This window comes from Nyctereutes procyonoides, unplaced genomic scaffold (genome assembly GCF_905146905.1).
Source record: "Nyctereutes procyonoides isolate TBG_1078 unplaced genomic scaffold, NYPRO_anot_genome, whole genome shotgun sequence".
NCBI lineage: Eukaryota > Metazoa > Chordata > Mammalia > Carnivora > Canidae > Nyctereutes > Nyctereutes procyonoides.
Genome location: NW_026575146.1, coordinates 22,594,612 through 22,665,660, shown reverse-complemented (window position 1 = coordinate 22,665,660; position 71,049 = coordinate 22,594,612). Strand labels below are relative to the sequence as shown.

At 52.3% G+C, this 71,049-nt stretch overlaps 1 protein-coding gene across 1 annotated transcript; it reads left to right on the top strand.

The window, feature by feature from the left end:
- Positions 1-17,943: 17,943 nt before the first annotated feature.
- THBS2 (thrombospondin 2) lies at positions 17,944-46,090 on the top strand. The gene is given in 23 exon segments (XM_055311121.1): positions 17,944-18,307; positions 20,846-20,918; positions 22,493-23,046; positions 24,775-24,859; positions 28,083-28,279; positions 29,722-29,862; positions 30,408-30,504; positions 32,043-32,213; positions 32,615-32,791; positions 33,501-33,587; positions 33,590-33,673; positions 34,225-34,352; positions 34,423-34,575; positions 35,064-35,282; positions 36,115-36,222; positions 36,591-36,750; positions 37,956-38,074; positions 38,584-38,818; positions 40,136-40,363; positions 40,811-41,082; positions 41,650-41,747; positions 42,957-43,096; positions 44,472-46,090. Coding segments are annotated over 22 exon segments (3,513 nt in total). The 5' UTR covers positions 17,944-18,307; positions 20,846-20,866; the 3' UTR covers positions 44,480-46,090.
- Positions 46,091-71,049: the final 24,959 nt, after the last annotated feature.

Sequence of the window (71,049 nt, the reverse complement as noted above, 5' to 3'; positions counted from 1 at the left end):
CCCAACACTAGTATATGAAAATTTCAGTTGAGTTCTTTTGCATCCTTGCCAATACTTGGTATGATCAATCTTTTTCACTTTAACCATTCTCATAGGTACAGAGGGAATCTCCCTGGGATTTTAATTTTCGTTCACCTGGTAATTGGTGTTTTGAGCATCTTTTCAATCTTATATATTCTTTGATAAAGTGCCTGCTCAAATCTTTTAAAATATTTCTTTCCCTCTTTCCTTCTCAAATGAGGATCTTGCTATATTCCAGATATAGGTTCTTATTCAGAGATAGGGTTTGCAAATATTCCCCACCCCCCCCGGTCTGAGGGTTATCTCCTCATTTTTCTAACATTTTTGTTGAAAAGAAGCACTCATTAATTTTGATAAAATCCAATTATCAACGCTTTCTTTTAGGGATTGTGTTTTTTGTGTCTTTTTTTGTATATTCTTTTATTGGAGTTCATTTTGCCAACATATAATATAACACCCAGTGCTCATCCCGTCAAGTGTCCTTTTCAGTGCCCATCACCCAGTCACCCCATCCCTCTGCCCGCCTCCCTCTTCCACTATTCTTTCTTAGTTTTCCATATTTAGGAGTCTCTCATGTTTTGTCACCCTATCTAATGTTTCCCGCTCATTTTCCCTCCTTTCCCTTGTAATCCCTCTCACTATTTTTTATATTCCCTGTATGAGTGAAACCATATAATGATTGTCCTCTCCGACTGACTTACTTCACTCAGCATAATACCCTCCAGTTCCATCCACATCGAAGCAAATGGTGGGTATTCGTCGTTTCTAATGGCTGAGGAATATTCCATTGTATACATAAAGCACATCTTCTTTATCCATTCATCTTTCGATGGACACCGAGGCTCCTTCCACAGTTTGGCTATTGTGGACATTGCTGCTATAAACATCGGGGTGCAGGTGTCCTGCCGTTTCACTGCATCTGTATCTTTGGGGTAAATCCCTAACAGTGCAATTGCTGGGTCGTAGGGCAGGTCTATTTTTAACTCTTGGAGGAACCTCCACACAGTCTTCCAGAGTGGCTGCACCAGTTCACATTCCCACCAACAGTGCAGGAGGGTTCCCCTTTCTCCACATCCTCTCCAATATTTGTGGTTTCCTGCCTTGTTAATTTTCCCCATTCTCACTGGTGTGAGGTGGTATCTCATTGTGGGTTTGATTTGTATTTCCCTGATGGCCAGTGATGTGGAGCATTTTCTCATGTGTTTGTTGGCCATGTCCTATGTCTTATTTGGTGAAATTTCTGTTCATGTCTTTTGCCCATTTCATGATTGGGTTGTTTATTTTTTGCTGTTGAGTTTAATAAGTTCTTTATAGATCTTGGAAACTAGCCCTTTATCTGATACGTCATTGGTAAATGTCTTCTCCCATTCTGTAGGTTGTCTTTTAGTTTTGTTGACTGTTTCTTTTGCTGTGCAGAAGCTTCTTATCTTGATGAAGTCCCAATAATTCATTTTTGCTTTTGTTTCCCTTGCCTTCATAGATGTATCTTGCAAGAAGTTGCTGTGACCAAGTTCAAAAAGGGTGTTGCCTGTGTTTGCCTCTAGGATTTTGATGGAATCTTGTTTCACATTTAGATCTTTCATACATTTTGAGTTTATCTTTGTGTATGGTGTAAAAGAATGGTCTAGTTTCATTCTTCTGCATGTGGATGTCCAGTTTTCCCAGGACCATTTATTGAAGAGACTGTCTTTTTTCCAGTGGATAGTCTTTCCTGTTTTGTCGAATATTAGTTGACCATAGAGTTAAGGGCCCATTTCTGGGTTCTCTAGTCTGTTCCACTGATGTCTGTGTATGTTTTTGTGCCAGTACCACACTGTCTTGATGATCACAGCTTTGTAATACAACTTGAAATTCGGCATTGTGATGTCCCCAGCTTTGGTTTTCTTTTTCAATATTCCCCTGGCTATTCGGGGTCTTTTCTGATTCTACACAAATCTTAAGATTATTTTTTCCAACTCTCTGAAGAAAGTCCATGGTATTCTGATAGGGGTTAAATTGAACATGTAAATTGCTTTGGGTAGCATAGACATTTTCACAATATTAATTCCTCCAATCCACAAGCATGGAATATTTTTCCATCTCGTTGTGTCTTCCTCAATTTCTTTCAGAAGTGTTCTGTAGTTTTTAGGGTATAGATCCTTTGCCTCTTTGGTTAGGTTTATTCCTAAATACCTTATGCTTTGGGGTGCAATTGTAAATGGGATTGACTCCTTATTTTTTCTTTCTTCAGTCTCATTGTTAGTGTATAGAAATGCCACTGATTTCTAGGCATTGATTTTGTATCCTGCCATATTGCTGAATTTCTGTATGAGTTTTAGTGATCTTGGGGTGGAATCTTTTGGGTTTTCTATGTACAGTATCATGTCATCTGCAAAGAGGGAGAGTTTGGCTTCTTCTTTGCCAATTTATATTGTAGCAAATAAGTCTTTGCCTTAAGCATAACCACAAGGATATTTTCTTGTCTTTTCTCATAGAATTTTTACTTTTAGGTTTTACATTTAAATTTATCATTTAGGGCAGCCTGGGTAGCTCAACTCTTTAGCGCCACCTTTAGCCCAGAACATGATCCTGGAGACCCCAGATCGAGTCCCACGTCAGGCTCCCAGCATAGAGCCTGTTTCTCCCTCTGCCCCTGTCTCTGCCTCTCTTTCTCTTTGTCTCTCATGAATACATAAATAAAATCTTTAAAAAATAAATTTGTCATTTATTTTGCATTAATCTCTGTATATTGTGCAAGATATGAATAAAAGGTTTTATTTGTTTTTTGTTTTGTTTTGTTTTTGCATATATTCAATTTTTCCAGAATCACTTGTTAGGAAAACTCTCCTTTCCTTACTGTACTTTCTTTATAACTTTGTCAGAAATCAGTTGTTCATACATGTATGGGTCTATTTCATAATTCTCTATTCTGTTCTATTGATTTATCTTTCTATATGTTTTCAACAATACCATACTGTCTTGATTGGTTTTACAATAAGACTGTAAATCAGGGAACATTAGTCTTCTAACATTGTTCTATTGTTTCAAACTGATTTTGTCTCTTTTAGTCCTTTGCCTTTCCACATGGATTTTGTAATCTGTCAATGTCTATAAAATATATGGTCATATTTTGGTTGAGGATGTATTGAATCTACAGGTCAATTTGGAGATAAGTAGCCTCTTAAAAATATCAAGTCTTCTGATACATGAACATGGTATATCTCTCTATTTACTTAGGACTTACTCTCAATGTTTTACAGTGTAAGTGGACAGCCATTGCACTCTTTTTGTCTCATTAATCTCTAAGTGTTTCACGTTTTTGTTTTTGTACATGGTATCTGAAATTTCAATTTCTGATGGGTCATGGCTAACTGCATTAGTACAATTGGTTTTTGTATATTGATTTTATATTCTGCAACCTCACTAAACTTTATTTGTAGTAATTTTTCATAGATTACATTGAATTTTTTACATAGATAATCATGTGGTTTGTAAGTAAAGGAACAGTTTAGCTTCTACTTTTCCAGCCTCAATACTCTATTTCTTGCCTTGTTGCACTGTCTAGAGCTTCCAATATAATGCTGAATAGGAGCAAGGAGAGAAGACATCTGAGTCTTGTTCTGCATCTTAGGGGAAAACATTCAGTCTTTATCATTAAGTATGTTGTTTACTTTAGGACTTTTATAGATGCCCTTTATCGGGTTGAGGAAATTCTCTTGTGTTCTTATTTACTTCTTATATTTGTATTTTCTTTCTGTTTAATAGACTTCCTTTAACATTTTGTTAACTGCAGGGCCATTGGTGATCAACTCTTTCCAATTTATATGTCTGAAAAAGTGTTTCTTATACTTTTGTTTTTGAAAGATATTTTTGCTGGGTATAGAATTCTAAACTGGTGGTTTTTTTTCTCTTCAGTCTCATAAACATGGGGGTCCTTAGTTTGCTCATTTATTTCAATTGTTTCTTATAGAAACCTACTGCTGTTACAAATTTTGTTCCTCTAAATGTAATGTGTTGCTAAATGTAATGTGTATCTCTTTTTCTTCAATGTATAATCAGCACACATATTTTCCATCTTACACATTGTAGGTTTTATCTCTGAAGGTCTGTTTGGATGTGTTTTATAACTTCCATGTCTCTACTTAGCTTTTGGAACATGTGGAATACAGTTATAAAAACTGTTTTAATGCCTTTTTTTTTGGTTATTTCTAACATCCACATAAGTCTGGGCAGTTTTACAGGATTTTTCTCTTTGGAGGTTCTACTTTCCTTCATCAGTACATATGAAGTAATCTTTGATTTTATACCAAAATTGAGTATTTTACTCTGTGCCATACTGAATATTTTTATATCCCTATAAATATTTTTATATTCAATTTTGGGATTCAATTAAACTAGTTGGGGGCAGTTTAACACTTTCATGTCCTTCTTTTGAGATTCACAAGATGGAATGAAAGCAGTACATGATTTAGGGCCACTTATTTCCCACTTTCCAAGTCAAGAACTTTCTGAGCACTATTTTAAATGTACCATGAAATGCAATTCACAGTACATTGATATACCACCTCACACTCATTAGGATGACTACTATAAACAAAATTAACCAGTACTGGTAAGGATGTGGAGAAACAGAGCCTTGTGTACTCTTGTTGGGAATAGACAATGGTACATCCACTATGTAAAACAGTATGATAGTTCCTCAAACAGTAAACATAGAGTTACCATGTGATCAGGCAATTCCACTTATGGATATTTACCCAAAAGAACTGAAAGCAGAGTCTTTAGGAGATATTTGTACAACCATGTTCATAGCAGCATTATTTACAACAGCTGAAAATGGAAGCAAATCGAATGCACATGGATGGATGAATGGATAACCAAAAGGTGGTACATCTATACAATAGAATGTGATTCAGTCTTATAAAGGAAAGGGATCCTGACACCTGTTACACTGTGGATAATCCTTAAGGACATTATGCTAAATGAAATAAGCCACCCACAAAATACTAGTACTATAACATTCCACTTATATGAGATACTTATAGTAGTCAAAATCATGGAGACAGAAAGTAGAATGGTAGTTCCCAGGGGCTGAGGTTAGGAGGAAATGGGGAGTTATTGTTTAATGAGTATAGAGTTTCAGTTTTGTAAGATAAAAAGATCATAAAAGATAAATCAATTTTTTATGTAGATGGATGTTGGTGATGATTACACAAAATTGTGAATATATTTAACTTCACTGAACTGTGCACTGAAAAATAAATCAGATGGTAAATTTTATATTGTGTGTATTTTAGTACAATAGAAAAATGTAAAAAAAATGGAGAGATAAAATTTTTCCCAGACAAACAGAAATTGAGGGAGTTCATCATGCCTAGACCTGCCTTAAAGAAGTGCTTTGAATATCTTCAATTTGAAGTGAAGGAACACTGAACAAACACAGAAGTGCATCAAAAAGTGAACCTTGTAAGGGTAGACAAAGACCTGATACATACAGGAGGCCACAGCACTGCTGGGCAGCATGTAAATCACTTTAAACCCTAGTATGAAGTTAAAACACAAAATTATTAAAATAACTGTATAAAAGTAGATTTCTTAATTTGACCATAGATATGAATACTAGATAGAATAAATCCAGAGAAAGGTAGATAGCTATATCTTTTTTTAAAAGATTTTTTATTTATTTATCCATGATAGTCACAGAAAGAGGAGAGAGAGGCAGAGACACAGGCAGAGGGAGAAGCAGGCTCCATGCTGGGAGCCCGATGTGGGACTCGATCCCAGGACTCTGGGATTATGCCCTGGGCCAAAGGCAGGTGCTAAACCGCTGAGCCACCCAGGGATTCCTAAATAGCTATATCGGAGTTAAATTGTAACATTTTAATATAATGCTTGGTTTGGGTCTTGGAAAGCCCAAAACTTATTGTGTTTTGTCCAATTTTCCTTTGGCTTTGGATCATTGGCTTCATTTTTGAATTGGCAATTTCAATTAAAAATATGTGTATCAATTGTAGGATATATTTTTTAACATTTTTAAATTTAAATTCAATTTAGTTAACATATAGTGTATTATTAGTTTTAGGGGCAGAATTTAGTGACTTGTCTGTTGTATATAACACCCAGTGCTCATTATATCATGTGCCCTCGTTAATGCCCATCACCCAGTTGCCACATTGTTCTAGGTGCTTTATCAAATAAATTAATAGGCTCTTTAAAAATAAATTAATTAAGAACATCTTATGTGGATTTTCTCAGTGCTCTTTGGAATGAATACAGTAAAATGTTTTATTAAACTTCGTAATTACAGAAAATTTCTATTATTTTCTCTATTTTTTCAATAGCTTCAAAACCAGACTGACAGTGTTTCCTTTTATACCCTTTAGTGATATCAGCTCTGTTGCCTAATCTGTTGACTGAGTAAAACGGTGCCCTCCTTCACGTGGGTGGGCCACATCCAGGCAGGTGAAGGCCTGAGCAGCTCAAAAGGCAGACCTTCCTCTGAATTACGGAGCCCTCTTCTTGCCTGACTGTCCTTGAACTGGTATGTTGGCTTTTTTTCTTCCTTTTGAACTCTAATTAAAACACTGAATATTTCATGGTCTTGAGCCTGCTGGCCACCAGACAGGAAGGACACCAGTCCTCCTGGATCTCAGGCTGTGTAGACAGGCTGGACCTAAATGATCAACTGTTCAAGGTTCAAGCAGGATGCCCTGCAGATCCTGACACTTGCCAGCCTAGTTGCTTCCTATGATAAATCTTGCTGTATGTATGGCTCTGTTCTGCTAGGTTCTCTGGAAAACCCCAGCTAATACAAAGGTCTGCCAAGCACTTTTGAAAACAACCCAAAATTGAGTAGAAAATAGAGTCCCAGGCAGCCCTGATGGCCCAGTGGTTTGGCGCCGCCTTCAGCCTGGAGTATGATCCTGGAGACCCGGGATTGAGTCCCACGTCAGGCTCCCTGCATGGAGCCTGCTTCTCCCTCTGCCTGTGTCTCTACCTCTGTCTCTCTGTATCTGTCATGAATAAATAAATAAAATCTTAAGAAAAAAAAAAGGAAAGAGTCCCTGAGTTCTGCTTATGAGGTTGTGCAGCTTCAGACATCTGACAAAGCAGACCTTACCACTAATTTGCAATGATATCGAAAAGAAAGAAGGAACTTCTGGACTCTTTCCTGTGATTGCACTTTGCCAGGTTGAGCTTGCTCAATACTGGGAGTCACATTTACATCTGTCCCGCTAGCTGGAGTATTTTATAATTACTGGAATTCCTCTGCCCTTTTTGACTAAATAATGAATTCCATAATAACACAGTGCACACATGCACATGCCGAGTGAGTGGTGAGCACAAAGCTGGTTGGCCCAAGTGCCTGCCCTTTGCCTGTGCTCAGATTCCTGCCTAATTACAAAAATATTGTGTAAATGTCAGTCACATGAATCTGTTTGTGAAACCCCATTGCCATGTGTGCATTCTCCCAGGACAGCGCACGGCGTGATTCAGCACCAAGACGATTCCCTCCCGAAAGACACAATATGGGGCGAAATCCTGCTAAAGTGTAGCAAATGTGGACAAAACGCTGCAGAAATGCATTCCTGACACCAATGCTTCTTGATTTAGTAGGATGTACCGGCGGGGGCACAGGCCTGGCTGTGTCTGCAGCAGGCGGGTCCCTCTGGGGCCCCCGTGGTTCCAGAAAACCCTGGTGTTCTGCAGGTGGCAGCTAAGAGTGAGATAAATAAAAGTGATAGTCTTGAGTGTCACATGAGTGTCACATTCAACAAACTAAATGTGAGTAAACACATATCCATGGAAAGAAACTGAGCAAACCTTGTTCTCACAGCTCTATGGAACATGGCAGGTATTCTGAAGTTTGAGAACCTGCACCACCCTGCCCGTGGATTCAGAGGCAGCTTTTGTTGGAGGCCTTGCTGGGGGTCCAGGCATCCTGTGTGAGATGAGCACTGATGCTCTGGGCTCCCCAGGAAAGCCAGAGCCAGCTTTCCTTCCTGGTTCGGTCACAGAAGCTCCTTTTTATCCCTGACCAGGTGGGCCCCGGTGAGCACCCCTCACCCTGCAGGGACCTGTCCCTGGGATCTGAGCCCCTGCAAACTCCAAGCCCCACTGAGAAGCCCACTTATCTGCTCAGCATCTCCCAGTTCCTTCCTTCCTTCCTTCCTTCCTTCCTTCCTTCCTTCCTTCCTTCCTTCCTTCCTTCCTTTCTCTCTCTCTCTCTCTCTTTCTTTCTTTCTTTCTTTTATTATTCATTCATGAGAGACACAGACAGAGAGGCAGATACATAGGCAGAGGGAGAAGCAGGCTCCATCTAGGGAGCCCAGTGTGGGACTCGATCCCAGGACCTTGGGATCTTGCCCTGACCTGAAGACAGACGTTCAACCACTGAGTCACACAGGTGCTGCTCCCACTTGCTTTCTTGTTAAGCCCGAGCAAATCCCTTCTGCGACCCTCTTCCTGGCTTCCACGGGGCCTTGCACCCTGCCTGGTTCTGCTTACTCCCTTCCCGTGGGCAAGGCACAGAGTCCTGGCCTGTCCCGTGTGTAGCTGTGTGAACTGCTTACTACAGGCTGCCTGCTGCTCACCCTCCCTCTGCGGCAGGTCACGCCTGCTGAACTAATACCTGGCCCAGCAGCTGCTCAGGAGGCTGTGTGCACTGGGGCAGCATGATGGCAGGATTTACCAGGCCAGATTCCCTAAAGACAACTTCCTCCAGCTACTTCTCCTTCTCATGGCCAGTTCTCTGGAGGCCTTGGATGTGCCCTCCCCTTAACTTACCTGTTGTAATATGACCTGGTGGATGACCAGCTGGAGGCGGGGTCCTCTGAGAACAGTGAGACCCAAGGAGATGGAGGTCATAGTCAGGCACCTGAGAAAAACTTAATCCTTACTCAGGGCACCAACTGTGTCCTTCCTTCCAAGAAGCGGGCCTGCTTGCACGTGCACCTGCGATCTGCACTGTCTCGGCCTCCTTGCTCCCCCCCTAAGGTTGGCCTGGGGGAACCAGCTGTTGCCCACACCATCCGGCATGGCCATGGACCAAAGCCACTGTTTGGATGGTAAGACTCTGCCTTCAAATACTTTCAGATCCTACCTGTCTCCCATCCCAAAGCCCAGAGAATGACCTGTACCCTTGGGAGTTGCTTACATATGACTTTGCAGGCACTGGAGTTTTCATTCTGGTTCTGAGGATACCGCTTCATGCCAGGGGGCTTGAATGTGCTCTCTGCAGCTCTAGGCTCTCCCTCATGGCCTGCAAACTCTGACGGCATTGACTTGTGGCACGCTTCTGCCTGTCTGTCTGCCAGCTATCCCAGAGTCTTCCCGGAGCTTCCTTGTGCCAGGTTGGGGGGAAGGGACATGACATGGACAAAGTCCTCCTGGAGGAAATGAGACATTGATTCCCAGCCCTCATATTCCTGCTAAGATCCATTGCTGTCTTCTGAGGGATACTGGACATTTGACCTCAAGTCTTCTCTGCCATTTCCAAGAAGTCCACCCAGCCCTGTAAGCGGGATGCCTTCCCTGGAGACACATTTGGGGAGACACAGCGGGCCAAGGAGGGCCGAGGTTCTGGTGCAGGCTGACCTCGGTGTGGTCAGCCCGATGGCTGTCAGCATGAGCTAGTGCACCGTTCGGACCCTATAAAATGCAGCTGGTAACACCCACTGCACGGTTTTGCTGTGAGGACTACTGAGTAGTCCATCTAAGTGGCCAGCAGGGGGCTAGTACACAGTAGGCACTTAATAAATGCTATCTTTCACTGTCAATACAGAACGTGCTCTGTGCGACTTCACCTCTTTGTCTAATCCCTGACCCACCAGCAGGCAGTTCTTCCAAATCAGATCCTCTCTTCTTCCTCCCCCTAGGTCACCTGGGTCTACCTTTGGGGGGTGCTCGTTCCTCTGAGCGCAGCGGCCTGTTCCCTCTGCTCCCCCTTCAGAGAGGGGCCGAGCCCCCACGGGTCCTCGAGCCCCATTTGCCTTCACCTGGCGCGTGGACTGCTGTACAGATGCCCCGCGGAGAAGGTGACGCAGACAGAGGGTGTCCATCATCAGCAGCAGGAGCAGCCCTTCTGTTGCTCCGGAGTCTCGGGGTCCTGGGGGGAGGTACCCTACACCTGTCTGTACGCTTGCCACCAAGGTCCAGGCTTCATCACGGAGGTCACGGAGGTCTTAAGAAGTCACAGCTCTCTTGTGTCGCCAGCCTCGCGACTACGGAGAATATACTCCGTGACTAGGGTGCTTTCAGGTATATGGTGTTCATCAATTTTATACCGATTGGCTTAGCAGATGAACAGATATTGGTTAATGAGTGTCTGCTGGGTAATCAGACGTTCTCCTCTGACACCACATCCCAAGGATTAGTCGGATTGTGGCTGCAGCCAGAGGTGACTCTCTGTCTGTCCCCAGCTAACCGTGTCCCGCACTCCCAGCCGAGAGCAGGGATGCTGCTCCTTCATTAAGTCGGCCGGGCCCACCCAGCACGTCCTCCAGGTCGGCCCACAGCACGTCCTCTAGTGCGATCGGAGTCTAGTGAGAGGGGAGGCGAGGCGCGGGCAGCCAGCAAGGAGGTGTCCCTGTGAAACGGGCACATGGACAGGTCGGGGCCCGTGGGGAGCGGCTGGGAGTGGGGAGAGTCTTGGGCTGGACGCTCCTGGAGGAGACCTGGGACCTGAGACCCAAATAACTATTTGTAGAGAGATCCAGCCATCTGAGCAGCTGACGGGAAAGTGCTTCGGGCAGAGGGAGTAGGATTTGGACACAGGCAGGTGACGGGGCCTGGGGAGACGAAGCCCCGGGGAGGCGGTGAGGTGGGCAGGGGCCGACCACGGAGAGCACGCGGACGCTGCTGGTCACCAGGGCTTTAGCCGGGGAGTCCTGTGTCGTTCATGTGGCGTCCCTCTGGGTCCTGGGAATGTGTTGCAGGCACGGAGCGCACAGGAGCCCGGTGACGGGCACCCTTGCAGGTGGAGAGCATGCCCCGAGGTTGGCCAAGCAGCATGTGCCCTGCGGGAAGGCGCTCGTGTTTTCCCTGCTTTCTTGTAATCTTGTCCGTGCAGAGGGGTTAGGTTGACTCCATGGGTGCTGGGCAGGGGCTGCAGGCGCGGCTGCGTGTGCGCACGGGGCAGATCGCGATTCCCAGAGACAAAAGCATCTGGATTCCTCGGGGCATAGTGTGAGAAGGAGGCCCCTCGCTGACGCTTGCTTATCTGAGAAAGGGGGTGGCGGCCCTCTTGTCTGTGGGGGTGGGGAAGGCGAGGGCATCGAGGCTTCCTTCATGGGCATGGGGTTGACACGATGGCACCTTGGGTAGATGGGTTTAAAGCCCCTGCCAGAGGACTGAGCACAGAAGCCAGGAGGAGGTCGGCAGGCATCAGCACCCCCAAGAGAGCCCCGGGCATGAACAGGGGCTTCCCTTCCTCTCCAGGGTGCTCCAGGGTCACCGACCCTGTTGGAGAGCAAGCGACCTCTGGTGCGGGTTCTGTTCCTTTCACAGCATCTGAGTCGTCAAAGGAAAGTCGGTGCTCCAGCATTTCATAACCCAGATGGCTGCTCTGGGGGCAGGAGCACCAGGCAGGGAATCCAGCAGCCTTGCTCCTCTGCTCCTGGCAGTTGCCACCTGACTGGGTTTTTTATAGGTTGCCTGCCTGCTGTGCTCTCTGGACTGGAACCAAAGTCGTATCCCCGCTTCCTCAGTAGCCCTGAGATGTGTGTGGGGCTCTGAGAGGTTGGTGGGGTCTTGGCCTTGCTGATGTCATCAGAGGAACAAAGGGAGGACCATGAGGGCAGGGCTCCTCCCCCCGCAAAGTGCACATGGGCCACCTGGGCCTAGCTCGGGAGCAGGCTCCAACTCACTGCGCTCTGGTTATTGCACCCATTTCACAGGGGAGAAAGCCAAGGCCCAGAAGGGCCCCTCACGGCCTTGCAGAGCTGATGTGGGGCTAGACCCCAGGCTTTCTGCCCGGCACCTCTCGTTTTATTGCCTCTTCCAGGAAGAAGGGTCTCCCCACAGCTGTCCTGTCACCTGCATGCCCCGGTCCCACCTCTAGCTTTTTGTGTGAGTGCTCAGTGCACGCCAAGAATCTAAATAACCCATGACCTCATCCTGCTGGGCCTCCATCCACATGAGCTTTTGTTCAGCAATTCTCCTCGTGCTACCAGCCCTGGGCACACTCACACAGGACTCACTCACTTCCCGTAACCCTCGCCCTCGAGGAGGCCAGGAAAGCCCTCTGCTCACTCGTGGCCCCGGGAGAGACTAAGAGAAAACAGATGGCTGGAGCAGTGACATCTCAGCGCCAGCAGCTCCCAGCCTTGGAGTGTCACAGGGACCTGGCTGCCCTGCGCCCTCCCCAGGCCTCCCCTGGCCCCCCAGACACAGCAGGGTGAGCCCAGCGCTCGCCACCAGCCCTCACCCCCAGGCACCCAGCTTCCCACAGGGACCCAAGGCCCCTTCCCGGGTGGCATGGAATACGCCAGGCCCCAGCATGGGGCTGCTCCTCTTCCTGTGAGCCCTTTAAAAGCACCCACACTTGGGACTCCTGTGTGGCTCAGTGGTGAAGCATCTGCCTTCAGCTCAGGTCATGATCTCAGGGTCCTGGGATGGAGTCTCACACCGGGGTCACTGCTCAGCACAGAGCCTGCTTCTCCCTCTCCCCCAGCCACTCCCCCTGCTTGTGCTTTGTCTCTCTCTCTCTATCAAATAAATAAATAAAATCTTAAAACAAAACAAAACAAAACACCCCGCTCTCACTTTTCACATGGAAAGGACATTAGAGGCCACTTTGTTAATTGGTTCGTGAATCCAGTCCTTTATCCTTCAACTCAAAGATATTAATTGAGCATCTAATATGTACTGGGCAACAGCGATTGGCCTGCCAGGACCGGGCCTGCCTTTCCATGGAGCCCCAGCCCCACTGCACCCTCTGTGTAGACCCCTTGCTGTGTGGACCCCTCTCCCACGAGCCCCTGGTTGTCACGTGGACCCCCACTGCATCTCCCTTGGGGGGTGGGTGCCCAGCAGCCCGTGGATGCTCAAGTGTTGCCCGTGAATGGAGGCTGTGGCGCCGCAGGCAGCTGTGAGCAGGGAGCAGGAATTCTAATCCCACTTCCTTCGTGCATAAATTCTAAATCTGCCCCAGAAGCCACAAACTCCATTTCCCTGCCATTCTCCAGCTCCGCACCCTGGGGTCCTTGTCAGGGGCTGCACCAGGGTCACCTTTCTCCTAAAATCCAGTGCCTGGACCTGAGCCTGGGCCCAGTGTGGCCAGGACCTGGGGGTGGGGGGTGATGCTGAGCATGTTCTGCATGAGTATAGCCCGAAAGTGGGTCCCAGGGCCGGGTCCCCACCCTCACCCCACTTCTGTGGAGGATGCCCTGGAAGAGGGGAAGTTTGGTCTGAGTGTGGCCTTTGTTTCATTCTCCAGACTGAGCTGCCCCAAGGTTTCCGATCTTCAGACTCGGAAAGGTCCCCGGGCTGGCCCATCCCTAGGCAGGAGTGTTCCTCAGCCCCGGGTCAGCAGCTTAGAAGCCCCACGCCTACCAGGCTCGATGCTGGGTCTCTGGGCTGGGCCTGATTCCAGAACCAGCTCTCTGACTGGGCTCTGGTATGGAGGTCTGTGCACTCCTGTCTCCTCCTCTGTCCTCAGGCTCGGACTGACTGTCCTCCATCACGAGACCTGATGACCGGTCACAGTCACAGGATACTCACAGGATACTCACGGTCCAGACCTCTGCCACGGCCACGGCTTCTAGTCACAAGCTAGAATGACCGTCCCGTCGGCGGGACTGGCAGGGCAGGTGTGGGCCTGGGTCTGGTCCTGAGAGGCCTGGGCTCTGTGCTCCTCTGGGGGAGGCTGGCCCTCTGTCGGGTGCTGGTCTGCAAACCCCTTGAGGTGCAACCAGCCCCATCACCTTGCTGTGTGTCCTCACATCTCAGCCAGTGCCCACCTCGCAGTGGGACCTCAGGACACAGATGGGAATTGACTTGAGCTCTTTAGCAGGTCATGCCACTTCCATCGGGTGGCTTTTCTGCCTTACGTCGGGCCTTCCTGTCACTTCTTCCTGTGTTCCCAGGCTGGAGGGCCTGCCAGGGTTCTGGTCTAGGCTGCTCAGGCCTCCCAGCTCCCCACGGGCTCCTTCTGCATCATCTGCTTCTCCAGGTCATGCTCTGTCCCCAGGACCAGTCCTGCTGTCCTGAATGTCCACCTGCCTCCTTTCACCTCCCCTGTGTCTCCTGCCTCAAACAAGTCCATTTCCCACTAAGTCGGATGTTCTAGAAACTTTGGCCGGGCCCCACCCAGTGTCCACAGAGAACTAGGAACCTCTCATTCTGACATTTCTGATGGTCACATTCAACCCATTTTTTAGCCTGTTGAGACCTTTTGCTCCATCATCCAATGTATTATCTGTCCTTGCTTCACCGTAGTCGGGAGTCTGCTGGCTGTGCCTCTGGTGTTCATGGGTCACAGGATGGGAATGTTTGCAGGCCAGGGCTGGAGGACGGCCCTGCGCGGTCCCTGTCATGCTCTTCTCAGACCCCCCTCTATGCTACGTCCTCAGCATCAGACAGCAGCCTCCTCCCCTCCACAAAGCTCGTCTTGATATCATAGACCAGAAGATCTACCTGTCGCAGGAATGCTCACTGGATGGCAGGTCTAAGAGGGCCGCTCAGTAAGTGTCCGCTCAGGGCACAAATAGAAGAAGAAATGCATTCAGAGCATCTTTGGCTGATACAGAAGAGTGAGGGTATAACCTGCACTTTCTGGCCACAGATAGACCAACCAGTAAGCAAAGTAAGATAAACTGATAAATGGACATTTATTCACTGAAGATTCTTTAAGGGAAATGTGGTTATACACTCTTCTTTGCAATTGCAGATAACTAATATAGTGGTGCAGAGTCTCTCTCTCTCTCTATTTTTTTTTTTCAAAATATAACTTCACTATCAACTAGCTGGCCACGGGAAGGTATGTTACCTTCAGACACGCACATTCTTTGTACATCAGAAATTGGTACTCTCCACCAGGTGATAAATGAAGAGCTATATTAGGTAAAATGACTTTCAAAAATGCACAGTGAGGGACGCCTGGATGGCTCAGTTGGTGAAGTGTCTGCTTTCAGCGCAGGTTGTGATCCCGGGGTCCCAGGATTGAGCCCCATGTCAGGCTCCCTGTTCAGCTGGGAGTCTGCTTCTCTCTCTCCCTCTATCCCTCCCCCTGCTCATGTTCTGTCTGTCAAATAAATAAATAAATAAGACCTTAAAAACATGCACAGTGAGCAAGGATCGTCATCCATCCAGTTGCAGTTCCCATCTCTACCTGCCCCATCCTCAAATACCACGCAGAAGCTCCAGGAACTGGGTCACAGCTGCTGGGCTGCGTGCTTCCTGCTGTCCCTTGGCCCCTCTATGGCCCCAGCCTGATACTCTCGATCCCAACAGGGACCCAGGTGAAGTGTCAGGTGCCGCATGATGTTATCTTGCTAATAAACTTCCATGGGGGCCTCACTTCACTCCATACACTCTTTAATATTCTTTAGTGGAAACTTGACCTTTCTTTTGTAGTGGACATTGATGCCCAGGCAGCATGGGTGCCCTTTGCCCTGGACCATCCTGTGAGCTGACTCCACATCTCCTCCCTCTGTTCACCCTCCTCCTCCCTCTGACCACCTCCTCCTCCCTCTACACTCCTCTTCCCTCTGTCTACCTCCTCTCTCTGACCACCTCCTCCTCCTTCTATCCTTCTCCTCTTCCCTCTACCTCCTGCCTCTGACCACCCCTTCATCCCTCTGACCACCTCTTTCTCCCTCTGACTACCTCTTCCTACCTCTGTCCTCCTCCTCTTCTCTCTGACCATCTCCTCCCTCTGACCACCTCTTCCTCCCTCTGACCATATCCTCCTCCCTCTCCACTCCTTTTCCCTCTATCTCCTCCCTCTGCCCCCTCCTCCTCCCTCTCTCCTTCTCTTTCCTCTGTCCACCTCCTCCTCCCTCTGTCCTCCTCCTCCCTCTGTCCTCCTCCTCCCTCTGACACCTCCTCCTCCCTCCTTACTCCTCCTCCCTCTGTCTACCTCTTCCCTCTGTCCACCTCCTCCTCCCTCTGTCCTCCTCCTATTCCCTCTGCCCCCTCCTCCTCCCTCTGACCACCTCTTCTTCCCTCTCTACTCCTCCTCCTTCTGTCTACCTCCTATTCCCTCTGACCACCCCTCCTCCCCCTGACCACCTTGCTCTCCCTCTGTCCACCTCCACCTCTGTCTGATCAGGTCTTCCTCCCTCTGACCACATCCTCCTCTGTCTCCTCTCTTCCTCCCTCTTTCCTCCTCCTCTCTCTGTCTACATCCTCCTCCCTCTGACCACCTCTTCCGCCCTCTGTCCTCCTCCTCCTCCCTCTGATCACCCCCTCCTCTTTCTGACCACATCCCCCTCCCTCTGACCACCTCCTCCTCCTTCTATCCTCCTCCTCTACCTCCTGTCTCTGACCACCCCTTCCTCCCTCTGACCACCTCTTCTTCCCTCTGACCACCTCTTCCTACCTCTGTCCTCCTCTTCCCTCTGACCATCTCCTCCCTCTGTCCACCCTCCTCCTCTCTCTGACCACCTCCTCCTCCCTCTAGACTCTTCCTCCTTCTGTCTACCTCCTCCCTTTGACCATGTCCTCCTCCCTCTGACCATATCCTCCTCCCTCTACACTCCTCTTCCCTCTGACCACCTCCTCCTCCTTCTTCCCTCTACCTCCTGCCTCTGACTACCCCTTCCTCCCTCTGACCACCTCTTCCTCCCTCTGACCACCTCCTCCTCCCTCTGACCATATCCTCCTCCCTTTCTACTCCTTTTCTCTCTGTCTACCTCCTCCCTCTGCCCCCTCGTCCTCCCTCAGTCAACCTCCTCCTCCCTCTCCTCTTCCCTCTGTCCACCTCCCTCTGTCCACGCTCCCTCTCTACTCCTCCTCCTCCTGTCTACCTTTTCCCTCTGTCCTCCTCCTCTTCCCTCCGCCCCCTCCTCCTCTCTCTGATCACCTCTCCCTCCCTCTGACCTCTTCCTCCTCCCTCTGTCCTCCTCCTCCTCCCTCTGTCCTCCTCCTCCTCTCTCTGCCCCCTCCTCCTCCCTCCTTACTCCTCCTCCCTCTGTCTACCTCTTCCCTCTGTCCACCTCCTCCTCCCTCTGTCCTCCTCCTATTCCCTCTGCCCCCCTCCTCCTCCCTTTGATCACCTCTTCCTTCCTTTCTACTCTTCCTCCTTCTGTCTACCTCCTATTCCCTCTGACCACCTCCTCCTCCTTCTGGCCACCTCTTTCTCCCACTGTCCTCCTCCTCCTCCTCCCTCTGTCCACCTCCACCTCTGTCTGATCAGGTCTTCCTCCCTCTGACCACTGTCCACGCTGGCTCAATGTTGAGCTCTGGTGAGGGGCAGGGCATCTGACTGCTGCCACTATTATTATTCTCGAGTCCTTATCCTTCAAGGTGCCTGGCCAGGTGAGCCCATGGAGCTGATGATGGTGTCAGTGGCCCTGGGGACAAAGTCCCGGATGGATGTGGCCCCATTCTTGGCACCTGCGGGGAGGCCTCCTATGCAGTCTCGACAGCACAGTGAGGACTTGGATGGAGTAAATCCTCCCTCTCCTATTTCTCAGTCATCTAAGTGCAAAAATAACATTTTCCAACTTCTTCTTTTGATCCAATATTTATTCTGCACGTGATAAATGAATCCAGCTATGCAATAGCCTCATCCGTACATTGACTCCTTCCAGGGACGCATCAGTTTGCATCGCGGTGATTGTGACTCGTCTGGGTTAGAAATCCCTTCTCCTTCTGGCTTACTTAAAACTCTAGAACTTGCAATTTTTGTCTTAAGCAAAAAGGGGAGTTCCAGCCAATCTTGCTGGTTGTATTTATAGCATTTTATTTCCTCAGAGAAGACAGGAAAAGCGAGCGCTTGCCTTCCCCTCTCATGTGGCTCCTCCTCTGCTGTCCCCCAGCTGGAGGGCTGGGGGGAGCGGGGCGGCACCAGCGCCCCTGTGCCAGGTGCTCAGAGCGAATGCGAGATCGGAGGGGGATTATGTCACTCCTTCGAAGGATGAATTAAACGTGCTTCCTTCCGTGTCTGATTGACAGCACCACCCCGGAGACCGGAGCATATAAAGCAGCGGCTGCTGCCCGGCCGCCAGTGCGGGGCCGACCCCAGCTCGCCTGCAGGGAGGGCTGAGCCTCCTCCGGCCTCGGTCCTGGTCCCTGCGCGGTCCTGGTCCCTGCGCCGCACCCCGCACCGCACCGGCCCTTGCCACCGCTGGCTCCCGCACCGGTAAGCACTTGATGAAATCACTACAAAATTGTGACATCGTACTTTAGTTTTCAGAAGATGCTGTTTTGATTTCTAAAGAGGGAGGAGGGAAAAGTGCCAAACAGATTCCTAATGTAAGGTGGGGGCTTGACTGTCAACTTGGGTTCATGCGGCGCGAAGAGCGGATGCCAGGAAGCCCCGGGGAACCTTCTGGTCATGCCGGCAGTTTTCCTGGCTGTCCTGCGGTCGCAAGGTCCCTGTGGCTCTCCCAGGCGTACCTGCCTGCGAGCCTGCTTTTGGCTGCGGAGTAGGAAGCTCCCGCAGGGATGTCTGTCGTTGATGGGGGCCAGGAGGGGGTCGTCCTGGAAAAATCCTCCTGAGAAAGTGAGGACACGGTCCGGGACATCATAGACTCCAATTCTAAATGTTACTAACAGCCCAGGAGCGTCCTGAACGTTGTTCATGGACAGTACTTGCCGCAGGTCCAGGGAAGTGTGCGAGGACTGGAGAGCCTGGCAGGGGCTGCAGTGGGGGGGGGGGGGCGCTCTGCACAGACGCATGGGCTGGGGTGGCGGCAGGAGGCTGCTGTGTGGCGGGGGGGGGGGGGACGGTGAGGGCGGGGGTCCTGAGGGAGGGGACTACATGTGGCTCAGCAAACTCATTGTTGCTTTGCTTGTGGATATAAAAGAACTTTAGAAGCCCCTTGTGAGTTCTAATTACATTCCACTGCAGAGAGGCTTTGAAAACCTTTCTTGGGGAAACAGAGCCAACATTATACCCTGAGTGCGTGGAAGCAAAGCTCACGGCTAGGGCAGCGTGTGTCCGTGTCCGTGTGTCTGTCCCGCGTGCGGCGGGTGACACGGCGTGCACGCAGCACTGCCCTGGAGCAGCCTTGGACACAGAGTGGCAGTCCCCGCGGCGCATGGTCCTGCTGTGGTGACCCCGTGAGACACGAGGGGACTGCCCCTCACTCATTTGTCCCCCCGATACCCGGGGACACTCCTCTTTGAGGAGTCAGAGGCTGGATTTGGGGAGCAGGAGAGTCCAGTTTGCTCTGTTGAAGCCGGGCCTCCAGCGCTTGAGAAAGTGCGTGTTGGACGGAGCCACCCTCTGCTGGAGCGGCTGTCACCCCTGTCTGCGGGGGACGGACCGCACACATCTGGGCAGGGCTCCCGATGTGCTCACCCCGGTTTACACTGACAGCACTTACATGCAGCTCCTTGAGCGCCAGGTGTTATTCTGACTTTGGAGGCTTACGGGTGACCTCAGTCCTTTGAGAACCAGAACGATCGTGTCCCTCCTGTGCTGGAAAGCCCAGGGAACGCGGTCTGGGGGCAGCCACGTGTCCAGCAGGTGCCTGCGCCGCCATGCGATGTGCCCTTCACAGTTTGAACCCACTCAGCTCCTTTCTCACCGCGCCTGTCAGGGGATGTTTCAGGTGACTACTCTTCATCGTACAGGTGACGGAACTGAGGCGGGGAGGTTGAGGCATAGAGCCCGCCGCGTCACCGTGCAGCACTCGAGAGCACCCAGGCACAGGGACCTGTCTGTATTGAGGCTGCGCAGACCTCAGAGGGGCCGGGGGCCCTGCAGAGCGGCCTCTGCTCCTGGGGCACATTCCTGCATCCCAAGAAGCTGACCGGGTCCCATTTACCAGAGCCTCCTGGAGAGGGACACTCCCTGGGTTTCCCTGACCCTGTGACGCTCGCGAGCTCTGCTGCCGTCCTCAGGGAGCAGTCAGGGTCTCCGCGTGGCTTTGGTCCAGAGCAGGAAGCAGCTCCCGCTGGGGGACCTCCGTGCCCCACGTGCCCGCGGCGGGTGCTGGCGCGGGAGAGCCCAGGCGGAGCAGGGGTTAAGAGCGGACGGGCTTCTGTCCAGGTCTCCTGAGTTCTGGCCCTGCGTCTGCTGGCCTGAACTACGCCAACTGAAAATCCTCAAGAATGGAAAAACAGGCCTGCAGGAAAACAGAACAGCCGAGTAAAAGTGATTGCTAAGTGGAATGCTATGTTTTTTTGTGGTTATGATACACCAAATTAAATTTATTTTTCCTGCATACAGCTAATATTTATTCTATTTAACTTATGCACAACTTTTTTTTTTCTTGGTTATTTGCTCAGAAATGTCTTCGTAGTTGATTTTCTAAACAATGCTGACATTTTCCTGAATTCACGCGTCCTGGGTTTAAGTCCTGGTCACACGTCTCACCAGGACTGGTGGCTCTGGGCCAGCACTCAACATTGCTGGTTCTTCATTTTCTCATCTGTAAAATGGGCATGATAGTGATAGCACTTGGCCCCTAGGTCATTATGAGGATCAAATCATGTGAATATTGAGATGGTGATTAGCACAGAGCTTTGTCAACATGTGCTGGTCCAATAAAAATCAGCTACAGTTACAAGAGCCCTTTTTGAAAAGCTAATTCCTTATCTAGCTTTTACTTCCCACAAATGCACTGGTTTTGATTCCGATGCACAAGCTGTTCACTGAGTGGAAATTCCAGGTGCCACGGAAAGTTGCCACCGTGTGCGCCTACGTAACAGGAGTCTGATTCCCCCGCAGGGTTCGGCTGCGGACGGCAGGATGCTCGGGGCGCTCGTGCTGCTTGCCCTCTGGGCCTCGTCCAGCGCTCAAGGTGAGTGTGGGCCGCACTCCCGGTCGTCGGGGCTGCTCGGGCCCCAGCAGGTAACGTGGCCGCTGCTCCTCAGAACATCTGGAACTTCCATTAGTTATTTACTTACTTTCAAGTCTATATAATAGGAAATGACTTATTTTGGGGAAATCTAGGTATTAGATTAGAGATGCAACTTTCGCTGTGCACATAGGGCCTATTTTTTTTTACATGCTGAATTTATAACCGTGGAAGTGCTTGATGTTTTAGAACTCTTTTCTTCTGCGTTTTTTCCTACTTGAAAATATAACTATTTCCCTGTGTGCTTATTTTCATACAAATGGTTTTTAACGACCGTGTAATATTCCATCAAGAGATAACCCTGGCATTTTTTAGACCAATCTCCATCTCCATCATTACTTTATCATCATTAGCGTAAACGATGCCACCAGGAATCCTGTTGTGATTCATCTCTACTAGTACTTGTGATTATGTCCTGAGAATAAGTTCCGAAAATAAAATTGCTGAGTCGAAGGCTTTATTTTAAGGATTTCTGCTGGATTACCAAGTGGCTCTATTAAAGGTGGTGGAGTTCTCACTTTGATCAGCAACTCCATGGATATGATGTTTTAATGCACCCCCTAGAAGGCGGAAAGCTGTGCTTCCTTTAAACATTCTGTTGAGTAAATTATTTTGAGTTATTTTAACTGTCATGTCTTGGGATGGTCTGCTCACTTTTCTGTTAGTCCTTCAGAGGGTGACTTAAAACCACGTATTTGTGGACTTGAGCTCCAGCACTGCCTCGGGGCCTTACGTGGAGCATTCAGTAAGAGTTGCGGAATACACCTTCTGCAAAATAAAGAGACACCCATATAGCTTGTGTAAGTCAGACGATCTCCATGAGAAAGCAGCCTGTGATAGCAAGGGCAGAGACCCACTTCTTTTTTTTTTTTTAAGATTTTATTTATTCGTTCATGAGAGACACACACACACAAAGAGAGAGAGAGAGAGAGAGAGAGAGAGAGAGAGAGGCAAAGACACAGGCAGAGGGAGAAACAGATTCCACGCAGGGAGCCTGATGTGGGACTTGATCCCGGGCCTCCAGGATCACGCCCTGGGCTGAAGGCAGCGCTAAACCGCTGGGTCACCAGGGCTGCCCTAGAGACCCACTTCTTTGACAGGATGTGTTCTAGGGACAGGGCCGTAGTTTAGCCCCGATGTGGATGGGAGGACAGTGGGGTGCACTGGGAAGGTGTGCAAGAGCCTTGCTCAGGGCGGTGCCTCCTCTCTTGAGAAAGTCCGGCTGCAGAAAGTGCCAGGCAATCTAGACAGAGTGCTCAGTTTGCCTCCCGGCGCTCGCTCCCCACACGGTCCCCCACGAAGCGAGCTCCGTGAACCAGCAGCTGTCTTGGGGGCCCCACATGGGGAAGCAGCCCCAGAAAAAGAGGATCATGGTTTTGCATAACAGCGTCCTCGAGCACCCTGGTGAGAAGGGAGGGGACCAGAGGGACACTGGTGCCTCATTAGCGCACTCACACGCGAGATCCCGGTCTGCTGCCCCACCTGCTCGTAACCTCCCTGCTCTGTGCCCCCGGCAGCTGGTGACCAGGACGAGGACATGGCCTTCGACCTTTTCAGGATCAGCAACATAAACCGAAAGACCATCGGGGCCAAGCAGTTCCGGGGGCCCGACCCCAGCGTGCCAGCGTACCGTTTCGTCCGGTTTGACTACATCCCGCCGGTGAGCGCAGATTACCTCAGCAGGATCGCCAAGATCGTGCGGCAGAAGGAGGGCTTCTTTCTCACGGCCAGCCTGAAGCAGGACCCCAAGTCCCGGGGCACGCTCCTGGCGCTGGAGGGCCCCGGCGCCCAGCGGCAATTCGAGATTGTCTCCAACGGCCCGGCAGACACGCTGGACCTCACCTACTGGATAGACGGCACCCAGCACGTCATCTCCCTGGAGGACGTGGGCCTGGCTGACTCGCAGTGGAAGAATGTCACTGTGCAGGTGACGGGGGACACCTACAGCCTGTACGTGGGCTGTGACCTGATCGATAGCTTCACGCTGGACGAGCCTTTCTACGAGCAGCTGCGGACAGAAAAGACCAGGATGTACGTGGCCAAGGGCTCTGCTCGGGACAGTCACTTCAGGGTACGTACAGCAGGCCCGCGGTAGAGGACTTTGGGGGACGTGCAGCAGGCCCACGGTAGAGGCTCGGAGCTGGGGAGCCGGCTTGGCCGGGAGCTGACCGGCGGGGGCCTCTTCACCTGATGCCCATTTTGGAGCAGGTCAGGGGACACATACCATGTGTGGTCACACAGAGACACATACATATGCACACACGTGTGAGCACACACACAGGTGTGCATGTACAAATGTCACATGTATATGTACACCCAATCACACACATGTGCTCACTGTACACATGCACATGTGCGCACACTCTCACATGCACATAACCACACATGTGCATGTGCACACACATGTACACATGCACATGCCCACACACCGGATCACACATGCATGCATACAAATTGTATATGTACATGTGTGCACACTCTCACACACACATCACCACACATGTACATAGGCACATGCACCTGTGGGCACACATGCAAAATGTCATGTGTGTTGCAGACATACGCACACATGCACATCCAATCACACACATGCGAGTGTACAAACACTGCACATGCATGTGTATGAACACTCTCACACTCACACCACCACACATGTACATAGGCACACACACACACACACACACACACACACACACACACACACACACCTTTCTCAACCACAAATACACAGAGCAAATAGTCCCAGGTGCTTTCTTACTTGTGCAAACAGTCATTGGTTTCCAGTTTAAAGACTGATTTGGTGACCAAGGCATCAGCCTCCTTCAGATGTTCTGGCAACCGCAGGCTCTGTATGTGGAACCCACTGTCCTCTCCCCGTTTAGCCCTGAGACGCCAGGAGAGCAGGTTAGCAGCCATGCTTTTTAAGAAAACAGCTGTTGATTTATAAGAGGATAGTATTATGTTCATCTTTTTAAAAAAAAGATTTTTATTTATTCATGAGAGACACAGAGAGAGGCAGAGACACAGGCAGAGGGAAAAGCAGGCTCCCCGAGGGGACCCTTGGGACTCAATCCCAGGACCCCAAGATCACGACCTGAGCCGAAGGCAGATGCTCAGCCACTGAGCCACCCAGGTGCCACCATACTCATCTTAAAATACATTCATGCTAAATATTTTTTGGAAGATCATTTTAAAATCACAAGCATTCAGAGCCTGCAAACAAGTGTCATTGCACTGTCCCCCTCCCCCCACCATGTGTGGCTTCCTTGCAAATAAATGCGTATTTAAATACAGTTATTTGAGTAGAAAGTGAAAATTCTTACCAGTCATTGAACTCACATCTGGTGACTGTCAGGAAGCTCCTGTGACCTCTGCTGCATGAGCCGCTGACCGCTGGTGGTGTGGAAAGCACTATCACCTATGGGACCTATTGTCCACGTCTGTGATTAGACCATCAACCAGACACCAGGAGCCATCAGAGGCCCCTGCAAAGGAAGTGCAGCCTAGAGTGTCCGACTGGATGTGTTGGGAAGACAGAATTTAGCACACCTGTCTCAGGGCCACCTTCACTGTCTTCCTACATAAGGTCCCTCATCTCTGCCACGCTGAGAGCAAAGCATCAGAAGTACCAGACACAGGAAAACCTGTGGTAAAGAGCTCAAACCTGCTGGGTGTAAAAGCACAGAAGGAAATACTCTGTCTACTTTAAGATCCTATCTTGTATTTTTTAAATGTCACTTAGTCTCAGACATCTGATGCGTGTCCCCTGATCTCTTCCTCTCCTCACATGCATTTCTAGGGTCTGCTACAGAATGTCCACCTAGTGTTTGAAAACTCAGTGGAAGATGTTCTGAGCAAGAAAGGTTGTCAGCAAAGTCAGGGAGGTAGGTGTGTTTTGAACAATGTACTTCGTGTTTCCTTTCTTGTCTTGGATGGATTTCTACTATGAGGTGTGAGCTTGGAGTGTATATATCCATGTGTGCATGTATGTGTGAGTGTGTGTCTGTATGTGTATGTCTGTGTGTGACTGTGCATGTCTATATACATGTGTGCACGTATGTCTATGTGCCTGTACACAAGTGTGTCTGTACATGTATGCACACATGTTTCTATGTGCATGTATATATGTGCATGTGTGCTTGTAAATGTATATGTTCATTGTGTGTGCATCTCTCTATGGGACTGTGTGTACATACGTGTGTGTGCCTGTGTGTCTTTGTGTGCATATGTGTATCAGTACATGTGTCTCTACATATGTGTATCTGCCTATGTGCGTCTCTGTGCACATGTACATATGTGCACATGTGTATCTGTATACCGTGCATGTGTGTGGGTGTGTGTCTATACATGTGTGTATGTGTGTCTCTATGTGCATGTGTGTATCTGTATACACACATGTACGTCTCTGTATCTCTATAGGCCTGTGTGTCTGTACATCTGTGTGTGCCTGTGTGTCTTTGTGGGCATGTATGCGTGTATGTATCCGTGCATGTGCATGTGTGTCTGTATATGTGTGTATCTGCCTATGTGTGTATCTCTGTGTGTGCATGTGCATATGTGCCCATGTGTATCCATATATGTGCATATGTGTCTGTGTGTGTATGTGTGCCTGTGCACATGTATATGTGTGCATGTATGTACATGTGTGTGTGTGTATGGGGGCACCCTAGTGGGGACTTAAGAAAAAACATTTTAATAAAGTGCTATTATTGTGTTTGAGTGAGTTTGCTGGTTAACTTAGACATATTGACATCTGAAAATGATAAAGTGCTTGAAAGATAAACTTTGAATATATTTTAATAATCCAAAATAATCAGTTTTACAAGCCAAAAAACCAATCCCTGCATTTGAACATGCATACATGCAAATTTCCCCATGAATTAATGTGTGAACATCATCTCTGTAAGCTAACACCACAGATATTGGCCCCATTAGGTTTAGGGAGGTTTCCTCACGCTCCTCAGAGTTGTCCACAGATCCCATCCTGAAAACATCGACGCTGCTTGAACCACTGGCCGATGATCTCACGGCGTCTGTTCCTTGCCTTCTGCATTTACCTGCAGCCGTAATTTGACAACACGTTCTTGAGCATTTACTTGATGAAGTTCCACTCTGCTGGGCTCTTTACACCCAATTTCAGGGAATATTCGAATGCCTTTGAGACGGGCTTGTTAGTTTTTCAGTAAAGAAGCTGCGGCGCCGGGCAGGGTAGGTCCCACAGTGACCAGGTGTGACTCCCTGTGGGAGGCTGCCCCACGTCCCCACCCTGGTCTCCCAGGGCAGGATTTATGTTCATTGACACCCTTTATGTCAACCGTACATTCTGACACATGTAAATCATTCCCTTGTGATGGATTGATGTGTCCAGAGCACGCAGGATGTGCTATCTGTAATGCTTGATGGCAGCTCCACCACATGCACTCCCCAGAGCTGCAAGCTGTACCCAGCCCTGAGTAGACGCTGGACCCCCTGGGTGTCCACCGTGCTGGTGCTAGGCGAGCCGCGTGGGCCAGGAGTCACCGCTGAGGCTGTGCACCTGTCCGTCTGTCCATCTTCCACTGTCTGTCAGTTGAACTATGGGGCAGGAAGGGGATCTGGATAGCGAAATTTGGCCAGACCGTGGAGTGAGAGAGGTCCGCAGCGCCTGTCCCGTCGCACAGGCTCCCGTCACAAGCCTCTGGTTTGTAGGAGCTAATGGGGCGCAGCCCATCTAATAGGCCAACTGCTTGTCCCTGTGACTTAATCCACTGCCTTTTTTTGGGGAGAATGTGGCCATCACAAAGCAGAAAGTTCAGAAAAGGCTAGGATAGTAAATGGACATCCGACAGTAACTGCACCAGGAAGGTTCCACAGACACGGAGAAAGAGGACGGTGGCCCTCAGGTGCTCTGACCCGAGGGGGCTGTGTGGTGTTTACGGGAAAGCTGAGTGTCACTATTGGGGCTGAGCTCCACGGGGTGCAGAGACCCCTCACCCTCCATGGCAGGACAAGGGGACTCCAGTCCTGGTCCCAGCCCTGACCACCGGTGACCCTGCCTCACCTCTTGTCACAGGGGGACGGACTCCGTGATGATGGAGTACCCATCCTGAGTCCTGAGGAGGTGCTCTGGGGTCAGTCTAGAATCAGGCGGCCGTGGGCTGTGGGGTGCGTGTGTGCATGCGGCCTTGTTTTCAATCTGACACCCTTGTGCAGGGACGGACGTGCTTACGTTGGTGTGGTGCACGCCCCCAGCTGCCCAGCAGTGCAGGGGAGCTCCCAAGGTCACTGCGACAGCAGCGAGGATTTACGACTGAGAATAAAACCCCAGCAGAATGAGGGCATTTGCAACGGGTGACTCAGCATGGAGCCACCAAGACGTGGGGCATCTAACCCCCGTGACACTCATGTGCTGGGGGCCACGGCCATGTCGAGACCGGCCCGGCTCCCACGGGGGACGACCCAGTCTCTGGATGGGCCCAAGGCAGTTTCCAGCTTGTGTCAGCCACTCCGTGGGGAGGACCCCAGAGAGTCTGTGCGGCTCCAGGGGCAGCGAATCCCCCAGTGGCCCTTCTGAGGTGTCTGTCCTTCTCTCCCGGGGATGCTGCAAGGCCCACAGACGGGCCGTGAGTGCAAGGTCTGCCAAACGAACTGAATCCGCCTTGATGCGGAGCGAGGGGCCTAAATAAAGGATGTTTAGGACAGAGAAATAGACAAGAGAGGAGCTGCTGGGGCCGTGGGATTCACCGAGAATGTGTGGGTGGAGGCCGACTCCGGTGGGGACAGACGTGAGGGCCGTCGGAGAGGGAGACCGCCACCTGTCGTCCGGCTGAGTCACTGGTGGGGGCAGAGCTCCAGCCCGTGTGCAGACGGACAGTCTCCAGGGCTTCTGCCATCTGTTGGGTCCTGTCCTGGGCGCCACCCCTGCGTGTCCGGCTGCCGGCAAGCCCTGTTGGCAGGGTGTCGCTGTGGGCAGAGCCCTGCTTTGCCAGCGGGGGCCGTGATGGACACGGTGCCACCTCTCGTCCCGCCCGTCTGGGGTGGACCTCGGGCGCAGCATGGGCCCGGCCTTGCCTGGGCGCCGCTTCCATGCGTCCAGGCCGCGCTCACCCCGTCCTGTGCTTCCCGCAGCCGAAGCCAACGCCATCAGTGAGAACACGGAGACACTGCACCTGAGCCCCCAGGGGGGCCCTGAGTACGGGGGCCCGGGCGCCCAACGGAGGCCGGAGGTGTGCGAGCGCTCCTGCGAGGAGCTGAGCACCATGATCACCGAGCTGTCCGGGCTGCACGTCATCGTGAACCAGCTGCATGAGAACCTGCGGAAAGTGGTGGGTCCCAGGCTGGCAGCTCCTGGTGGGGACGCACCCCTGCACTCACGGGGCGTCGGGTGGGAACAGGGTGATGAGGGAGGGCTGGGGGCACGGAGGACTCTGAACGACAGATGCCCTGGAGCTTTGCATCCTCAGGACGGTTCCAAGCCAGGGGATGCTCATGTCCCCAGCGAGAGGGAGGGTGTGTGTGGGGGGGTGAGGGTGCGGCCGCACAGGAGCAGCCAGGGTCTCAGAGATGTGCCAGCCTAGGAGAGGGGCTGACAGAGCCAGGCTCCCCTGGGACGCACCCCCAGCTTGGCTCAGGGGATGGGGGCAGGTGGTGCCCATGAAGAGCCAGACAGGCAGCGGGGGGGGGGGGAGCGCAGGGCGGGGAGGTCTGCAGGTCTGGGGTCTCCTCCTGCCCTGGAGGCGTCGCAGAGACACTCTGCAGAGGGCATAGCCAGGGCAGCTCGTGCAGAGGCTAGGGCACTGCTCGGGAGGCCCCCACAGGAGGCTGTGCACCTTCTGGGGTTTGGCCCTGGGCGGGAACGGGGCAGGACTTCCAACCGCACTGCCAGCACCGCCAGCACCGCCCACGGTTTGCAGGGAGGAAGTTAGGAATTTGGAGGCAGGACAAGGGGTCTTCCTGGGGGCGTTGCGGGCATCGCAGCCTCAGACCCCTGCAGGCTGGACTCTCATGGGGGCAGCAAGGGATAAGAAGGGCTTGGGACGAGTCTGCCTGACTGGGGGGCAGGGACATGAGTGACCTCCCGGAACCTCACCAGCAGTGTGTTTCTGTGCATTTAGGGCAGAGAGGACCCTGACTTTCTTGTGATTTTCATGGGGCCTATGGCCCCCACTCAGCAGCCCCGGGTGGGGAGACGAACCCACAGAGCGTTTCAGGGAGGGGGCTCTGGAAACATCTGCTGCTGGCAGTCCACGGCCCTTCACTTGTTTGATTTTGTTTAAAACCCAGTAACTTTTCCTCTGGTCTGTGACAGTAAGAATTAGGTCCACGCATGTCCTTGCTGTTGTGTCATCAGGCCAGGTCGGTTGTTTTTGGAGTCGCACGTGAATTCACAAGTGGGGCGTTAGTTTTCAGTGGCGCTTGGTGGGGAGGCCCCATCTCCGTCCAGCACCAGTCGCCGCTGGACCCCGAGGCATAGGCGCCCCAGGGCTGGAGCTGCTGGGCAGACGTGCAGGGGCAGCTCCCACCGTGTCAGCTGGGCGCTGACGCACGAGCGGAGCCCTGGAGGGCGATGGCGGCTGGCCTGCCCCCCACGACCGAGATGACATGACCCTTCCACCTAGATCTGATCCCGTGTCCCCGATGGGGTCCTGTCACCCCACGCAGAGCCCCACATAGGCCGCGGGCGCGCTGTGGTCAAGAAGGTGCGGGAGCACAGAGAGTGGGTACGTTGCACTCGTCTACACTTCAACGATTCCCCCCAATCTTCCAGTCCAATGATAACCAGTTTCTCTGGGAGCTCATCGGCGGCCCGCCCAAGACGAGGAACATGTCCGCGTGCTGGCAGGACGGCCGGTTCTTTGCGGAAAACGAGACCTGGGTGGTGGACAGCTGCACGAAGTGTACTTGCAAGGTGAGGCGCAGGGAGCCCTCCCTGCGGGGTGGGCCGAGAGGCCCAGTGCGGGGTGGCCGGGCCCCCAGGCTCCTCAGGGGCGCGGCGGCAGGCAGGCCATGTGCAGGAGTGTCAGGAGGCTGAGTGTGGGGCTGTGCAAGTGGCGTTGACCCTACATCAGGCTCCGACTGCCTCACTGCTTCACACAGAAGAAACCGAGCTCTGGGAGGTGACTGGCTTGTCCTGGGTCATGCAGGGGGCAAGAGACAGCCGGGGGGAGGCGGCCAGTGTGAGTAACTCCAGGCGGGTCTGCGGGTCCTGGAGGTGAGGTCACTGCTCACGTGGGGGTCGGTAGGTAGCCTGGCCTCTTCCCCTCCGTGATCTTACCGGCTTCCACCGCGGGTGGCCTCGGGGGTCAGTGGGTGACGCCGCCCTGGCCCTCCTGTCCGCAGTGCCCACAAGGTCGCCGGGGTGGGCCCAGCGTCCTCCCGGCCCTTCCAGTCCAGGCCTCGCACCAAAGCTTGTTCTGTTAAATGACCATTACACGGACCTTTCTCTGCTTGCAGAAATTTAAGACCGTTTGCCACCAAATCACCTGCCCCCCGGCGACCTGTGCCAACCCGTCCTTCGTGGAAGGAGAATGCTGTCCATCCTGCTTCCACTGTAAGTGCGCCGCGGAGCTCGGGGCGCCCGCCAGCTCACCCCTTAGTGCCTGCGACCCGCAGCCCGCAGAGGGGCCTGCACCTGAGAGCAGATGGCAGGGAGGACCCCGAGCTGTCCACACGCATAGCCACAGGGACCAGGAGCCGGAACGTCCTTGCAGTCAGTGTCCTGTCCTGTCGCCTCTCGGTGGGGAAGCTGGGTTCGGTGGCCACGGTGCAAGGACAGGGCACTGGCTTACAGCCCTCAGCAGGTGCCCTGTCCCAGCTCGGGTCCCACCCTCCAGCTGTTCGCCGCCGCCCTGCTCTCCTGCCGCTGGGCTCCGCTGCGTTTGCCCCTCTGTGACCCACGTGGGCTCCTTCCCCTCCTTCCTTGTGTGAGTGTGCCTGCCACCCCGCTGGCGTCCTTGCCCCCTGGGACGTTTATTCTGAAATGCCCTGGTTCACCTCTCGCTGGTTTCCATCCTCGGTGGCCTGGTCTGGGGGCTGCGAGCCCGAGGTCACAGGCTGGGGACGTCCTGCAGGCTTTGCCCGCGGCCCCCTCCCCTTCTCATGCGCCCTCGGGGGGCAGGTGGAGATGCGCTGGGACTCTGCCACTGTGATGTGGAGCAAAATATGACTTTTCGGGTCTCAGATTCATTACCTGTAAAATATGGGATGGTTATCCCCACACATAGGGTTAGTTTTATGGTTAAAACAGACAATATTCAAGTAGACCCATCTGTGTCTGACGTGCACGTTAGGAGGTAGATGTGCCTCCCGTCGGGATGCGCGGCGTGAGATGAGAATACGACCCCAACAGGCAGGGGCCCGATTCGGGCTACAGGGAGGTGCTCCGCGCCATCGAGAGCCCTTTCCATGACCGTACTGTCTTGTTTCCTGCTTTTGGGAACACTTAATCCTCGCTCGGCACAAAACCCGAATATGACGGCCGGAAAGTGGTGCCGTTTGTGGCTCCCAGGAAAGATCCCTCCCCTGGAGACCCCGTCTTTTCTCTTACTCTGAGATCGCCATTCGCTCTGAAGACTTTCTTTAAGGGAAATTCCCTTTTTATTTAACTTTCCCTGATTTAAATTATTTGGTACTAAATTTGGTGACCTGTAATCTCAACCAAAGTTGAACAACTTCATTATCGCACGTAACGCAGCCGTGGAGGTGAGAAGGGAAGCTATTGAAACCTTGTTAGTCCAGTGAGACCCCGTGTAGATGTGATTCCGGACTCTCTCTCCTGAGCCACCTTAAGGAATCCGTAGGCCCCTTCCCTGACGCGGGGGATTAGAGTGGCTCCGTGTGCAGACGGTGGACACTGTGGCCTCTATGGCGCTCTGTCCGCATCCCCACGTGCTGTCTGTTCTGCCTGGAGAGCAGCCCCTGCTCCCCGACCAGGTGTGGACGTCGGGTGACTCTGGTGGTGGCCCCGCTGGGCAGTGTGCTCGGGGCAGGCGCACACTTGCCTCCCCCAGCACGTGGGGTCCACTTCGTGGGCTGCCTCATGGGCTGCACCAGGCGGAGGCTGGACGGGCTCCTGTGCTTCCCACCCAGCGCTGGACGGCGAGGAAGGCTGGTCCCCGTGGGCCGAGTGGACCGAGTGCTCCACCACCTGCGGCTCCGGCACTCAGCAGAGAGGGCGGTCCTGTGACGTCACCAGCAACACCTGCTTGGGGCCGTCCATCCAGACGCGGGCCTGCAGCCTGGGCAAGTGCGACAATCGCAGTGAGTGTCGGGGCTGCGCTGTGTCGGGGTCAGGGTTGGTGTTGCCAGCAGTGGGGTTCTGGGGCCGGTGGGGGCAGGCTGCTGTCAGGGGACCTGGGACCTTGTCTGGGGGCTGCTGCCAGGGGATGCACTCTCTCCTGCTGTGCATCCTCCTGTCATCCTGCTGTGGGTCCTCCTGTCCTTCTCCTGCTGCACGTCCTCCTGTGCTTCTGCTGTGCATCCTCCTGTCCTTCTCCTGCTGCACGTCCTCCTGTCCTTCTCCTGCTCCATGTCCTCCTGTCCTTCTCCTGCTGCGCGTCCTCCTGTCCCTCTCCTGCTGCACATCCTCCTGTCCACCGCTGTGTGTGAGCAGATGCCCGGGCCACAGCCTCCCCTGATGACCTCCTGCCCCCATGTGCTAGTCCGGCAGGACGGGGGCTGGAGCCACTGGTCACCATGGTCTTCCTGTTCTGTGACCTGCGGTGTCGGCAACATCACGCGCATCCGGCTCTGCAACTCGCCTGTCCCCCAGATGGGGGGCAAGAATTGCAAAGGGAGCGGCCGTGAGACAAAAGGCTGCCAGGGCGTCCCCTGTCCAAGTGAGTCGGGTGAAGGCCGGGTGGGAGCGGGCGCTGCAGACAGCTGGACCGGGGCCCCAGGGCCAGGCCCACTCCTGTCCAGGGTGGCGCAGAAGGGGCATTGCCGTTCCCCACTGGCACCATGCTGGAAGGCGGCCTGGGGTGACCTCAATTGCCTGGGAGCTCTGACCTCATCTGGTTAGCTTGGTTAAAGGACAGTCCAGCCACGACTCAGGGGAACACCAGCCAGACCATGGGAAAAGTTGCTGTGTGCCGTTCCTGGGGGACGTGTAGATGGCGTGGGATGCTGGGGGGGGGGGCACGGCTTCCTCTGCCTCCGGGGACAAGCCAGACCTGGGACCCAGGGCACCGGGAGAGCTTTCCAATGCCCGATGTCTGCACGCTGGCAGCCAGGGAAAGGAGAGTGCAGGTGCCTTCTCTGGAGTCCCCTAGAATGCACCTGAGCTCCTCCCTGCGCCCGCCGGCCCTGGCTGACCACCCCGTCTCCACGCACCACGCCTGCAGGCCCACCCGTGTGATCTCTCTTCCCGGAGCTGAAAACCAAGCCAAGTGCAATCTGTCATCTACATTACCCCTGAGCTTAGGGCCCCGAAAAGACACCTCCCAATGTTCCCGCCATGGGTTGAGACCCCATTCCAACCTGGCTCTTCCCTTGGGAGCCCCTGCATGGGTCACCTTCCCCTCGACTGTCTGTGCTCTCTGTCCACAGTCGACGGCCGGTGGAGCCCCTGGTCCCCGTGGTCCGCCTGCACCGTCACCTGTGCCGGGGGGATCCGGGAGCGGACACGCGTCTGCAACAGCCCGAGCCCCAGCACGGCGGCAAGGACTGCGTGGGCGATGTCAAGGAGCAACAGATGTGCAATAAGAGGAGCTGCCCCATAGGTAGGTGTGTGGGGAGAGGGGCACACCCTGCCCCCGCCGCTCGCTCACATCCGTCCCTGTGGTCTGGACCCTGCAGCCAGAGGGCTCTTCGAACAAGCCACCGAGTTTTTATTCTGATTGCAAACGGAAAAATAGAAAATGTAAAATTAAAAGCAGAACAGAAAGAAAACAGAAAAACAGAAAAGAAAGCGCAGTTCTGCACACGTGATGACAGCTGCTTTCATCATCCCGCTCCTCAGTGTTTTTTTGTAAAAACAGGAAACGCACGGTGCAGAATGTTTGGTGTGACAACCACTGTCCAGGTGCCTGCGTAGCCTCAATATGTTTACCACCAAGGACCTATTCTGGGAGGTGGTGACTTTGGGGGGCCCGGGATCGCGGTGGCACATCGCCGGCCGCCGGCTCCCTCTGGGTAACTCTGTTTCCCTGTGGCTGAGCCGGAGTCGTGGGCAGATGCGGAGCCTCTTGGGGCGCAGGCGGCACTTCCGTCCTTCTGTGAGTTGCTCGGCGGTGCTCGCCTGAGCTCACCTGGCTCCGCGTCCTCCCCGCAGACGGCTGCTTATCCAACCCCTGCTTCCCCGGCGCCCAGTGCAGCAGCTTCCCCGACGGGTCCTGGTCCTGCGGCTCCTGCCCCGTGGGCTTCCTGGGCAACGGCACGCACTGTGAGGACCTGGATGAGGTGGGTGCCCACCCCGGGGATGGGGCGCCCGCAGACACAGGGTCGGGGCTCACGCCCGCTTATCCCACAGTGCGCCGTGGTCACGGACGTCTGCTTCACCACGAGCAAGGCCCACCGCTGCGTCAACACAAATCCAGGCTTCCACTGCCTGCCGTGCCCCCCTCGCTACAAAGGGAGCCAGCCCTTCGGCGTCGGCCTGGAGGCAGCCAGGACTGAGAAGCAGGTGAGCAACTGGGCCTTCTGTGTTCTGGGTAAAGGCTGTAAATCAGTTGGGCAGAACCCAGAGCCCTGGGCGGAGGAGATGTAGAGAAGAACAGGGCGGACTCCCTGGAGGAGGCGGCGGGAGGTGCTGACTGCAATGACGCAGGCGGAGGGCTGTTGGAGCCTGTCCACCATCCTGACCGGACCACCCTAGTGGGGACAGAGCTGAGCCTGAGAGGAGCCCAAGAGGACGCAGGGGCCACTGCACGCTGCTGACCACACGGTCACCTGTGGGCTCAGACGCCCTGCAGGTGCTGCTTTGGAGCCCCCGGGAATTGCCTCCAGAGGGAGCCCAGCTCCGAGTCCTGGAGGCCTGCCTGGCACCTGCTGTCCCTGCAGCACCCCCGGGCAGCCCTGCACCCCTGCGCCTGTCCCCAAGTGCCTGCCTCCACCCCTGTATCTGAGGACAGGGTCTTGCCGTGTCCTAACCACGCGGCCCTCTCCCCACAGGTGTGTGAGCCTGAGAACCCATGCAAGGACAAGACTCACGCCTGCCACAGGCACGCGGAGTGCATCTACCTGGGGCATTTCAGCGACCCCATGTACAAGTGCGAGTGCCAGACGGGCTATGCGGGCGACGGGCTCATCTGCGGGGAGGACTCGGACCTGGACGGCTGGCCCAATAAGAACCTGGTCTGCGCCACCAACGCCACCTACCACTGCATCAAGGTGAGGGCCGGGGCGCGGGACCTGCAGGTGCTCCTGTCCACCACCTCCCGCCATCCAGGGATTCCCACAAGGGACGGCTGTGGCCATCGGAGATAATTCTGGGGTCTGAACATCTGGGAGCTCTGGGGGGTTCCCTTCGCTCCCTGTGGCTTCTTGTCTCCAGGCGGTAACTTGCTGGGCAGGGCTCCCGTTTTGGTATGTTTGCGAGTCTGGGGGAGCCTGGGTGTGATGGCAGCGGGCTGTAGACCTGGCCCCAGGTGGGACCTGTATGGGACCCGGGGTCCCTGCTGCTCTATGTGGACCCTGGGATTCTGTGGCAGCCGGGGAACAGAACTGAAATGCGTGCTTCACCAGCCAGTTGGGTTTGAATTATAACATAGTCGGAGTTGGAGTGAAACGAAATGTCCTTCCTAATTACGCCCAGTTACCCACCGTGTGAAGAGCTGGTTGGGGAGATGGTTTGGACTCTACGTCTCAGTTTCCGAGCAGATGTCCACACCTGACTCCTGGCGCTGTTGGCTGAGGAGGGCAGAGGGCGCGTGAGCTGGCGCTGTGGGAGGAAGGGGACCTCCGGGCTTTGCCCTCCTCCAGGCTTCCAGAGAGGGGCCCTCACTCCCATGGCTTCTGCTCTTGTGTGGCGGCATCACAGGGGGTCCTGGGCAAGCACCATGAGTGACCCTGGTCTGGACCCATGGCAGTGGTACGGTGTCTCCAAGGGTGGCCTCGCCTCCCTGAGGACAGCTCCTGACCTTGACCCTGCAGTTCTGAGCCCACGGGGTCACTCCCCTGCCCCCTGTGTGTTGTATAATTCGGGCACGTCCTCTGCTTGCAGGACAACTGCCCCCTGCTGCCTAACTCTGGGCAGGAAGACTTTGACAAGGACGGCACTGGGGACGCCTGTGATGATGATGACGACAACGACGGTGTGGACGATGAGAAGGTGGGGCCAGCAGGGCTGCTGTCGGCCTAGGGAGCGGGTGGCCGGGGAGGAGAGCTCCGACTCAGGCTGCCGTATGCATCCGTGATCTCCCTTCCCGCATCCATCACTCACTCGCTCACGCCTGTGACACGGACATATCTGTTCTCACCATGATGCACGCACCACGTCATCTTTGCCATAAGAAAATCTCAACATTTGAGCAGGAGGCAGATGTATAAATAATCACAATATGGTTAGGTGGCAAGAAAGTATGGGGCGGGGGCTGGCCGGCTCTGGGTGCGAGGGTGTCCGCCCTGCGTGGCGGCCGTGACTTGCAGCCCCGCACAACCCCACACGGTGTCCTGGCTTCTTCCCTTCCCTTTCTGTAGGACAACTGCCAGCTTCTCTTCAACCCCCGGCAATTTGACTACGACAAGGATGAGGTTGGAGACCGCTGTGACAACTGTCCATACGTGCACAACCCCGCACAGATCGACACGGACAACAACGGCGAGGGGGACGCGTGCTCCGTGGACATTGACGGAGACGGTCAGTCCTGCTCCTTGCCCTGGACGCGGGTTTGCGGCCTCGCGCGTCGGCGTCCTCCCGTGGGCCTGGTGTAAGCTCGCAGCATCCACGGGCTGGCGGGAGGTTCAACGGCGCCTCCGCTGTACTCACGGGAGCCCGACCTCGCTGGCCTGTCCCTTCCTGAGGCCAGCGGGGGATGTTTCCAGCCTTGGGTCCTCCCTTCCTAAGATGGCAGGTGTGGCATCTTCCTTCCTGTGACCCGAGCCCCTGGTCCTGTGCCCCGTGTCCTTCGTGCTTACCCCTGTCCGAACCCCAGGAGCGCTATCCTGTGTCCTCGCCACGCCGCGCCTCTGAGACGCGTCTGATGGTAGTGGCTGCCTCCCTGTCCTGGGATATTCTCCACCCACACCCCTGGTTCCAACCATTCACGAGTCAGCCACGGCGACTGGCTGGGTGTCAGGGGGACCCCTGGGTGTCAGGAATGTCCGACAAGTCCAGGTTGTGTTCCGCCGCAGAGGCTGGCGCCCTCGAGAGCTGCCCTTGTCCCCATGGTGGTTGGCCCTGCCTGTGGGCGTCTGTGGGCTGGGCCCAGGGCCGACGGGCACCTCTCTCCCCATGGCAGAGAGGACCTGTCCTCACTGGCCTCCCTGTGCCGTCCCCGGGGTTCCAGCTGGCCGGGCGGGAGGCGCCTCGGCCTGTCCCACGCGCTCCTTCTGACTCGGTGGTTGTGATATTTGGGGTTGCTGGTTGTGCACGGGGTTAAGTCATGTTCCAAGACTCCAACATTGATGGGATTCATCACACCTGGAATCCCTGTCGGTCTCTGCCACCATCACTTCCCTCCACGTAGCAAACAGGTGACGAGGAGGCAGTCGAACCCCAGGAGCCACTCAGTGTCTGGGGCTCAGGCCATATTTTCAGGCTGATGGGAGGGAAACAGTCCACACGGTGAACTCAGAGCTCGCACCGTGAGAACACAGCTCAGCGTGCAGCGTTTTCCCGAAACGCCGAGAGTGCCTCTGGTTTAAACTAAGGGGATCTAAACTTTAATGGGAAATCTGACATATGGTCTTCCACAAACCCAATAATATTTACACTTCACCATAATCTTAGATCCTTTTTTATTAAATGAAAGCTTGGCTATAAGTTGCTCTAAATGCAGTAGGAAGGCTCTTGGCTTTTTCTAAACTCAGCCCACTTCCGTGTTTCCTCTGGAAAACCTGCAGATGTGTTCAACGAGAGGGACAACTGTCCGTACGTCTACAACACTGACCAGAGAGACACCGACGGGGACGGTGTGGGTGACCACTGCGACAACTGCCCCCTGGTGCACAACCCCGACCAGGTGATTGATGGCGTGATGGACCGGGTGTGTCCAGGGGCACGAGGGGCCCGAGGGCCTCGTCAGTAGTCAGTGGACATGCCTTGTGGCTTTCCGTTAGTGCTGCCAACATGTGACAGCATAGGCTTTTCAATAATTTTAATTGAAAACATTTACTGAACCCGGCGCTCCACTCTCATATCTCGGTGGCTGCCGGCCAAATGCGTGGGTGCCTTCGCCTCCCCTGCTGGAGGGAGACGTGCCTCCTCCATTTATCTTCCCATTTCCCAGCAGCAAACTTGGGAGCTGCTTCCCTCTTCCAGATTTTGCTCTGGAAGACGCAGCGATAGTAACGTCCTGCTGCCGTGCGTGGAGTGTACGGCTGCAAATGATGTCACAAAGGCACTTGACTCCGTGGCGTTAATTCTTTCCAGTCCTCTTTCCATGTCACGAGCCCACGGAGAGTGGGCATGGAAGGCGGAGGGTACGGCCCGTCCCCGGGGGCTCACGTGGGTCCCTGTTCTGTCCCCCAGACCGACGTGGATAATGACCTTGTGGGAGACCAGTGTGATAACAATGAGGACATCGACGAGGACGGACACCAGAACAACCAGGACAACTGCCCCTACATCTCCAATGCCAACCAGGCCGACCATGACCATGATGGCCAGGGTGATGCCTGTGACTCAGACGATGACAACGATGGTGTCCCCGACGACAGGGACAACTGCCGGCTTGTGTTCAACCCTGGCCAGGAGGACTCGGATGGTAGGTGCTGAGACTGGGAGCCCAGGGGCCCGTCTGTGGGGGGTGGGAGTGCCGAGCCTCCCCTGCAGCACGTGCCCACTAGCCCACGGGGCCAGGGCAGGCTTTTTGCATCTTGGGGCAGCAGCATCTCAGTGTGAAAGCTGTTAGTGGTCTCCGTGGAGAGGTGCCAGTCATGCATGAGATGTAGTGGGGACCTGGGGTCATGACAGGGAAGGTTGGGATTTAATCTTTCAGGAGCAAAGCAAGCAAAACATGCTTGGGTGTGAAATATCAGGAAGAGGACTTGGTTTTCCCACAGCTGACCCCATGCAGTGTGCGGCAGCAGGGTCTGGCCTCAGGAATTGGGGTTCTCAGAGGGTCTCCAGTAGACAGTGAGGTGCATGCTGTGCTGGGGGCCCTGGGGGCCCCATGAGAAAGTGGCTTTAGGGCTGCAAGTGCCTGTAGGGCTGCTTGGCCTTCAGGAGTGTAGGCGGGATGTGGACATCTGAGCTGACTTGGCTCATGGGCAGGTGGGGGACTCGGGATCTGAGGGTGGCTCCAGGGGGTCCCTGTACCATGCGGATGGTTCCAGCAGGACATAGGGAGCCTGTCTGGACCACAGCACTCTGCTCAGGCCATCCTGTGGGAGTCCAGGTACAAGCCAGGATGGGAAGAGGCTAGCTGGCTTGGAGCATTCAGTGTCATCCAGGCTCATGCACAAGGGCGTGAGTGCCTGCATCCCTATCGGTTGGGACACGTGCTACTGGGTGGAACCAAAAAGTGGTTTTCAGAATGTGATGGGAAATTAGCTGAACTCAGTACTGTTTTCTCCTTCTGAAGCAGGAGCTAGTTTAGGAAGCTGCCATCGGCCTGGGGATGGTCTCACTCACCGCAGACTGGCAGCTGTGGGGGCCGTGGGTTCCCCCGTGTGCAGCCCGTAGTCTGAGTCCCCTGGGTCTCCCTCCACCCCTTCCAGCACCTCACTGGACAAGTAGAAAGAAGCTTCTAGAAAAACCAAGGCCATGTCTCACCAAGGAAAGCCATTTGTAGAAAGAGCTCTGCTTTACCATCCAGATAGATTTGGGGCAGGATGATGAAGAAAGGTCGTAACAGAAGTTCTGGAAACAGCTGGCAGTTCAGTTCAGTCTTCCATGTGTCAGCCCCCTGCCCTGCAGCCCAGTGTTGAGGGTGGCCCTTGGGGACTTGCCAGCTGCTGCGGCTACAACACATGGTTGTGGCTCTTGGGGCATCACGTCTACACGTGTGAGGACCCTCCTGAGAGGCAAATGGCAAACCCTCTACTTAGTTTCCTCGTTCTCCTGCTTGTCCTGGTGGCAGGTGATGGGCGTGGGGACGCCTGCAAGGACGACTTTGACAATGACAGCATCCCAGACATTGATGACGTGTGTCCCGAAAACAGTGCCATCAGTGAAACCGACTTCAGAAACTTTCAGATGGTCCACTTGGACCCCAAGGGCACCACCCAAATCGACCCCAACTGGGTCATTCGCCATCAAGGCAAGGAGCTGGTGCAGACGGCCAACTCCGACCCCGGCATTGCTGTTGGTGAGCCTCAGACATGCGCTGGGCATTGTGGGTTCTGGGGAGCAAGGCACCCATTGGACATGGGGGAGGCTAGTGGGGTGGGAGGATTAGGGAGGTCTCTTGCGAGGCCCTGTGCTCCCAGGTCTGCTCATGTGGTCTCAATGGAAGGACTGGAGCATCACACATTGAGATTCAATAAGCCTTTTTATTTTATGGATTTGGTCTGTGAGATATTACACGATACAGTAGAGCTCTGCCAAAACACGGTATGTGGGATCTGAGCATATGAAACCCCACACGTTTCATTAATGCCAGAGTCACAGAACCCAGGGTGGATGGCAGAGAAGAGCCAAGACCCACCTCCTAATATCCACTTCACTGACCCCAGGGCTAATCCCTCAAAAGCCATTTTTCCCTCAAATGCCATTCTGACCAAATCCTATGATGCGTGTTCCCTTTGACATCCAGGGTTTGATGAGTTTGGGTCCGTGGACTTCAGTGGCACATTTTATGTCAACACCGACCGGGACGATGACTACGCCGGCTTCGTCTTTGGCTACCAGTCCAGTAGCCGCTTCTACGTGGTGATGTGGAAGCAGGTCACGCAGACCTACTGGGAAGACCAGCCCACCCGGGCGTATGGCTACTCCGGCGTGTCCCTCAAGGTGGTGAACTCCACCACGGGGACAGGCGAGCACCTGAGGAATGCTCTGTGGCATACGGGGAACACCGAAGGTCAGGTAGGATGACAAGGCACGCTGAGCCAGTGCCCTTTGACGTGGCCCTGCAGCCGCCATGGCTTTTCAAGAGAGCAGCCTTCGTCCAATGCAAAGATGGCTCGCCTCCATGTTGTCATTAATTTTGGCTGAATGTACACTGGTTTTAACACTCTTTTATTGAGTATGAACCTTACTAAAGATGCCATGTCTAGTTCTTTTGTAAACGCCAATGATGATCCTCTTGCAAACTGAACATATTTCTACCTTCTTCTAGAGGTAGGGGGAAATGGGTTTTAAAAGTTTAAGTGTTTTACCCAAAGTCCCATGTTGAGGAAGCAGAGGATCCAGAATCTAAATCCACGGCTCCGGCTCAAACACCTCTGCCCTGAGCTCAGGACCACATTGCTCCCTGTCAGTGGGGTTTGATCCACACGAGAGATTCACGCTACGAAATCCAGCCGAGCGTGATGTAGCAGCATGAGCCTCAGGCGTGAATGTGCAGAGTAACCTCTTTGCTTCCCATTTGGTAGTGAGACTGTGGTCAAGACTCAGGTGCCAACGGGACTCAGGACAGATGTGTTTTCTCAGGTGCGCACATTGTGGCACGACCCCAAAAATATCGGCTGGAAGGACTACACTGCTTACAGGTGGCACCTGACCCACAGACCGAAGACAGGCTACATAAGGTGAGGGTGGCTTCCCCCAACTGGCTCCCACTGCAAGAGTGTCCTGTCAGATGATGCGTCTGAACAATAACAGACAAATGAGCTGACATGAACGCTCACTTCTTTGCTGTCCTCTTGGCTCTTCCACTTTTGTGCATCTTTTTTCTATCCTGCATCTTCTACTGCACATCACTTATAAAAAAAAAAACAGCAACAACAACAACAAAAAACAACTATGGAAGAGGAGAAAATCCAGCTTGTCTTGTTTTGTTTTTTTAAAGACTTTATTTATTTATTCATGAGAGACACAGAGGGGGTGGGCAGAGACACAGGCAGAGGGAGAAGCAGGCTCCATACAGGGAACCTGATGTGGGACTCAATCCTGGGACTCCAGGATCACGCCTGGGCTGAAGGCAGGTGCTAAACCTCTGAGCCGCCCAGGGATCCCCACCAACGTGTCTTGTTAATGTAACTTGGAGGATGATGAGCAACTCTCATCCTTGTGAATATCCCAGGCAAGGGACAGAAAGTGCAAATGAACCGTGTCTTTGCAAAATTAACATGTGATTCCTTCAGAGAAGACATTCATATTTGTTTCTGATATTGTGGATGGCTGAACCTAAAACATTTTCCAATAAAGCTTTCACGAATATCAGACTAACAGTATTTTGCTCTTTTGGCATTGACAACATTTCTCATTGATCTTGATTGCAACAAACATGATTGATTTAAACTTGAGTAATAAGGGCAGGGCAGGTTGGATTCTCCACAAAGGCCAGGAGCGTGTGTGTCCCCAGCGTGAATAAGCAGACCAGGGCAAGAGAAGCACGGCCTCGCTGTCTGGGCGCGATGTTGCCTTGCCCACGAGCTGTGACCTGGTCAGGGAGGCAGTGATGCACACAGTCCTGCTCTGGGCATGAGCATAGAGCCCTGTCCTTCTTGGCGTGCAGCTCTGGCCTAGTGGGTGGATGCCAGTGGGTGACGCCATGTGAAGGCCATGAGGAGGGTGGCCTCAGTGGTGAGGACCTGATGCCAGGCAGAGAGTCTAGAAATGGTGGCTGTCTGTCCACCAGGCAGCTGGGGACTGGAGGGCACTCTGCCTGCAGCTGGGGGGCCACTTACAGGTCTGCTGGGTCTTGGAGCGCTGGCCTATTTATTGCTGCCAGCTGTAAGGAAAGAGCTGGCCTCTCATCTCCGGCATTCACACCTTGTTCTTTCTCCTGTTTTCAGGGTCTTGGTGCACGAAGGAAAACAGGTCATGGCTGACTCGGGACCCATCTATGACCAAACCTACGCCGGTGGTCGACTGGGTCTGTTTGTCTTCTCTCAAGAGATGGTCTATTTCTCGGACCTCAAATATGAATGCAGAGGTGGGTGACATTGTCACTGTGTGGGCGGCTCATGGCACAGAGAACAGGGAAGGGACACACGTTTTATAAAAGTGGCATATTAGGGTGGTGAGTGGGGGGGCCCTGTCCAGAGCCACTTCCCAGTTATTCACTGGCTCTGCTTGTCTACACTGTGCTTGGTCCTGGGGCTGTGTATATTTTGTACGTGTTCTGGACCTCTGGCAGCATTTTAGATTGCTACCCTTGATTAGAAAGGGAAGGAGGGAAGGAGGAAGGAAAGAGGGAAGGAAGGAAGGAAGGAAGGAAGGAAGGAAGGAAGGAAGGAAGGAAGGAAGAAGGAAGAAAGAGAAAAGGAAGGAGGGAGGAAGGAAGGAGGAAAATATGGAAGAGGGAAGGAAGGAGGAAAGGAGGGAAGAAGGGACAAAAGGAGGAAGGAAAGAAGGAGGGAAGGAAGGATGGAAGGAAGGAAGGAAGGAAGGAAGGAAGAAAAGATGGAAGGAGGGAGGGAGGGAGGAGGAAAGAGGGAAGGAAGGAGGAAAGGAGGGAAGAAGGGACAAAAGGAGGAAAGAAAGAAGGAGGGAAGGAAGGAAGAAAGGAAGGAAGAAAAGATGGAAGGCGGGAGGAAGGAGGAAAGAGGGAAGGAAGGAGGGAGGAAGGAAGGAGGAAAATACGGAAGAGAGAGGAAAGGAGGAAGGAAAGAAGGAGGGGGGAAGGAAGGAGAAAAGGAGGGGAGGAAGGAGGGAGGGAGGAGGAGGAGGAAGGAGGAAAAGATGGAAGGGAGAAGGAAAGAGGAAAGGAAGGAGGGAAGAAAAGAAGAAAGGAAGGAGGGAAGGAAGAAAGGAGCGAAGAAGGGAGGGAGGGAAGGAAGGAAAAAGGGAAAGAAGGAAGGAAGGAAGGAAAAAGGAGGGAAGGAAGGAGGCAAGGAAGGAAGCAAGGAGGCAAGGATGGAAGGAGGGAAGGAAGGAGGAAGGAAGAGGGTTCTCTGCCATTCTCTCTCTGGAGCATACTTGGATCACCGTGTTGCAGACCCAGAAGCGAACCTGCCCCATCTAATGTGACCCCACACCTTCGTGGGGACGTGAACATATTCCCTCCGACTGGCGGGGTCGGTGAGGCCCAGAGGTACTTCTCAACAAACACATGTTGAAAATTACACATAAAGAGAGAACGAGGACACAAGATCGTTGTTTCTTTTTCCCCTCTGTTGGGTTGATGTGTTCCTTCCCCCCACACACACCCCTTCCACGCACACGTCCAACCATTCATACATCCATCCAAAGTGTGGAGGTTTTAAAAATTAAGATGATATTTTAGGTTATGGGTAGAAGAAAATAAAGCCAAACCAAACCTGTGGTCCACCCATGCTAATTCTGTTTATTGTATTTTTATTTTGCAGATGTCTAAGCAAGACTTGCCGCATCTCCGGAAATGTACTGTAGACGCTGTTACCTAGGCCCCAGTCTCTGCTGGTGCTTCCAGCTTCTCTCTCTTTAGCAGCAGCTCCTGTCCTTGATCTTGACTTTGAGGGTCGCTCACCGTCGCCGACCCCAAGCCCACGTGCCTCCAGAGGGTGCGTGTTCGTGGAACCCGACGGGGAACATCCCGCCCGCCGCGGAAGACAGCCTGATGATGCACCAGACTCTACGTGCAGTGAAAATTGAACATGGCATTACATCGTTTTCTCTTGTTTGTTTAAAAAGAACGACGTTTACATATAAAATGTAATTACTTATTGTATTTATGTGTATATGGAGTTGAAGGGAATATTGTGTGCAAGCCTTTGTCATAAATTAAGCAGGAAAAATATTGCTACACGACTTTCAGTGCTTAGAGCCATTTCCATTCCTGGGTTAGAGCTGTTGCACAGCCGCAGGCAGGTGGCCATGGGGACGGGTCCACTGGAGTATGAAGTAGTACCGTGTAGCCGAGAGGTCAGGGATGTCACACCTCGGGGGGCCAGCTCCATAGTGGGAACACGCACGGGAATTACGAGAACCCCGCTCCCCTGCCCACTGCCCGAGTCCGCGGCCTCAACAGGGCAGGGGTGCAGCTTCATCTGAGAAGGGACACCCTGCAAGGCGGTGCCCACATGGGTCCAGGCAGGGCCTCTCAGAGCCCCCGTTAGAGAAGTTAGCAGAGCCGAGCAGGCCGCTCCTGCCCTGCAGACTTGGGGGAGCTCCTGGCCTGTTGTCCCTTGATTTTCTGATAGCCAGAGTTTCTGCTTGAGCTTCTTTCTCAGTCTCTGCTGCTGGAGATCAAGCAAGCGGGCAAACACACCAGCAAATGCACTTTAGCGTCTAACTCCTATTCTAGGCTTCGACACTATGCAAGAGCTGCTTACCTAATCTGGCCAAACCTTCCCCCAAGGTTCCACTTATAAACGTTTTGTTAATATTTATTAAATGACTACAGAATGCAGCTCCATTCACTAATAACTTATTTTAAACATGTCAAGTAACACATGAAGTGTGATTCCTAGGGATGAAAACATACCACACGCATGATAATACAAAGATGAAGTTACAGCAAAATACCTTCCTGTCAAGACCCAAGCTCTGCAATATTATGTTGTCACGACAAAGCATGCTTAAAACGGAGGAGGATCAATAAATGATTGTGAAGAGTTTATAATGGAACCTTTATCTATACTGTCGCCAGCGACTGTCCTTTGGTCTGTTACTGTTGCCGACCTGCTGTACATAGGATTTGAGACTTTAATGCTGACGAAGAGTCAGCATCCAGCCTGCTGGGCACACCCGATAACCAGTCATACCATAATATACACACGTTTTTGTTTCTTTTTTTTTTTGCCTTAAATTGCATGATCTTTCTACAGGAAATATTAATCTCACTCCACAGAAGGGGTTTAATGAGAGGAATTGGTTTTGTCTAATGCAGGCGAATCTTTCTCCCCTTTCTGTCAACAGCGATCTCGTTTCTATGCAAAATAGAGAGGATTCATGACTTTTGTCTCAACTTCCACATTTCATTCGATAAAGTTACGTTTGTTGCTTCCTTTGAGGTTGATTTTTTTGTTTTGCTGCACTTTTGACCTTGTTCTGCAGAGCCGTGTCCCCAGAACAGCGGGGTTTGGGGACTGGACTAAATGTAACGGTCGTGGAGGCCGTGCAGGTTTCTCTATTGGTGTCCCTTGGCCGAACAACACAGTGCTGTGGGATGATGATGTGAATATTTAGAATGTACCATAGTTTTTTTTGGTAAATTATTTATGTTTTTTTTGAACAAACTTCTCTTCCAGATTGATGAAACTTCATTTGTTTTGCCAAAGACTGTAAATATTTATTTATTTGTTCACATGGTCAAAATTTCACCACTGAAACCCTGCATTTAGCTAGAGCCTCATTTTTTATACTTTAAAGATTAATAACAGGAAATAAATTGTAAAAAGGTTTTCTATAAATGAATCTCTCTCCCTTTTTTAAAAAGAATTAGCAGGGTTTCTATTGGGGGGAAGGGAGACCAACCCCAGCTGGGGAGAGCTGACGTCTTGCTTCCCTCTGCGTGAGCACGTCTGGTCACAGGGCTCCCCTCTGCCTTCCTGAGGTTCAGGTGTAGATTTGGGGTCCAGTCAGGACAGGCCTCAGGTTCCGTCAGCTATCAGCGCTGCACCCGACGGTCACTAGGTGCCCCTTCCCGCCGGCTGCTCTTCCTCCTGACGCGAGAGCAGAGCCAGGTGGTGACTTTCAGCAGGTGTCCCTGAACACAGGAGCCCCCCTCCCAGATGCACCTGTTCTTGTTCCAAACCAGAGACGGATCCCGTGGCAGTAACACAAACAAGCCTGCCCTCTGTAGGAGCTGTAGGGTGTCTCTGGTTCCCAGCTGCTTCGTGGGGTTGCTGAGGGTTATGGTGCAGTCAGATGTGGGGGAAGATGGGGAAATAAGTGCAAATGGCAGTAAAGCCAGAGGGAGTCAAGCACTGGAGCCACAAGATGCAGGACAGACCTCCTGGGGTGACAGGATGAGTCAAGGCCCTGCTTTGATCTGGGAGGTGAAAAGGTGGATGTCGTGACATAAATGCCAAGGACAGACCAGCTCTATGTACATGGAACAGGAAGCCTCTGAGGAACCTAGAAAGAAATCAATGAGGGGAGTGATCTTTGTGGCCTGGAGGTGACTGTCAGAGAGAATCTAATGTAACAAAACACGCTACGTTTCCTGCCACTGCTCGGAAGACAGGCAGGAGGGTGAGACACATTTCTCCACACTCTCATTGTCTAGTGACTTAGAGCACAAGTCTGTGAGGGCTGCTCCGAATGCAGTCCAGGGCCCTTGGGACCGTCCCCTTCCGGGATGGTGTTTGTGCCTTGACAGGAACAAGCATCCCTGGAAGGAGACCCAGGACATGGAGACACTGCTCTGCAGGCCTCTCTCTTCCTTCCGGGCAAGGTTCCTACACAACGTCATCCGGATGCCTCCAATGGGAGGTTTGGTTCAGGAGAAGCTGCAGTTGCTCAGTGCATGCCATGTGCATCCTCCCCTGCTGCACAACAGCTGGTTCATGGGGCAGTGGAGCATCCTGATTCACAGGGATCCAGAATGGGGCTGTAACCACTGGAGGGGAGGTGGTTCCAGGACACTGGCAGCCAGCAGCTTCCACTAAAGGTTAACAGGGGTCCCTCCCGGGGTTTCTGTGGGTTTCGACATCTCAGACAGGTTTTGCTCTGTTAGTCTGAGTTTCACAAAGTGATGCAGCCATGGCTGCATGAGTGCAGAGTGGGACACGGGCTTGCAGAGCAATACCCCTAAGGCCCTGTCCAGCAGCCTACGGTGAAGTAGAAACCTGGCACTTGCCATGTAGGGTTCTGTGAAGGACAGAAAGACCCTCAAATAGATCCGACCGGCCACAGGCTGGAATCCCCGTGGGGGAGGGAACAACCCAGGACTTCTGGGATGAGCCTGCCCTGGCCAAGCCGCTGCTCCCAGGGGAGTGACTTGGTGGGGGACCAGAGGTCCAGGGACGAGAGGAGCCACTGCCAGCACCGCCAGGGGCCCTCAGCTTTGGGGAAGCCGGTGGGCACTCCTGCCAAGAAGTCTGGGCCCCGAGCCGCCAAGTGTTGGCCCACGGCTGTCCTTGTGGAGCGTGGGCGGCCCGGCCCCTTGGCGGAGCTGGGGCTGTAGCTGCAGGCTGGCCTCGCAGACCGGCTTCCAGCTCACGGTCCAGGAGCATCAGCGCCTGAAAACACCCAGCACTGTCCGGACACTGCATTCTCCTTAGAGTGGCTGTTTTCAGCCCAAACCCATCAAATGCATTATGAGAAGTGGTATTTTGACATCACAGCATCCAGCAGATGCCCTCGGCACACAACCCGGACACCCCGGCTCTGGTCAGGACATCGCCCGGAGCAGAGTTAGGTCAAGTGCCAGTGTGGGTGGACGCGGGTGCACACGGGATGGCCAGTGTTGGGACCAGCTGCCCAGGAGGCAGGAGGACCAGGTTCCCACAGCTGCCAGCCGGGCCCACCCCCCTGATCCCCACGGGCCCAGGACACACGGGGACTCAGCCTCGCTCTGCCTCAGGGAGTTTGCTCTTGGCAACTTCATGTTAAAAGGATAGTCTGACTGCAAATTAACTGTGAGCATCCAAAGGGCTTTGGGGGGAAAAATGGAATAGAAAGAAGAAAAAGTGTTAGTATACTTGGTGACACTTTATTTTATATGGTATTTATTTACTTTCAAATTATTGTTTATTATTTATATAAATTTAGTTTGTTGTTCCACGGATTTATTTTGCTATTTGTGAAACTTGTTTAGTTATTCTGGATTGGGACAGAATGTGTGTAATTTTCCCCACTCTACAATGGAATTATTTTTCTTTTTAATATGGTTGCTGGAACAAATTCCATTGTTGAACAAGACACATGTATCAGGGGCACCTGGGTGGCTCAGCAGTTGAGCACCTGCCATCAACTCAGGGCTTGGTCCCGGAGTCTTGGGATCAAGTCCCACATCGGGCTCCCTGCATGGAGCCTGCTTCTCCCTCTGCCTCTGTCTCTCCCTTTCTCTCTGTCTCTCACGAATAAATAAATAAAATCTTTTAAAAAAGGACATATATATTAAATATGTTGCTGTATGTTAACATGGAATACTCAATATTATTCACACACCTTGTATGCATCTCACGAAGACACAGCCTCTTGGAAACTTCTGCCTGCCTGAGGCTCTTCCTGTGTAAGTGGAAGACGCGCTTCCAATGGCCAGTCCTGCAGCATCTGTACAGCCGACTACCTTCGGGCTATTGCATGTCATTTACAAAAGAATATGATATCTGCCCATTCTGAAATCTATAGCTAAAATGCCAAAATATCTCATTGAAAGAACTTTTTAGATAATTTTATTTATTTATTTATTTATTTATTTATTTATTTATTTATTTATTTTCCAAAACCTTTCTTTTCTGGTGCCATAATTTTCAGAGATCTGAAAAAAATGGGAGTACACTTTGAATATTTATTTATTTATTTATTTATTTATTTATTTATTTATTTATGAGAGAGAGAGAAAGAGAGAGAGCATGAGCAGGGTGAGAGGCAGAGGGGGAGGGAGAAGCAGCCCTACCAAGCAGGGATCCTGATGCAGGACTAGATCCCAGGACCCTGGGAACATGCCCTGAGCCGAAGGTAGACACCTCACTGACTGAGCCCCCGAGGTACCACTGAGTACACCTGAAATGTAATGACAATGTTGTACGTCAATCTTAGAGCAACAAGGTGGGAAGCGTGGGAAATGCAGGTAGCATCAGTTGTGTTTCTGTCCACTTGCAACATGTGATAGGAAAGTGAAGTGAAGAAACAATCCCATTTACAAAAGCATCCCAAACAATAAAATACCTAGAAATAAATTCAACCAAGGAGGTGAAAGACATGTAAAATAAAAATGGAAAGCATTGCTGAAAGAAATGAGCTCAAACCTAAACCAAAAGACCTACCATGTTTACAGAAGGAAGGTGTCAATATTGTGAGGATAGTACCAGTACCCCCTGTGGTCAAGGGGTCAGTAGGGTTCTCGTTAAAATTCCCATGGCCTCATTTGCAGAAATGGAAAAGGTGATTCTCAAACTTTATGGGATCCAAGGGCTCTGAAGAGCTGAAACAATGCTGAGAGGTAGGGCAAAAAAGCTGGAGAACTCACACCATCTGGTATTAAACTTGTCACAAAGCTACAGTACTTACAGAATTTTTTAAAATTTTATTTATTTATTCATGACAGTCACAGAGACTGAGAGAGAGAGAGAGAGAGAGGCAGAGACACAGGCAGAGGGAGAAGCAGGCTCCACGCAGGGAGCCCGACGTGGGACTTGACCCCAGGTCTCCAGGATCACACCCCAGGCCGAAGGCAGTGCCAAACTGCTGGACCACTGGGGCTGCCCGTATTTACATAATTTAAAAGTGTCATAAGGACAGACCTATAGACCAATGGGATAGACCAGAGTTCAGAAACAAACCTGTGTCCTTTTAGCTGGTTGGTTTTCAAAAGGGGCTCCAGGACCACCCAAGGAGGAAGGAATCATCTCCAACAAAATGATGCAGGGAAATTGGATTTCCACATGTAAAAGAAGAAAGTTGACCCTCATCTCACACTCTACACAAAAATCAGCTTAGGATGAGTTGGCAACCTAAGTCTAAGAGCTAAAAGTACAGAACTCTCAGGTAGAAACAGTTAAATCTTTACAACCGAGTATTTGGCAATGGATTCTTAAATCTGGCACAAAAAGCATGAGTAACACAACAAATTAGATAAACTGCTTTTTTGAAATGAAAAGCATTTGTGTACCAAAGAACATTATCAAGGAAGTAAAAAGACAAATCACTTAAATGAAAGAATGCATTGACAACCCAGAGATCTGGCTGGGTCTTAAGAGTGTATAAAGAACTCTTACAACCCAACAACAAAGAAGGCAAAAACCTCAATTGAAAAAATGGGCTGTGCATTTGGATAGACATTTCTCCAAAGAAGATAAATAAACAAATGGCAGGTGCTCAACATTGGATGCCTGGGTGGCTCAGTGGTTGAGCGTCTGCCTTCATGAAGCTCAGGTTGTGATCCCAGGGTCCTGGGTTTGAGCCCCCGCTTCCGGCTCCCTGCAGGGAGCCTGCTTCTTCCTCTGCCTATGTCTCTGCCTCTTTCTGTGTGTCTCCCATGAATAAATAAATAAAGTTTTAGAAAAAAAAAGGTGCTCAACATCACTAGCCATCAGCGACATGAAGTGGAAACAACATCACTCCCAGGAGAACGATGATGATAAGGACAGACAAGTGTCAGCTAGTGAGGATGTGGAGGTATCAGCATCAGGTGGTGGTAGGACACGAAATGGATCAGTTGCTGTGGGAGACAGGATGGTAGTTCTTCAAAAAGTTAAACCCAGAGTTACCATGTGACCCTGTAAGCCCTCTCCTAGTCACACACCCCCAAGACCTGGAAATAAACTCAAATACGTGTCCCCAAAGGTTCTGAACATGTTATCCACAGTCAGAATGCGGAGCAGCTTACACGTTCTTGCAGCAGGTGGACGGTAAACCAAATGTGGCCTATCCCCGCAGTGCAGTATTATCCAGCTGTAACAGGAGGGAGCTCAGAAGACCCCAGGAAGCTAAACCTGCGCCAACCTAGATCGGATTGTATGGAGAGAAACAAGTCAGGCACAGAAGGTTACATCTTGTACTTGAAATATTCAGAACAGTCAAGTCTATGGAGACAGCAGCGGGGTGGTTATTGGGGCCTGGGCAGTGGGGCAGCAGGATGATTGCTCAGTGGGCACAGAAGTTTCTTTGGGGTGATGTGTTCTTGGGGTGAAGTTTCTTTGGAGCTAGACGGAATGATGGTTTGGCCATGTCGTGAATGCACTAAGCCCCACCAGGATGTACACATTAAAATAGCTAATTTTATGTTTACGTGAGTTTCACGTTGGTGAGGAAATGGAATGTTGAGGAGCACATGGTCTAACCTCAGTACAGACCCAGGGAACGAGTCCCTCAGACACATACTGCAACTGAGCTCAGGACATTTGCTTCATGCAGAGGTTTCAGGTGAGTGTGGACAACATGTCAGAGCAGGGCTGTGAGGATGCCTCCAACTGCCCCCTCTCTGGTGGTTTTGCTTTTTCTCTGGGGTCTGTGCTCCTGCCAGGCCTCCTCATTCCTGCTGATCTTGGTGAGATTCTGTCCTGGGAAGAAAGAGAAGTGAGAGGAGACTCGGGGGACCCCTGGGTGGCTCAGCGGTTTGGCGCCTGCCTTCAGCCCAGGGCGCGATCCTGGAGTCCTGGGATCGAGTACCACGTTGGGCTCCCTGCATGGAGCCTGCTTCTCCCTCTGCCTGTGTCTCTGCCCCTCTCTCTCTCTCTCTCTCTCTGTGTGTGTGTCTCATGAATAAATAAATAAAATCTTAAAAAAAAAAAAAAGAACAGACTTGGGAGCTGACTGTAGACCATGACTTAGACCCTCGGAGCCTCGTGCTTCCTGTTGGTGAGGCAGGAGAGTCGTGTCCTCCCTGGGCCTCCCCAAGAGGAAGGGAGGTGAGATGTGGTGGGTTGGGGGACTCAACGTGGCCTCTGCCCTTCCAGAAGGGCAAACAAGCTGGGGTGTCAGGGGCCGGGAGTGGATCTAGGGTGAGGAGGTCACAGAGGTTTAACTCCACATCTGGAGGGATCTCTGGGCAGGCAGTGAGGGGAACGCCCTCAGAGTTGGCATTTGGAGAAGTCGCCGTGACCTGGCCTCCCACCCCCACCCCTGCAGCCCCTTCCTCAGCCTCTGGCTGTGGGATGCCCACCACGGGGCTTGCTCACAGACTCCAAACTCCCCGAAGCCACCCATGAAAGATGAGGGACAGGTGCACCTGGGCAGGGCTCAGGACTCCTTCTCGCACCTTATGGATGATCAGTTACCACCCTCCCTGCTCCCCTGGCCAGACCTGGGCAGGAACGAGAAATGAGAATCAGCTGTGGGTCCCCTGGCCTGAGAGCCTGAGGCGGACGGCTGCAGAGTGAGGCTGGGAGCAGCCAGCCTGGGATGGGTGAGGCAGCCGGCCCAGAGGGTGACCTCCCCAAGCAGCAGCCTGTGAAGGAGACGCAGAAGCATCTCAGAAACACCCAAATCCTAATCAGAATGTCCTGGGTGTAACCTTCCCAAGGAATGCATTTGTTAAAGCTGATATGTGTTTCTCTGTAGGTTCATTTGCTAAGAGAAGATTGTGCTGTTGGAAAAAGGATCCTGAGCCGCAGAGCCCAGACAAAGGGGCGGCGGGGAGGGAGGGGCCAGCCAGCTGCCTTCCCAGGAGGCGTGCAAATGGCCAGCCGGCTCCATCCTCAGAGGGCCAGCCAGTCATGCTGTGATGCTTATCAGAGTTTGGTGGTTACAGCTTTTATGATAACAAAAGATTAATTTCCTTGAGTCAGTTATCTAATAACCAAGGGACCTTTATAATTGGGCTTTGTCTTAGCTGGCTTCCCTTAAAGCAGAGCATGGCCATGGGCGTGGGATCAGGTCATTCATTTTGGAGGTGGTTCTGGGAAGCTGGACCGGGAGCCGGGAAGCGAGAGAGGATTAACATGCACACCGCAGAGTGCGAATCCCTGTGAGCCACCCCTCTCAGCAACTCCCGGGGATGTTGGAAGAACTGGATGGTCCCTGTGAAAGAAAGGAGTCAGGTGTTTGTCCACCCCTAACCCGGGGCTCTCTGCACCCCAGTCCCCCGGCCCTGGGTGGCAGACACTCGTGGGCTGAGCAGCAGGAGGAGGGCGGCTGCAGGGTGGTGGCAGAGGCCCTCCATGGGAGGCAGGAGTTGTGGGGGCACAGCAGCCCATGCACAGCAGGTCTGAGGGCATGGCTGGAGCTCAGGGGTTCCTGCAGGGGAGGCAGTTCTGCCCTGGACTGTCCCTCCCGGCCATTTACATCCCGGTAGAGCAGCTGTCCTCCGACTGCATTCAGCCTCCACCCGAAAGGCGTGCCCAGCCCTGCCAGCATGCACCGTATCCAGGCTGGGCTCCTGTCATATCCATCCCGCAGCCCAGCCTCAAGGCCTCTCCTGGGGACTCACCGGCCCGAGTCCAAAACAGCATTTTGCATTGTGCCCTGGGAGTGCGGGGGCACAGTCTGTGTCTGGGAGGGATTCCTGTTCCTGGAGGGGCCCCGCCCTCTGTGGGATGCTGGCAGCAGAGGAAGAGGGGCAGCCTGCAGGTGCCAGAACAAGTGTCACAAGCGCCGGGCGCACGCTGATGCTGTGTTGTCACCGTATTCCTTCCCCATCTCGGGCCGACCCCGACCGGAACCCCTTCATGGGCACAGCTGCCTTTGTAGCACTGGAATATGAGGATTTCGCCTCAACAGATTCTACTAATTGAAAGAGCTCAAGACTTCTTCAGGAGCGAGTGGGAGTTGGTATGGCTCCTGGGGCTGGAGTCCTGCTGCTTGGGCCACTGTCCCCACTGCATGCACCCCTCTGTCCTGCTGCCCAGCACCCCTCACTGGGCCCCGTGGCCGATCCCTCGATGAGCCAGAGCAGAGGAGGCCTGCTGGCCCCGCACCTCTCTCGCAGAGCCCTGGTCTGGAGGTGGCAATGCCAGCAGCCGGAACTGATAGCACTTCTCCTGTGGGGCTGAAGGAGCAGGAAATGGGGAGGAGGGAGGAACCTCCTGGGATTCAGAGGGTGGGGTCCAGGTTATTTGGTGGAGATGGACAGTTCTTCCCGGCATGTGTGCCCATGGGGGGAAACATGCTGAGGCTGAGGAGGGCAGCAGGAGCCATTCCCCGACATGCTGTCCCCAAGCAAAAGGGCACACACTATCTGTGCCACCTCCCCCAGGTAGAGGGCAACCCCGGGGACCGTCTTCCCCATCTCACTGTAGGATTAGTGACGGGGGCTGGAGGATGGAGCAGGTTCCAGGTGTGTCTTCAGCCGAGTGAGACGATGACACCAGGGGTTGGACCCACACCCGGTGAGGGGGGCTCCACGGTCTCTGTGAGTTCCCTGCCCATTCCTCCTGCCGCCCTCCGGGAAGGTGCTTAGTGGCAAGACGATGAAAAGGAAGTTGCTGCCAAAATACATTTTGGATGCAGTAAAATTATACTTAAAACATGATTCAATTATAAAGAGGAAAACTAGATCTGTTGATACCTTATTCTCTCACTTAGTTTTAATAACAGATGGGCTGGTCCTGGAAGGCCGTGGAGGTGCTAGGCATCTTCACACAATCTTAAAGCAAAATGTGAGAGACCAGGGTCCCTAATTTTGATCCTGGGACTCATGGGATATGATTTTATCCTGGAATGAGCACAAGTTAACTTTTGGAGAAGGCAGGCACTGCTTTGTAACGAGAGGCACAGGTCTCAGGCACCAACTCTAGGCCTGTCGTTTCTGATCCACCTAAACCACCAAGCACACCAGGAATCGGAGCCCTGCAGGTGCACAGAGACCCCCGAGAGTCTCCTGGGACCTATAGGGGCTGTCAGCACTCTGCTTTCCCTCCACATCACCAAATCCCATAGTCAGTCACATCGCTTTTATCAGGTCCATCCTGGGGTCCAGAGACCCCACCTATCTTTCTTTTTTTTCTTAAAGATTTATTTATTTATTTATTTATTTATTTATTTATTTATTTATTTATGATAGACATAGAGAGACAGGCAGAGACACAGGAGGAGGGAGAAGCAGGCTCCATGCCAGGAGCCTGACACGGGACTCTATCCCGGGACTCCAGGATTGCGCCCTTGGGCCAAAGGCAGGCACTAAACTGCTGAGCACCCCAGAGATCCCCCCCCCTCCGTACCTATCTTTCTTCCACCAGCATTTGGAAGTTTTAAGGGAAGTTTTAAGTCCTTCTCTCTGTCTGTCTGTCTGTTTTTCTGTGTGAGACCCACTTCGGTTATTACAGACACTGTTTTGTGTTTATTTTGTGTTCAGGGTCTGCTAATAGTTAAATAAACTACAAGTTTTGCATGTTTTAATAACACTAAATTATGGAGTGTTAATCTTATCACGGTGTTTCATGTATTTTCTTATTTTTAAACTGAAGTAGTCTTCAACATTTTAAGTCCAGACATCTCAGTCAAGGAAAGCTGAAAACCCAAAAATAGCTATTACATTACTTGCCAAAACATGACTTAAAAAACATCTCTGCAGCAAGGCATTTGCGGTTCCCTTAATGGCTAGTGAGACTACATCTAGTTTTTACTTTATTATGAAATGGAAAGTTTCAACATTTACATTAAATAAGTAACATGGATTTCATCAAACACTAAGATTCCAAGTTTCCCAGAAAAGAGCAATTAGGATGACCCAAGATAGGAAGAACCCGGATTCCTGGGGCGGCTGGCCTCTGGCCGCACACAGAGCTCCCCACACACATACCCAGACACTTGCCTCTTTGGGGTCAGTGGGTGTGGGACACCCGACCCATCAGGGCCCGGCCGGCAGACATGCGTGCCTGTGGCCAGACTCACTGCAGACTCAGGGCTCGGGGACTGTCGGGGCCAAGGTTTGCGTTGCTCCCTAGAAACAACGTATACGACTGCACTCTAGGGCTTGTGGCGCGGGGCACGGGGTGACCCAGGGCTCAAAGCCCGGTTTGCTCTGAGAAAGGCAGCATAGGGGAGCACAGGATTAGGAAGGCAAGTGGATCCAACAGAGCAGGAGCACCTCCTAAGGGACATGCATCATTCATTCAGTCCACCATTCAGCAGTGGTGCATCTGGTCCTGCGGCGTCAAAGCGCTTGCGCCGTGGTGGTGACAACACACGCCAGGCTCCAGCCCTCCTGGGTCTTACACTCCTCAGAACAAAGAGAAGAGGTCCTGGCAGAGCGGACACTCCAGAGACTCATTCAGGGACTGGATCCCAACAGTCGGCAAGCTGTTTTGGGGAGCTACAGAGAAAAGCTTCGGGATGATGTCCTGATAGGGCTCGGATACACAGGCCATCCTGCAAACTTGCTGCTGTTATACCAGTGGACACAGTCATGCCTCGGTCTTTGTCCTTGGCAACCAGAGTGAAGTCTCACGTGCTGGATGTTAAACACATAGTTTGATCTTACGTAAAAAATTTGATATTGAAAAGAAATAGTTTACCGAATATGTCACGTCCCATTGCATGATCCTCAATCAGACCCCACGTGCCTGCTCTCCTCAGCCTGGACAGGCTCCCAGGGCCCGACCTCACCAGATCGGCTCCTGGGGTGTGAATGCCGGCCTGTGTCTAATCGGGTCTCCCTTTGCCTGTCCCTAAGCTTCCCCAGAGGCCAACTCACTGGCTCCTTGTTGAGAGCTTGTCCTGAACGTCATCCCCTGTTCGAGCCCCAGGCTCTTTGCTGGTGACTCGGGGGCTCTCACCCTGCGCCCCAGACTCTGTGCTCCTGGACTTGGGGGTCCTTCCATCCTGCCCCTGCAGACCCCTGCCCAGACCCTGTGGCTCACAACTCTGTAGGTGGAGATGGCACACCCACGTGACCGGAAGCTTAGGGACAATTTCCTTCATTTCACAGCCGGGACCCTGAGCTGAAGAGGACACGGGGTCTTCCGGCCAGCACCAGCGCTCTGCAGCCTAGTGTTCTTCTCGCAACAGCAAACATAAGGTGGCATCATCCTTCTGATGATGAAGTGGACCAACATAAGCACACAACACAAAATTAAGTATTAAACAAAATCTGATTTCCTCATGATCAAGACTTCTCCTTGGACCCATGTGTGTTTTTTCATATCTATTACATTTCCTAAATATGCGCAAATTCTCGTTATGTTATTACATGAAACTGCATTCATCATTATTTTCCTGAAAACAAACTAAGTTTTAAGCAGCAAAACAGTTTTGTCTACTTATGATTCCAACCATGCCGTGCTTTCTTTCAGATAACTATAGATTTAATGCCACATATAGAAGTTTTTATGTCATTGGAGACTTAAGTAAATTCGGTTTGCTTTTCAAACATATGCTTTGGGATAGAAGACATTGTCTTTATAAACTATCTGTAGGTTAACGTTTTCTGGATATGGGTGCAATATTTCCAGATATAAATTGTTTCCTTACTCACTCCACATGCACACAACATATAGACACACACACACTGAGAGAAAACCGCCTTGACACAGAATCCACCAAATCACCTGTGCACCTTTATAAACACACCAGCTTCCAGATGTGACCACACTGCAGTGGGAGAGACATGGAGAAATGGGAAATGAGCCGAGCATTTCCCAGGGTGCAGAATTGCTAACTCTACATGGAAAGGGATTATATTCTCTAGCTGCTGAAAGTAAGAACCAAAAGACTCACTAGGTTCCTTGGTCCCTAAGAGTGTTACAAAGCTGAGCATGGACCTGGGGCACATCCTCCCCATGGGTTCTCCTAGGGGCTGAGTTCTTAGGCACAGAACGTTTTGTGTAAAATAAATGCGACTGATAATACTTGGATTTTGAAAACTTGAAAAACACCTTCCCCATTTCCTCTCCAATTTCTCCTAGAGCTAAATTATACCAAACAAACACAGACAAACACAGATAAAAGGTTGTGGAACGGAGTTGGAACGTGGTACCGAAGGCATTTGTGTGCAAAAGTAGCGGATCTGCATTTATGAGCCATGTTTTCTTACTGCTACAGTGACGCAACGCTGTCACTCCAGGTTTCATCGGCAGGAAGAACCACGTATATTTGTCCGTCTACACCACTTGCCATTCTGCCGACAGACTGGACCATAACGGCTGTCACCACGATGGGTTCCACCAATGCGAGGTCCACTGACATGGACTTTCAATTTTCTCCAAGAAAAACCTGTGTTATAATTTCAAGGCTATTTTGCTCCAACAAATGGGAATATTTGCTACATTGCACCGCAAGCATCTGTTTGTGAACCTGTCCTTCACTAGACAGAAATTCATCGGGAATAGGACCTTGCTTCACGTATTTGTACATGTGACACCAGAAATGAAAACTGTTCTAGTGCCCTTGAGGACACAAGTTTGGCTGTAAAGCATCCTGTGTTCCAGGAGGGGACCCAAGGGTCAGCTGGGCCTTCTCAGCCTGCCCTGAATAGAATATCCTTCCAGGAGAAGCTTTAAAAGCCTGAACCATGCCGTGTGTGCCAATGTCTTCCATAAAGCAGGAGGAAAGACTAAACCTTGATTTTTTATTCAGATCATTAGATGCCTGATGGAAATCATTGATGTTAAAATGCAGATCCTGCACATATGGGAGCTTTTTCCTAGTTATGAGCCCGAAACATCCCCGGGGAGACGAGAAGGTGGGTGGCGGGGGCAGGGGAGGCCAGGAGAGAGAGCAGGAGCCTATCACCAGGGTCGGCTGCCCTTCCACACTGAGCCTTGGCTGAAGGGCAGGCTTGTGGGGTACGTACACCTGTCCTTTGGGGTTGTGCTTGGGAAGCATCTCGGAGAAGCTGGAGGTGCTCCCAGGGGCTGACAGTTGTGCTCAGTGCACTTACTGACCTGGGCTTGAGCTGAACACACTATCTAGAGCTTCCCTGGCACCTGCACAGGCAAAATCTGGTTACGAAGAGTGAAATATTTTGACAGTCAACTACGCTCAATGCTGTGTCCTCAGTGGAAGTATGATGCTGACACATGTTGAATAAGGAAAGGCATCAAGAGGTAGCAACAAATTTATCAAATTCCACAGATTTTGTATCTTAAGGCAAAGATACCTGACTTGACTGCAGTGACTTGAAAGGGTCTGAAGGTTCTGTGCCATATTCACACCCCACCTTCAGAAGGTACAGAGGCCGGGGGAACCCAGAGACGCCCTGGTCGGGGAAGGCCAGACACTGTCCATCCTGCGCTGGGTCGTGCAGACACCCTGACGTCAGCCGTCGCTTCTGGAATGCCCGCAAACCCTACCCCACTGCAGTGGGTCATGTAACATACACTCCGCTGAGTAAGAAAGCTGTAAACCAGAGCAATAAAACAGAATGAGCTCCGCAAACAGTCAACAAGCCACAGGACGGTCTAGCACGCTCAGCTGCCACCCACCGCGGTCTCCGCCGGGACGCGCGGTAATCACTTGCAGGCAGCGCAGGTTTGAGAGATTCTGGACTGGCCCACTTGTGTGCCACATGTCACAGTCCGGCTGTTAATCTGGCGTAATTCGTGTCTCCTGTCCTCAATGATACAAGCAAGGTGTCTGCCTTTCTGTCTAAGTGATGCTAGAGCACAAAAATCAGACCTTCTGGTGGAAGTCAATGTACAAAACCCCATAAATATCTGTTCCTGACCATCTAGGATGGAAAACAGATCCTTGCTCCAGGAGCTTACAGAGTTTCTATGTCTCCTTAGTTGTCGTGAAGTGTGTCTCATGTAATATTTCCAAAGACCAAACACACCAGGAAACAACTTCCCTTCGTCCAGCTGCGGGGCACGTGTTCTGTCCGGCTGCAGAACGGCATCTGCATGGGAGCACGGGGCAGGTGCTTAGTAGATATGGGCGCCCTCCCTTCTTCATCTTAGGTGAATTTTTAAACAAGATTTTATTTATTTATTATCACACACACAAACACACACACAGAGAGACACACAGAGGCAGAAACACAGGCAGAGGGAGAAGCAGGCTCCATGCAGGGAGCCTGACGTGGGACTTGATCCCGGGAATCCAGGATCAGGCCTTGGGCCGAAGGCGGTGCTAAACCGCTGAGCCACCCAGGGATCCCTGATCCCAAGTGAATTCAACAGATAATTGCTGACAGTGAATGAATGCTTACCTGAATCACCTAAGCCTCTTTCAAAGCCAAGGCTGTTTATGCCAGACTCAGTTTTTACAAGGAAAAATCTCAATCGGTGGCCTCCCTTGGTGCCATGTCTCATAGTTGGGGACACCTGCAGGTGGCACTGGCGTGGCCTCCTTGCAAACCTCCCCCGCCATGCCCACCGCCCCTCGTGCCTCAGCTCCCAGATCTGCCCACCACGCGGCTGGAGTTGGGCCTCCCCTATAAACCCAGTGGTTCCCTCCCCGGGCCCCCGACCCACTGTCAGCTGGCTTCCCTCCATTCCCCACTTAAACGGCTGGATGCCCTTTGGAAAGCAGACTGCTGAAGTTGCTTCTCACTCACTCACAACCCTTCGGTGACTGTTGTTGCTCAAGTCCAAGCTCTGATATGAGAAAAATCTGAAGACGCTGTGGGACGGGCTCAGGTCTGCTAAAGTGGGGAGGCCTGGAGGTGGTGCGGTGCCGAGCTCAGTCCTGGAGGAGGCCTAGGTCCCCTGGCGCTGGCACCTCTGGGCAGGGTGGGCTTCCTGGGCTGGTGTCTCTGAGGCAGGGACCTTGCAGAAGGAACCCCACTGGGGGCGGGGGGTGCAGGTCATGGTGGGACCCGGAGCTGCCCGGGAGAAACAGGGTCCTCTTTCCTGCCCCGGCTCTGCCCTCGGAGCCCCTGAGGCCCAGCCCAGCAGGCCTAGCTGCCAAGGCAGGCATGGCTTGCACAGCCCTGGGGCCAGCACGATGCCGTCTAGCCCAGTGGACATCAACCTAGTAGAAGTGGTTGCTGAGGAGCTAACCCCTCATGGTTACCAGCTCCACCATGGAGCCAGCCTGAATGTCGCCATCCGTGGGACACACTTTCTGATTTCAGTTGGGACTGGAAGTGACCACCTGCTGAAGTGACGACCTCCACACCCCTCTGACCTCAGACTGGCTCTCTGGCATCTGAGGCCACCCTGGCATGACTGCTAAGACCAGGCGCTGGGTCCTGTCCGTTGGGGGTCATCCCAGGTGGCCAGCTCCCCGTCTGCTGAGAGCATTGTGGCCACACTTCCAGAGGCCCCCACACCCCACAGGAGCCTTACCAGCATCAGCAGGGCATGTCACCAGGTTGGTGAAATGAAAATTGTGATGAGGAGAGAAGTGGGTGGCTCTGGTTTACAGGGTGAGGCGTCTGGGGAAGCCATGCTCGAGAGGCACCCAAACAGCAGCAGGGACCACATGAGAACATCAGGGGGGACCCCACAGGGACTCCAGTGGGTATCTCACGAGGACCCCTGCAGGGAAGGAACAAGGACCCCAGTGGGGACCCCATAAGGACCCCAGTGGGGACCCCTCAAGGACTCCAGGAGGGGCCCCACAAGGACCCCAGCAAGCACAGAGGACCCCCGCAGGGACCACATGAGGACCAGCGGGGACCATATGAGGATCCCCACAAAGACCCCAGCAGGGACCCCACAAGGACCCCAACGGGCACAGAGGAGGCTCAGCACAAAAGCAGTGGGGAGCAGGACTTCAGGATGGGGCTGGTCCTCATGGAGTATCTCACCCTCGTGTTTGACAAGGGGGCAGAGGTGCAACAAAGTGACCAACGGGTCAGATGCTGGCTGAGCCATGAGGGATGAGTTTCTGTCCCTGGGCCCCTGTAGGACTTGGAGAGATTCCCTGTGTGGGGCCCCAGTTCCTGGCAGGAGCTTTGCTGTCCTGCTCCTTCACGAGATGTGGTTTCTGTCGAATGAACTCCCAGAACTGCTCATCAGAAGGTTTAGCATTAGAAGAAATAAAAAGATTGGTGCAAATAAAGAAAATATTATCACCAGCATTTCCAAAGATGGACGCTTTCAAGTGAATCCTGTGATTCTTTTGTAGGAAGTTATTGATTATAGACTGATATTACATTTAGTATTTGTGACTTTTATTCTTATGGGATAACATATAAGATCAACACTGCTGTTTTGGTGTCCTCAGGCACCAGGAGCCTTGGAGGAGCTTGGAGGAGGAGGGTTCCCTCATTCCTTGGTCTGGCATAGTGGTCACAGCCATTGTCACTCCACTGTCACCACACAGATTTCATTGTGGGCAGGCAAGGACAAGCTCACCCACATTTCCTCCCGACTGGTTTGGGTCGGGCTGCTGGGATGAGGTAGTTCTTCTTCTTCTTTTTAAAAATCTATTTATTTCAGAGAGAGAGACAGAGTGTGAGCAGGAGGGGACGAGGGAGAGGGAGGGAGAATGCTCAAGCACACCCTGGCTCAGCACAGAGCCTGACACGGGGCTCAATCCCACGACCCTGAGATCACGACCTGAGTTGAAATCAAGAGTCTGATGCTCAATCGACTATGCCCCCTGGGGGCCCCAAGGCAGTTCTTAAGTGTAAGCACCACGAGCAAGAACATCAATATCAGAATATTGCTAATAAAATCCTTATAATTAGTCATGCAGGGATGATTTTAACTATCTTCACATACACTATTGTACTTCGTCAAAACTTCGTGATACAGTTTTGTTAATTTTATCCTGTAAGAAATTGTATTTTATGGTCTCACAAATGGATGCTCAGAGGTGAGCTGAAGACTCACTCAGATTCGCTCCTTCATGAGGAGCCAGAGTGGGACAGATGGGTCTCCTGACTTAGATCTTTGTTTCTTTACAGTGTTTTCCACCAAACACCTAACTGAAGTGACTCAGCATGAGATGTCAGCCTACAGACTTGCAAATTCTGAGATTGGTCCAATAAAAATGCCATTGTGGTCATTCTCACTGACAAAATACAAGGAAAGAAAGAAAAAGAAAGAAAAGAAAGAAGAAAGAAAGAAAGAAAGAAAAGAAAGAAAGAAAGAAAGAAAGAAAGAAAGGCGCCCCTTCCACAACTACCCATTTATGGAATTACCCGTGGACCCTGGTCCCATTCTGGGTGGGAATATCAGGCTATTTACTCCCATCTGATGGAATAACCCTGACAGAAACTCCCAAACCCCCAAGGCCAGGTGGGGAGACCTTGGAGCCCATGATCTGCTGGCCTTGTTTCTCCTGATTTGCAAGATTAGCTACGTACAACCTTTCTCATCTTCCAAACACGAAGTTGGCAGTTGCAAATCACTACCAATCCCTTTCAAATAAAATTCAAAATACTATCACTGTTTGCACAGACAATAAGAAGCCACTGGAGAAGACTGACAACAAACAAGAGATCTTAAAATATTTTTGCTCCTACAGAACAAAGGTTTTGTCCAGCTGGTGAGCAAAGGGGGGTCCAGGAGCATTTCAAGGGCCTGAATACTGGGACCCATGTGCTGTTTGTTTGTTAAAAGTCTTGGCTGATGACACTGGGGACACTCACCCTCTCTCCCCAGGCCAGGACTGACCCCCTCCCTGGAGGAGCTGAGCCCAAACCCCGGCTCTGGGGCGCCTGTAGCCACACGGCTTCATGTTGAAATGGACACATCCTCCCTCCCGCCTCTGCTGGGTCTCAGTGAAGTCAGGCTGACACAGGAGTCAGAGCAGGTGGACGCCTGTCCTCATCACTCGACACCAAGTACCATCCTACACAGCATGGCAGGGAGCTGGACACCACCTGACAACGGTGGCAGGTGTACTTCAGAACCTTCTGCTGTTGGCCAGGAAGCAACCCACAGCCTCTTCCAAAACCAGAGAGTTGCATCATGTCTTTCCATCTGAGAGGTAGAAACCTGGCATCCATGCTTTCCATCAGCAATAAAAAGGTCACGATTTCAAGATTCTGACCAAACTTTTACTGCTGGTGTAGGTAAGGGTCATATGGATTTATTCTTAGCAAGGGGCCAAACATTTACCATGACTTCCAAATCTCAAATTACAGTGGTCCATCTCTTGTTTCTCAGCTTTAAGAGAATTTTAAACGGTTACCCGCAGAAGTGCTCACCAAGAGCGTGCTGTGTGCGCAGTGGGCCCGTGTACACTGCCGTCTCTGTCAAGGAGCCTCACATATAGTGGTGATTAATAAATGTGTGATGAGGGGTGTGTTATTGAGTGACCTGCATTGTTGTGTTGGCAGGAGGGACACCTGCGACTCCGGTCACAGCGTTCACACTCACGCCTGTAGGCAAGTGTGCATCATGCAAGCATGACACCCTCCCTGTCCGTGGAGGTGGCGTGGCGCACTTTGCTGAGGCATGGTCTACGACTTGGCAGGAGGGGCAAAAGTCAGTGAAGGAGACCTTCCATCTGCAGGAGGGATTGCCCGAGACTTCCTACAATGTGAGGAAAGCTGCCTGTTGCTCACTCGGTGTAAGCGTTCTCGTGTGGGGCTGTCACTTAGACTCCTGAACGTCCCACCCACCAGGCCGTGGGTCATGTAGCTGACGCCCTGGGACTGCAGAGCAAGCGTGTGCTGGAAATACACCAGACACCATCTCTCCACACACAGCACATTTTTGTCTGAATGAGCAAGGCTTTGCTGCCTTTGGCTGCGTTGGAAATTATCTCTGGTGAGATAAATCTTTTGGCTAAAATATGACCTTAAGGATTCTCAAATGCTCAAGCTTTCATTTCTGCATTAATTAAATGAAAATGGAGCCAGGGTCTCTGAAACTCACATGACCTTAGCTCACGAGGCTGCTCCTAGTTATGGCATCCTGTTTATGTTCACCTTCCTGTTGGCCAGGAAGAGAAGAATCCAATAAGTAAGCAGACAGTCATTCAACCTCAGAGCCAGGAGGAGGGTCTCAGGCTCCGCGGGAGATGGGCCGGCCGTGGAGCCAGGCCTCCGTGTCTGTGCTCCTTATTGATGTGTGTTGGTATATTGGCTTCGGTGTTTTCTTTTTTCCCATGGGGAGACCACGTCCAGTAATGGTCTGTTGTATGCAGTACGGCCCAATGGCTATTAAATATAAAAATAATTAGAATCGGGAAAGATGAAATCATGGAACACAGATTGTAGCATCCACTAATAAAGAAAGAGACCTACTCCTATTTTCTATCTGTCCATCCATGTCTTTGTTCTTTCACTCAGTCGTTTATATCAGTTTCTGCCTGTCTGCCTGCACTTTCACAACAGTTGGAAATTTGATTTCATTCTGTCCTTCCTACTGGATTGCTGTTCCCACCTCAGCACTCTCGGGGGTGGACAGGCCAGGGGGAGAGGGCGGCCGGAGGGGTGGGGTGTGGGTGGGAGCAGCGGGATGGGGGTGGCAGAATAGGAAAAGCGCCTGGAAATCTGCCGTGTTCTTTCTCCTTTCTGGAAATCCAGTACATTCCTCAGAATGTGTCTTCATATGGAACAAAGTCTATCATTTTGTCAATTCTTTATGTTATGAAAGTCTGACGTCATAGAGCAGTGTCTCCTTTCTGGTTTTTCTGCTGTTCTTTCTTCTCTGGAATGTCCAGTGGGGGTATGTGTGGGGAAGTTTGGGCAGCAAAGACCCCAGGGAGACCCACTGCTCGAGCAGAGTGGACAGGGCCACGGAGGCAGCTGTGGCGTTCTTGCCATTGGAATGATTAGCAGGGGCCAGTGTCATGGAAGCTTCGATCATTTATATAGTAGCTTTTTTTTTTAAAGATTTACTTATTTATTCATTCAGAGAGAGTGAAGAGAGAGGCAGAGACACAAGCAGAGGGAGAAGCAGGCTCCATGCAGGAAGCCCGATGTGGGACTCGATCCTGGGTCTCCAGGATCACACCCCAGGCTGCAGGCAGCGCTAAACCGCTGCGCCACCGGGGCTGCCCTATATAGTAGCTTTTAACTGAAGGAGGAAGACTTACTAGCCGAGCACCATCAATACCACTCAAGGCAGCATCCTCTTGTGCATCTGCAGCAACAGACGGTGCGCCGCGGGCAGAGTGGACACCCTCAAAGCTCAGAATCTGAAACAAGAAGTGCACGCGGTAACATTTACGGGCGACCTCCTGACACTCAGCTCTGAGCAGCAATACTGTCACTCAAACTGCCCAGAACACCCGGGGCCTCCGTGTCACAGACCAGCCGGCTGGGTCACGAGTGGGAGGCGAGGTTAATGGCCAAGCCTGGCCCTGACCCCGCGGCTCGTGAATCCAGGTTGTGGTCCTCACCATCTGCTGTGCCCATCCCGGCTGGAACAGCGTAGATGTTCCCACAAGAAGAAAATAAATGGAGTATTTTTGTCATCCGTCACCGATGAAATCAAAGTATTGAAGGAAACTTTCTGCCCCGGGGCCCTCAGGGAGCCCAATGGGCACCTCCCAGCCGAGCAGCCTCGAGCGTCCGCAGGGGCTGCGTGGAGAAGCGGGTCTTCGGGCCCTCCCTGCACTGGCCCCGGGGGTTCGTGCTGTGGCTCCGGTATTTCCCCAGCGCACTGGCCAGCTTTGTGGGCCACGGAGCAGGTCCAGGGGGACCTCACGGCGAGCACGCGGTGCAGAGCCGACCCTATGAGCATTCCGTACTGGCTTTGCTGAATGCTGCGGTTCAGATCCAAACCCACTTGTTACTGCAAACTCCCACGAGCTCATGCGCATCGTGCCTCCGTCCACGGTGTGGGGGAAGCGTGGCTGCAGACTCGCTAACCTTCAGAGGAACGGCAGGGATGCGATTCTAACCCAAAAGAAGGACGGGATCCAGGGCTTTTGGTCAAGAAGCTTCAGGGGAGGGGGAGAGGGAGTACGGTGCGTCTGGAGGGGCCAGCAGCTGCGTCCTGCGAGGCTTGCCGTGGCCCGGGGAGGGGGAACGGTGACCCCGGGGCCGTGGAGGGGTGTGTGGGCAGAGGAGGGAGGACCGCTGGCTGTGAAAACCGCGAAGCTCCTCTGGGGACCAGGCCCAGGGTACAGATGCGCTCCTTGTCACTCTCCAGAGCGCCCTGGAGGCGGGGGGAGGGGTGAGCTTTCTAACCAGTGATCATGTTTCTCAGCATCACCTAAGACCCACCTAAGCGCCCAAGAGAAAAGGAGGCCGGGATTCCAGATGGTTCCTTCTGTGAGAGGTTGGGGGTTTCTACCAAACAGGACTACTTGCTGGGGATCATGCTTGGTCATGGGTTGGACGCCAAGTGCCAGGCGGTCGCCCCTCCCCTGCCTCCAGGAACGCTGGAAATGACAGGCGCCCAGAGAGCCTGCGTCTCCCTCAGGCGGATACCACATGGTCTGCATGTAGGAGACTACGGTTTGGATGCCAACCTGGTCACTCACGATCGTACCATCCTCAGCTCCCTCCTGGGCTTCTGGACACCCCACCTCTCGGGGTCAGGTGCCACCACTGCCTGCACATGGAGCTCGGGGCTCCCTGGACGGGAGCAGCACCCACGTCCTCTCCACCACAAACCATTCCTCAGGGAGATACATATGAATCATTCAGGAACTGGTCTTAACTGAGTAATATTTATTTCTTCATTTATCCCAAGGGGAGAACCTTTTTTTGTTTTTTTAATAATATGAGAAATTACAGATGTAGTTTTGAAAACAAATAGAAGATGATTTATTTTTAGGTCATAAAATAATTTGAGTTTTTAAAATATAAAGTATAGGGACACCCAGGTGGCTCAGCAGTTGAGCGTCTGCCTTCGGCTCAGGGTGTGATCCTGGAGACCCGGGATCGAGTCCCACGTCGGGCTCCCTGCATGGAGCTTGCTTCTGCCTCTGCCTCTGCCTGTGTCTCTGCCTCTCTCTTTCTCTGTGTGTCTCTCATGAATAAATAGATAAAATCTTAAAAATAAATAAAATAAAATAAAATAAAATATAAGGTATAGGCATAAGCCTGAAAGTATAATTTTGCCAGACAAAATTGCTGGGGATTTGCCTATTCTTAACTCATTTTGCAACATAAAGTGACTTCTCTCTCCACTTTGGTGTGGCTGGTGGCCAGCACAGGCGGCCCGGTGCTGCCTCCAGGACAGGAGAAGGGCCCTGGGCGGTGTGAGAGGACCCCGGGCACAGCCTTCAGAAACCCAGCAGATGACTCGAAATGCTCGCCAACCTGTCATCTGGTGAACAAGCTCCACTCACTCCTTCGAGTGAACCAGGACCGCTCGCTGTGTCCCTGACCCGTTTCCTCCTGGAGCACCTGCCGTCAGTGCCTCCGGTCCACTCCTGAATGGCACCCTCACTTAGTCACCGCGTCTGCATGGAGGCCTCGACTGCCCATGGACACCGTCCACCAGACTGCCACGGGGACCTCAGCCTGGACGCTGGGCAGCAACCACGCTCAGCGTTTCCCGCAAGGATCATCCTCTCTCCCCACCCTAAACTGCAGTCCTGGCTCCTGCCCCAGCATCCTCTTGCTGGCTGGCTGCAGCTGGGACCCCCCCAGAAGGGCCTTCTGCTCCCGGGGTCCCTCAGGCTCCTTCCCCACAGTGCCTGGGGGTTGGGTGGATGGGTGTCCTCCTTGCATCTCCGTGACTGCGGAATTCAGCAGCAGCATCTGTGAAGTAGGTGTGTGCTCTTCTGCTGGACTCGAGGGCCCGAAGTGTGCCTGGAGCCTCATCAAGGGCTTTCCACCCCCGAGGCCTCTGCAGGCGGCTCCTGGTGACCCCGAAGCACACGGCTGTGTAGAGCAGACATTCCTTTTGTCACAATGGGTCTCCAGGGTGAGGCCAGGGCCCTCTCTCAACACCCGACCTATGGTTCTCATCACAGGACATCTTCGATGCCTTCATCCAGTGGGCACCTGCCAGCACCTACCAGGAGCAAGGCAGCCCGGCTCCCTGTTCCTGTGACCCCGGGGTAGTAAAGAGCTGAGGGGTGGCAGGTGCTTGCACTCACGCACCCACCAGGGAGCACCTGCGAGTGACCCTGTCTGCGAAGGGTATTAAGCATGGTGAGGGCATGGTGAGGCCTGTGGGGTGTCAGGGGGCCTCTGTCGGGAGGTGGCATATGGCAGGCACAGTGCACGGACAGGGTGCTGGCACAGACAGCCAAGGGAGGGCAGGCAGGAATGAGGAGGAGCGGGGGCAGAGGTGCGGGGTGGGGTGAGCATGTCCATCCCAGGAGCGGAGCTGTGGGATGGAGGCCAGCCTTCCTCGGAGGGCACCCAGCCTTCCTAGGCATGTGTGCTCACCTGGGTGGGGGTGCAGGGGCTCCGCACCCTTGCTCTTGGCCCCGAGGCTGACCCCTAGCCTGTCCACTGCACACTTGCAGGGCAGGGAGGACGGACATGGGGTGGACCAGACACTGGCTTTCCAGGGTGGCAGCAGGCAGAGGCTGAGGCCCTCCGACCCCACAGACCCACAGACGGCCGGTGCACCCAGACCTCGTCCAGCCTGTATGGAGCCCTGGAGTTCCGTTCCCTGTAGTCTGTCTTTCTTTCTTTCTTTCTTTCTTTCTTCTTTCTTTCTTTCTTTCTTTCTTTCTTTCTTTCTTTCTTTCTTTCTTCTTTCTTTCTTTCTTTCTTTCTTTCTTCTTTCTTTTTCTTTCTTTTCCTTCCTTCCTTCCTTCCTTTTTCTTTCTTTCTTTCTTTCTTTCTTTCTTTCTTTCTTTCTTTCTTTCTTTCTTTCTTTCTTTCTTCTTTCTTTTTCTTTTTCTTCTTTCTTTCTTTCTTTCTTTCTTTCTTTCTTCTTTCTTTTTCTTTTTCTTCTTTCTTTCTTTCTCTTTCTTTCTTTCTTTCCTTCTTTCTTTCTTCTTTTAGATTTTATTTATTTATCCATGAGAGATACAAAGAGAGTGAGGCAGAGACATAAGCAGAGGGAGAAGCAGGCTCCGTGCAGGGAACCTAATGTGGGACTCGATTCCGGGACCCTGGGATCACTACTGAGTCAAAGGCAGATGCTCAACTGCTGAGCCACTCGGATGTCCCTGTAGTTTTCAACAAGGGCTGAGGATGCAGCTTTTTATTTTTGGGGGGAGGATGCAGCTTTTTAATTGCAGAACAAAATTATTGAATATTTTTCCTTTTCCTAAAGGGAAAGAAATGTCTTCCATGACTCCCTCCCCCATGTCTACCCCGGGAGCCCATGGGAGATCCAAGTGAGTGAGTCCCCTGCTTCAGGTCAGGGGGCCATGGGGCCGCAGGCCAGGATTTCTCCGCATTTTCACTATCTCTGGAGACAAATGTAAGGGCCCCATGTAGAGAGACCGTGGAGCACCACGTGGAGAGAGGATCTGGCAAGGGGAGCCTGGGCCGTCCTGGGAGCGCGGCCCAGACAGCAGACTCCTGTACAGTTCTTTGCTGTCCTTCCTCTCAACAAAGTCCTATAGATTCAAGACCTGCTTTGCAAATGGTGCAAACAAAATTGTACTTCTGCATCCTTTGACCTCCAGCTACTTAATCAACCCTTTAAAACAAATGAGACTCCTTGGGTTCCCCATTTCCTTTCTCACTCTTTGATACATCAT